This window comes from Homo sapiens, chromosome 18 (genome assembly GCF_000001405.40).
Source record: "Homo sapiens chromosome 18, GRCh38.p14 Primary Assembly".
In the NCBI taxonomy this organism is placed as follows: domain Eukaryota; kingdom Metazoa; phylum Chordata; class Mammalia; order Primates; family Hominidae; genus Homo; species Homo sapiens.
Window position 1 is genome coordinate 22432553 of NC_000018.10, and position 72089 is coordinate 22504641.

Below are 72089 nucleotides of genomic sequence, written 5' to 3' on the forward strand. Positions count from 1 at the left end.
TTTAGAAAATCCCACAAGTAAATTTTACTGGTAGGAACAGTGGGAATCAAACTCATCTCTTTGAAAGGCTTGATGATAGCAAAGTCTCCCGAGACACAAGTAGTGATACGGGAGATGGAGCAAAATAACTTGCTCCATATCTTCCTTCCTTAAAAGAATTGGCCAAGGAACGGCTTGGATGACTCATTGATCTCTGCCTGTGACCCGTGCCAGAGCCTTGCCTGCCGGGTTCTCTGAGTTTCTGGTGAAGCATTCAGACTCCATGCAGGAAGTGAGGTCATGATTGTTTTGGCAGTTTGGGTGGCGTTTATCCTTTGGTAGCGGCTGAAGTTTATCAGTAGGTTTAGCCTTTGCACTTTGAGAAACCAACTATTATCTCACTCACAATTTAGAATAATAAAAAGTCCATGGCAGAAAAACGTGCAGTAAGTACAGATAAAGAACAAACGAGGGAGAACCTGGTGTTCCTGTCCACATCAGCCCCCCAGGGCACACAATCTATCCATGCTCTGATAGAGTCCGTGAGAAGGCGCCACCGGCGTTCTCGCTTTTTCTTTCTGGTAGCAGCTGCAAGTCAAGACATTTCTTGGAGAGCGGTTGGGAGTAGAGAAAACACGTTACATCTTTAGTTAATAATTTGGATTCAGTTATATCCTGAAGTGACCTGCAAGGGGGACACTTAGGTTTAGGAAGACCTCTTAAAGGTTTGTCTCCTCCCTGGGAGCTGTAATCAGAGCAGTTAAAAGATGGGCTAAGCCTCCGCAGTTTGTTGTCAGAAGTGGCTAAGAAGAATCTGGTAACTGCTGTCAGGGACCCCTCCTGGAGGCTTCCTGTACCCCGTGGGACGCCGACCAGATTTCCAATGTGGTTCTAAGTCTGAGATGCTACAAGCTTATGCATTTACAATTACATAGAGAAACAGGGTTCTCCTTTAACACTTTGCTCATGAGGGGCATCCCAAAGACTAAAAAGTACGGAACTGCAAAAACAAACGAACAAACAACTTTGCAAATCTTGCTTTAAATATCCAAAGCAAGAGAAAAGTAACACATCACCATTAAAATGATCTTAGATTGGTAAACTATCTGAGCTGCTATACTATTATTAATGGGAAAAAAAAAAACACCTGGATGAAGATGTTAAATAATTCCATAAGTCACTATCATTCATCAAGCAAGTAAGAGACTTTTTATGCAACTACAAACTCTGGCTTGACTTCTTCAAATTTTGTTTTATGTTTTATTTTTTATATCTGGAATATATTGTGAGACTTAGAACAGATGGCTATAATCCCAAAGCATATATATGCATTATAGTTTTTAGGAGCTAAAAACTATAATTAAAAATGATTGTATGCACACACAGTGCTGAAAGATTTTTAAAACAGAAAAGCTTCATATAAAATGTGGACTTTCTCAGCCATCCTGTTACTTGATGCTCTGTAGACATGCTCTGGGTGAGAGGATCATACCTCACAGTGGGATCGGGACACCCCAAAGGGAGATTGTCTTGTAGTTGGATCAGTTCGGCCTAGTCCACACTTGGAACTCTCCCCTGCTGGTTTCAGTTACGGTAGACTGGAATTGGCACATTACCCAGAGGCGGAAGGGAAGTTACAGTGTCTGTGGATATGTATAGTGGTGCCTCACACACTAGATTTCATGTCAGACAAAGCAAGTTGAAATCTGCAATCTGCTTTTTATTAGCTTTGTGACCTTGGGCAAGTTAATCTCTTTAATCCCCGGTAACACTGTGGGGTTATTTTGAGGTTTAAATGAACCCACGACGGCCACTTCACTAACTCCCTAATTTTCTTATTACTCATCAGGTCCCCATGTTCTCTCATCCTTCCTTTCATGGCTTAATTAATTCATGGCTTAATTAATGGTTGGCTCCATCTTCACAAGCACCCTCAAAGCTCTCTTGTTTCTCTCCCTCCATTGTACTTGCCTGGAAACCCCCAGCCTAAGATGGATCCACCAAGCTACTCTTCTGGGAGAGAAATCATTCATACCAACAGGATCACAAAACACACTTTTCCACCTGCATCTGCCTTGTGCTCACAGTGCCGTTTGACCCAGTCGGCCACCATCTTCTTGGCTTCTTAACACCACCACCACTTCTTAACACTTCTTGGCTTCTTAACACCACTCTGAGATATACTTTCAAGTTCTTTGCTTTATTGTTTAAATTAAAAATAGAGGGGTTTTTTTTCTTGTTCAAAGGGTTGCAATAATAATTTTTCTAGAAGCCGGACACGATGATTTTACTGAAGAGACTCCAACCCTGCCTCTAATCAGAGGACCTAAATAATCACTGCAAATCCTGAAGCCCTAGAGCTGTGTTCCCTGAACACCTAAAGACAGAGGAGGTGAGGCCAGCAGTCTCCTTAACTCTCTGGGTCAGCCTCAGAGATGGCCATCAGCTGATTCCTCTTTTTTATTCCTTAAGGGTTGAGAGTTGAAGAGAGAAGTCAATTGATGCCACCACTGAGTTTTAGGACTTCAAAAAGAAATGTATAAATAGCTGTTTGGTTTTCTTGCCATTTCCACCAAGGTCTAAGTGGGTGGGGGTGAGGCGGGGTGTTGATGGACAGGGAGCAGCCATGATTCATTGGCCTCTCCGTTTTGGGAGGGAAGCTCACTGGGCTATTGCTGGTGACTGCACTTTCACAAATGCTCCTCCGGTGCACTTTCCCTCTGTAAATGGCTGCCTTCACTTGGAGAGTTACCTTTTTTCAGTGTCTTTCACAGCTTTCGTAACTTCTAGCTCTAGGAAAGGGTATGAGAGAGTTCATGTCTTTGTCAGTTATCCTGGAGGAAAGCAAACCAGTCCTCAAAAATGAGTTACTCATCATGTGAATTCATTGGTTAAATAAAGGCTGAATAGTGGGAAGAGTTACTCATATACCGTAACAGACACTCACAGCCATCTGGCTGTCTGGCCTCCTCTTCATGCCCACATTACTCCTTACTCTAAATGAGGTTAATGGGAATTAATATATATGTATTAGGAAAAGGAGACATCCTTGGGGACCTGAGCTCCAGCTCATCAGTACAGTGCTCCTCTCTAGGTAGACAACAGGGTACTTGGGGAAACACTGAGTAATGGTTGAAAGATAAATTACATATAGGCTAGTCAATATCTTGCCAATTAAGCTTACTGTATTCCTGAATAGAACATTTCTGAGAAAAAGACTGGCATCTAAGCAGTTCAAATAGTTGCATTTTATTGTCCTATTTCATGGGGCAATTTCTTTCCACATTGACTTTCATACACATAGACAGTGGAAACAGCTTTTTAAATTTACAAATAAAATACTTCAAAATTGTATCTGTAGGACTGGCAGTCATTGAGAAGAAAAATCAGCCATCCCACAAGACAATGCTTGATAACAAGAGTCCCTAAAATGTGTGATGTGCTTGGTGAAATATTTCTATCCTACTCATTAGCGTATTTGAGCAGACTTTCTTGCATGCTGTCTCTCTCCTTCCTATCAATGCTATCTCTAGTCCATGCTATTAATTATTTACATAATGCCCATATTGTGAAATACATAGCATGCATTATGAACATCAGACAGTGCTTTTCTGTGGCTTGTATCACGGTATTCTATCAACCCACTACATAAACAACCTCTCTCATATGTAGACTGCATGATGGTCCTGATGAATTGATCTTGTTCAGATCCTGTGTACATATTACAGCAGTGTTTTATCACTACATAGATATACACACACACTCAATAGTCACTGGTGTTAAAATAAATATTGTGACTTTGCCTAGAGAATGGCCTCACTGAGTAACTGGCGGCATCAGATGGTCTTTATCAGTCATGCAGATAGGAGCGTGCCTGCTCGTAGCTTGGTTGTCTTGTTGTTTGGGGTGATTCTCCTTTTCATCTATCCCAGGGAAGGGTTCTGTTCTTCATCATAGCAAGCCCATGGGATGGTCTAATTCTCTGTGCACAGGAGAAATCTAAAAGCACCCTGTTGAATCAGTCAGTCCAGTTTCACTAAACGTTTTACTCAATTCAGTAGCATTTATTAACCACTTAGCAGTGTATTCTGAGCACTGTGGGAAATATAAAAGAATAATAATCCTTTAAAGAATGTAAGCTTGAATGGCTTAAGATCAAAATTGTTCTTTTTTAGCAGCTTTAAAGGGTTATAATCCACATATCATACAATTCACACATTTAAAGTGTACAATTCAATGGTGTTTAGTGTATTCAGAGTTGTACAACCATTATCAAAATCAAGCTTAGAATATTTCATTACCCATAAGAGAAATCTTGCAATTAGCAATCATTCTCCATCTTCCCCTCCTCAAACTTCCCAAACCCAGGCAACCATGAATCTACTTTCTGTCCTACGGATTTGCATAATCTGGACATTGCCTGTAAATGAGATTATACAATATGTGGTCAGTTGTGACTGGCTTCTTTCACTGGACATAAGGTTTTGTTCATTGATGATGTAGCATGTATCAGTATTTCATTCTGTGTTATTGCTGAACAACATTTCATTGCATAGATATACAACAAATTATCCATTCATCAGTTGATTGCCATTTTGGTTGTGTGCTGTTATGAACAATGTACATAAAACTTATGTTTTTATGTACATGTGTGTTTTCATTTTTCTTACATGTGTATTTAGGAGTAGAATTGCTGGGTTACATGGTAATTATATGTTTAACACTTTGAGGAACTGCCAGACTGTTTTCCAAAGTGGCTGCACTATTTTCATTATCATTAGCCATATACAAGGGCTCTAATTTCTCTACATCCTTGTCAACATTTGCTATTATTTATATTTTTATTTAATTATAGCCATTTCTGTGGATATGAAGTGTTATTTCATTGTGGTTTTGATTTGCATTTCTCTTATGACTAAGAATGTTGAGTGTCTTTTCACGTATTTAATGGCCATTTGTATATCACCTTTGAAGGGATGTCTGCTCAGATTCATTGCCCATTTTTCAACTGGGTTATTTTTTCTTTTTATTATTGAGTTGTAGGTGTTCTTTATATATTCTAAATACAAGCCCTTTTTCAGATATACGATTTGCAAATATTTTCTCTCATTGTGCGGGTTATCTTTTCACTTTCTTGATGATCTTCTTTGAAACAATAAAGTTTTAAATTTTTATGAAACTTAATTTGCCTTTTTTTGTCACTTGTGGTTTTAGTGTCTTAATTAAGAAGGTTTTGCCTAACCTCAAGTCATGAAGGTTCACTCCTATATCAAAGTCATCTATTCTTTGTTGATCTTCTTTCTAGTTTTTCTATCTATTTCTGAAAGTGGGGTGTATAAGTCTCCAATTATTACTTGTGAATTATCTATTTTTCCTTCTATCCATTCTGTCTATATTTGCTTTGTATATCTGGGGGCTCTGTTGTTAGGTGCACGTATGTTTAAAATTGTCACATCTTCCTGATGAATTGACCCTTTAAGTGTTGTAAAATGTTCTTATTTGTCCCTAGTGAAAATTTTTGTTTTAAAGTCTGTCTTCTCCAATATCAGCATAGCCACTCTAGCTTCTTATGGTTACTGATTGTATGATATATTATGATATATCTTTTTCATCCTTTTACTTTGCATCCTAAATATACACAAGACTTCCACAAAACAATCAGAAAATGACCAACAACCAATATGCATTAGTTAAGAGCAATTCTACTCCTAAGTATATACCCAACAGAGATATGTGCATATATTTAAAGAAACAACATGTACTAGAATGTTCATAAAAACAGCATTTGGTTTTTTTTTGTTGTTGTTGTTGTTTTGTTTTTTTTTTTTTGAGACGGAGTCTCGCTCTGTCGCCCAGGCTGGAGTGCAGTGGCGCGATCTCGGCTCACTGCAAGCTCCGCCTCCAGGGTTCACGCCATTCTGCTGCCTCAGCCTCCCGAGTAGCTGGGACTACAGGCGCCCGCCACCACGCCCGGCTAATTTTTTGTATTTTTAGTAGAGGCGGGGTTTCACTGTGTTAGCCAGGATGGTCTCGATCTCCTGACCTCATGATCCGCCCGCCTCTGCCTCCCAAAGTGCTGGGATTACAGGCGTGAGCCACCGCGCCCGGCCAAAAACAGCATTTGTAATAGCCTCAAACTGAAAACAACCCAAATGCCATCAGTAGCAGAATTAAGAAGTAATTTTTGGTATATTCACACAACAGAATATTATATTTTGAACAGAATGAGTTATATACAGTCACACACAATAATAAGACTGAATCTCACAAACATAATATTGAGTTAAAGAAAACCACAGAAAAATACATATGTATGAGTCCCTTCAGATAAAATATAAAAACAGATAAAATTAGCCTATGCTGTTAAAAATAAGAGTAGTGGTTACCCTTCTGGGGGATAGGTAGTAAAAGAGGGAGTGTTGGAGATACTTGTTACTCAGCTGTGTTTACTTTGTGAAAATTAGTTGATATATATACTTTTCTATACATATATGACTTCAACTAAAAAATTGTAAAGAGAGCTATAATTTAAATAAAATATGGAATTCCTTACATTTTCTTTAAAAAGCTAGCATATAGTGAAACCTGACAAAGATGGCACAAAACATTTTTGGCCAAGCCTGCTTATGACTACAGATACAAAACATTTTTAAAAAACACTAGCAAATCTAATCTAGCATCACGTTAAAGGATTAATGCTCTAGAAAACCATGAATGACTTAATACTAGAAAATCTAGAAATGTCATTGATTCCATCAATAGGCCAAAAGAGAGAAACTTTATGTTCACCTTAATAAATGTTAAAAGACATTTAACAAAATTCATCATCCATTTCTGATAGAAGTTAAACAAATTACATATAGAATAGTCTCTCAAAATGATTAAAAAATTATCTCAACCCAGTAGCTTACATCATATTTAAAAGCAAAACAATAGAGTGTTTTCCAAATTTATTTTGCCAAGGTACATAACTTAAATTATAATGTACTGAAGAGCTACCAGTAGGAGCTCATGACATATGTATAATACTATGTTAAGATGGGACTTTCCTGTTGACTCAGAGTTTCAGCTATGTCCCCCAAATCTGAGAACAAATACAAGAGTTGTTTAATATCTCCCCATCCTGCACCTCTTGGGTGGCACTAGACTGTCCATGCAGGACAGGCTAAGAAATTGTGAAACCCTCTGCCAGAATTGGCCCATCACTCCCCTCTAGGATATAAAAGAGAAGACAAAGAATTCATTGTAATTAAAGAGGTCTGTGTTGAGGTTTTTTTTTTCTTTTCTTTTCTTTTTAAAGAATGGCTAATGGGCCATGTATTTCACCCATGGAAGAAAAAGAGAGAGTCTTTGAAGTAGGGTTTTAAGAGTACTATTTGAAAAGCTTGACATGGGTCCCCTGGTTAGAGAGAGACAGGCCTGGTATCTGATTGATCCCTGAAAAGAGTAAAGGTAAGAGGCTATGACTGGCCAGGAGCTCCAAGATAACAAAGCCAAGGGAAGAAGTTGATTAGAAAAGCTTGACTTCCTCAGTTGGGAAGGGGAAAGAACGTGTAAATTTCCTATGGGCCAAATATTGGGTCCAAAGAATGAAGCTGGATTATATCATTTTGAGAGGAACTATGTTGGTCATATGTGACTCCTAACAGAGAGACAAACTCCTGGAATTCATGGTGCTAGTCATTAGCAGCCAGTAAGAGGAGCACTGCCTATGTGAAGGTAGCTGTATGTGAGAGATCCTAGCAATAGTCAAGGAGAATTACAGAGGAGAGGACCCTAAGGACCTCATAGGAACACCCCAAAAAAGAGTGCATCTTCATAAGGAGTCTGCTATATGCAGAGGGCATCTATTCTAGGTTACAACTGCACCAGCCAGGTAAGACTTTTCTGTCCTTTAGCTGTCCTCTCTATTCCTACTTTCCCCTAACTCCTAGCCTGTGCCCAACCTTGGAGATGGTTAAAACAATAGCTTGCAAATAGGTGAGTTGGTGGAGCCAGACATGGGAAAAGAAGTTGGCCAAAGTGCCTATTTCCACTGCAGGTTTCCAAACCACTGGGGAAGGAGACATGTGTATTAGGCCATTCTTGCATTGCCATAAAGAAATACCCGAGGCTGCGGTAATTTATACAGAAAAGAGGTTTAATAGGCTCATGGTTCTGTCAGCTGTACAGGGAGCTTTGTGACAGAACTTGCTCAGCTTCTGGGGAGGCCTCAGGGAGCTTTTACTCATGGAAGCCAAAGGGAAAGTCAGTGCCTCAGAAAGCAGAGCACGAGCAAGAGAGTGAGTGGGGGTGGGGCACACACTTCAATGACCAGATCTCATGCGAACTCAGAACAAGAGCTCAATCATCATCCAGGGGATGGCCCAAGCTATTCATGAGGAATCCACCCCCATGATCCAAACACTTCTCACCAGGCCCTACCTCCAACACTGGGGATTACATTTCAACATCAGATTTGGGCAGGGACAAATAAACACCCAAATTATATCAACATGTTTTTGATTAGACCACAAATTTAAGCTATGCATTTATTTTATAGGGCTGAACTTCTATTATGTAAAAAATGACCAGATAACTATAGACATGCTTGTGATTAAGCTAGCAATGGAAAAAAACAAGTCAAAAGAACAGATTTGAAGGGCCTGTTGTGGGAAAGAATAAGGTGGCATTCTAATTGATTTGAGAAATTCAACACATATACATGTACATATTTATGCACATACAAGGCCACAGCCTCATTTGTGTCTTGCCACATCTACTCATGCCACCTCTGATGAGTTTTCATCCACCAGCAATGTGAAATTTTTTGAAAAGCAAATCTTATCAAGTGATCTCTGCCTAAAATCCCCCAGTGGCTCCGTATCACTCCTAGATTAAAGACCCACACCCAGACCCTAGAAGGTTAAGCTATCCTTACCAAGTTCAACCAGTAGCACACTCCTTCTCATTCTATGTGCTCTCATTTTTTCCCCCAGAAACTTGTACTGCTTTCCCACCTCACCTTTGCACGTAACTCTTCCCTCTGCCTGGAATATAGTTTTCTTTCTTCTTTGAAGCCTGATCCTTCAAAGGTCAATTGTCCTTTCCTCAGAGAAATCTGTGTTGACCTTCCCAGGTCAAATTTCCTTATTATATAATCTTATATTACTATTTACTTCTCCTTTACAGCTTATATCACAGTTATGTTTTACATTATGTGATATTTGTTAGTATGTGCATCCTCTACTTGACTGTAAATGTTATAAGGGCAGTTACCAAATCTATTTTTGTTTCCCATAGAATCACCAATACCTGCTACCAATAGGGGGCCTGCTACCAAGTAAGTTATTGGATATTTGAAAAGTGAATGTGTGGCAGCCAAAATATATAATGCACCTATGAATAAGCTTAAAGAAATGTGTCCATATGAGAAAAACTACAAAAATTTACAGAGGAAAATATAAGAAATGCTTAGGTACAAATTTAGCAAACATATTTATTACCTATATGAGAAAAAACTTTGATGAAAGAAATCAAAGAACTAAGTGGAGAGATATCCCATATTCATGGATAGGAAGACTCACTATTATCAAGATGTTGATTCTTCCCAACTAGATCTACAGATTTAATACAATCCCAGTCAAACTCCCAGCAAGTATTTTTTGTGGCTATCAAAAAACTAATTCTAAAGTTTATATGGAGAGGAAAAAGACCCAGAATAGACAACACAATACTGAAGGAGAACAAAATTGGAGAACTAACACTACCAAACATGAAAACTTACTGTAAAGTTACAGTAATCAGCACAGTGTGGTGCTGGTGAAAGAAGAGACAAATAAATCAATGGAACAGAATAAAGAGCCCAGAAATAGACCCACACAAACATATTCAACTGATCTTTGACAAAGAAGCAAAGGCAATACAATGCAGAAAAGATAGTTTTTCTAACAAATGGTGCTGGAACAACTGGAAATCCTCTTTAGAGAAAAAAGAATAGAGGAGAGGAGGGGAAAATTTTTAAAAATTTAAAAATTTTAAAAAAGAATCCAGACACAGACCTTATAAACTTCACGAAAATTAACTAAAAAAAAAATCACAGATCTAACTGTAAAATACAAAACTATAAAGCTCTGAGAAGATAACAGGAGAAAATCTAAATGATACTGAGTTTGAAGATGACTTTTAAGATACATCACTAAAGCCATGATTCATGAAAAAAATAACAGATAAGCTAGATTTTATTCAAATTAAAAACTTCTGCTCTGCAAAAGACACTGTCAAGAGAATGAGAAGGCAAGCCACAGACTGGGGGAAAATATTTGCAAAAGACATATCTGATAAAGAACTATTATCCAAAATATACAAAGAACCCTTAAAACTCAACAATAAGAAAACACACAAACTGATTTTAAAATGGGCAAAAGATCTGAACAAACATTACAGCAAAGAAAATATATAGATGGTAAATAAACATATGAAAAGATGCTCCACATCATATGCTGTTAGGGAATTGTGAATTAAGACAAAAATTATATACTTCTACACACCTATCAGAATGGCAGGAATCCAAAGTACTGACATGAAATGATGGTGAGGAAGTGAAGCAACAGGAACACTCATTTATTGCTAGTGGGAATGCAAAATAGTATGGCCACTTTGGAAAACAGTTTGGCAGTTCCTTACAAAACTAAATATACTCTTAATGTAAAATTCAGCAATTATGCTCTTTGGTATTTATTCAATGAGTTGAAAACTTATGTCCACTCAAAAATCTGCACACAGATGTTTACAGCAGCTTTATTCATAATTGCCAGAAATCAGAAGCAACCAAAACATTCTTAAATAGGTGAACAGATGAACAAACTGTCGTACATCCATACAATGGAATATTATTCAGTGCTAAAAGGAAATGAGCTATCAAGCCATGATAACACATGAAGGAAACTTACATGCATATTTCTCAGTGAAAGAAGCTAGTCTGAAAAGGTTACATACTGTACGATTGTACATACTGGAAAAGATAAAACCATAGAGCCAGCAAAAAGATTAGTGGTTACAAGGTGATTGGGTGGGGTAGGAAAGGGAAAAAGGAGAGGAATGAGTAAGTGGAGCACTGAGGATTTTTAGGGCAGTGAAATTACTCTGTGTGAAACTACAATGGTGGATGCATGCCATTATGTATTTGTCAAAATCTAAAAATCTGTGCAATACAACCAGTGAACCCTCAGGTAAATGATGGGCTTTCGGTAGTGATGTGTCAATGAATATTCCTCCACTGTAACACATGTACCACTCTAGTGAGAGATACTGATAGTGCGCGGGGGAAGGCAGGGGCAGGGGGAAAGGTGCGCATGTGTGTATATGGGAACTGTGTACTTTCTGCTAAATTTTGCAGAACTTAAAACTGCTTTAAAAAATACTGTCTGTTTTTTTAAAAAATCTATGTTTGAAGACAATTTTAAAGTAAGAAGATCAGTGTACAAGTCTTGATATCAGTTTCCTCTTACTGGTACCATTACCTTTCAGGAGTAACTAATCTTCTCTTGAGTCTTTTTACTATCTATCTGTAAAACAGAATCAAATGAAACAATGTGAACAAAAGTATTCTGTAAATATGAACATTAATGTAATCACAATAATAACAGAATCACTTCTACTCTACTGTCCTTTTGGTATATTCTTACCTAGATGAATACATACTAAGCTGAAATCAGATGGCCTTACCTGGTCATTTGTTTTGTTTTGACTTTTTGTTAAAAACTAGTTTTGGTGAATATTTCAATACTTTTTTTTTTTTTTTTTTTTTTTTTTTTTGAGACGGAGTCTCACTCTTGTCACCCAGGCTGGAGAGCAATGGTATGATCTTGGCTCACTGCAACCTCCGCCTCCCAGGTTCAAGTGATTCTCCTGCCCCATCCTCCTGAGTAGCTGGTATTACAGGTGCCCACCACCACTTCTGGCTAATTTTTTGTATTTTTAGTAGAGACAGGCTTTCACCATGTTGGTCAGGCTGGTCTCCAACTCCTGACCTCATGTGATCCACCCGCCTCGGCCTCCCCAAATGCTGGGATTACAGGCATGAGCCACTGCACCCAGCCAGTACTTTCTTATTTCACCAAAATCATAATCAGAATATATTAATGTGCATTTTTATGTGACACATTTCAAGATGATTCTCTATTTTACTAATTAAAAGATTATTTAAGTGCCTTACTGGTATGATTATAGTAATTGTCAATGACAAATCTGTTCCTTATGACTCAATCATACATAGAACTCTGTAATTATCTAAAATAATAAAATGGTTTCAGATTTTTATATTAAAAATAATTTATATGCTCATTTTAATTGGCATCAGACAGACCTGTGTTTAAATTTTGGCTCTGAAAATGCTGGCTGTGTGATCTTTAGCAAGAAGTAATTTTAACTCTCTGAGGCTCAGTTAATTCATCTAAAAAATAGATATCTATATATTAGATGAATAAATGTGTATCTTTACATTATGTATTTAACTTAATATCCATAAAAGTAGATTGATATCCCATGACATTGGAGGAGGAACTTGCAGAAGTAATTTTAAAGTTAATCTGGAAGAAAAGGTATGCACTAATGCTAAACATTAAAAATAATGTGAAGTACAATATTAAAATATTATTTCAGAGAACCACTTTATATTTTCAGTAATCAATAAGAAAATCAGCAACTTCTAAAACTTTTTTGAAGGTGAGAAGAATGAGGAGAAGAAAGATAATGAGAATGAAGAAAATAAATGAGAATAGGTACGGAAAATCTCTCTTTCAGACTGGCATCATAGGACTGTGTTGGACATTTCTGGGTGGATGTGCCATTATGCTAGATAGCCTAGGTTTGGAGATGCAGTCAGTTCTCAAGCCAGCTTACTGTGAGTGGCCATTGACAGCCCTGTGTGGCTATGGCCCAGTTAATTTCCTTTCCAGTAGCAATTTTTTGCTGCTTTTCTCCAAGATGCTTTATAGTAAGTTAATGAACCCACTAGGTATTCATGTTACTACAAGGCGAATCTCATTCAGCTCTTCTATAAGGATTATTACAAAATTCCTCAAAATTGGGATGTGCATCATTCCTTAATAGCAGTTGTTTATATTCACAGATTCTGTCTTACCTTGAAAATTAAATTCAGCCTTGAAAGGAGGTATTATTTCTTTTCAATAAGGGTCCATGTTGTATGGGAATCAACTTGTTTATAGTGATGGCTTAAAGATAAATTGATCTTACACTTAGAAATTATTCTGACTTTAAAAGTTTAGTAAGAATAGTAAGAATGTGTTAGTGACATTACTCACCTTGCCCTCTATTTCTAAGATTTATAAGGAAACTCCAACAGGGCCCTGACTCTCCAGACCCAGCATGGCAACATTGAAAGATTGCTGAAAGAGCAATTTCAAAAGCACAGTCTTGCAGAAATATTCTTACTTTCATAACATTTACATAATCACCTTGAAGATTAAAAACAAATCTTGCTCCTCTGTGGCTTTTTGTTACTTGACAAGAATGTTGGGGTGCCCATTGATTTCCCAAAGTATGGGGGTGCTTCTTTCCCAGGGCAGTTCTCAAGCCCTCAGATGCAGTTTGATGAATTGGTGGAACATTTTTGCAACTTTTGTAATCTGGTATTGATTTACTCTCTTCATCTCAAACCCTTCCAAATTGTTATTTTATTGGGGAGGGAAATAGGGATACCACAAAGTGACACATATCCTTAAGAAGTGTTGGCAGCCAGCCCTTTCCAACCAGAAAGTGCAGTGGCCCCCACCTGTCTCTCTCGGTGGGACAACATGTACCAGGGTTTCCTTGCAGGGATACATTACATTCAAAGGCAAGATTGTTCTTTTTTTAAAAAAAAATTTTTTTTAATCTGATGCTCAAAGCTTTCCCAGTGACGTATGTCTGAGAGCCTGTGGAGTTTTCCTGCCATCCATTCTGTGATAGTGAATGACAAGGGACTATCCTAACGCAGTGTATGGTGACTGTGTGGTTGGGTCACCCATGGCAACAGGGTGAGGAGGAACATTGAGACTGGGCTCTGATGAGCAGCAGAGCCCCAGAGGATGATGAAGTGGTGAGTGATTTTCAAAGCAAATGAATTTATGACAATTCCCATCGTGGCTACTACAAACGAAATGAATGGCGGCCTCCAAATAGTAGCCGGGAGGAGAACCAAGGATGGTGATTTTGCAAGAAATTCTTTTGAGGCTCCCACTGGAGACGCAACCACCCCTGCAGGTGCTGGGGTGTTGCTACCAATTGTGGAGGACAGCATCTCGGGCAGCAAAGGAACTGCACCAATGGCAGACTCTCATGGTGCTGGGAGCACTGAGAAAAGGAGGGAAAAGGTGTTCTTCTGGTCAGCAAATCCAAATGGGCTCTGGGAGTGGAAGACTCCAGAAGAAAAATTTGTCTTAAGATGAGGGCAATAGAGGAGCTGTGGAAAGGCCTTTGAACTTCAGATCAAGGGACCTCACTCACAATTTCCACTGCCTCTGACTGGCTGTGTGCGTTTTGGTAAGCCTTGTCCCTGTTGAGCCTCAGTTACAGCTTGAGGAAGTTGATAATGTCAAGGTCTTCAGGAATGGTAACACCATGACGTCACTGGGACTGACTGGAAGCTCTTACTGCAAGGGTGTGGCATTGGTGGAACTACCAAAGAGGCTCTGATTGCTTGTAGAGTTCACAAAGTCGTTGTTATCTCCAGCTGTAGAATTAAAATGTTATTCCCGCTACTATCAAGTCAGTGGCCCAATGGCCTTCTTTCAGTATCTTAATATATGCCAACCCCTTTCTCTACCTCAGGGCCTTTATCCATGCTAGTCTCTGTACATGGAATGCCATTTTCCAAAGTCTGAACCTGGTTAACTGATCCTTGAGATTTATATTTAAATGTCATTTTCTCAGATTAGATTTGGTACACTGCTAGACAGTCCCAGGGCACCCAGCACTCTGCTTTAAAGCACTTATCACCATTATAATGCCATCCCTATTTGTGTAATTATATAATTTTCTCTTTTCCACTAGACTGGAGCTCCATGAGGATAGTAGCCATTCTCTGTCTGTTTCAATATAATTTACTTCAATGGCCAATACCTGGGACAAGCCTCTATTAAGCATGCAATAAACATTCATTACAGATTGAAACAAGGGGAACAATAATCACTTTTCTTGAGTATCTGCATATTTCAGTCTAAGTGAAGTCTTAGATTTATCCACTTCCTTCCAAAAAAAAAAAAAAAAAAAAAACGAGCACTGTAGTAAGATGTTAGGATTAATGCATCGTTTGATGTTTTAGTTTGCATAGCACTTCCACTCCATCGGTGCGCTCTACCACAAAAGCTCCTCATAATGTTTTCCAGAGGGCCAAACATTTTCAAACATAGAGGATTAAGTCTGATGGATTGTAAGCTACTCCCAAAAGTTAGTTAGAACTTTGTGGAATTTCTTTATTAACAGTGTTGAAATCACTCTCAGTCAACTTCAAAGTGCATTTCCTTCTTCTGAACAGCCAGCAACAGATTACTCATTAGATTTGGAATAAACTAATGAGATATGACATGTAAGTAAAGTATTAAAAATAAAGCAGCTTGGCTAATTGAAAATGTTTATTTTATGAATTTTTAGATGGCAGTGGCTTAAAATAATTGCCGATATGCAAGCTTGGCATTGGTAGTTTCTTCCCCACTGTAAAAAGCTGTGTAAAAAGCACAGCAAATATACTCTTTTGATTAATAAAGTGACAAAGCTCACAAATACCAGAGGCTTAAGGTGACTAACTGTCCTGATTTGCTGGGGACTAAGGGGTTTTCTGAGAGAGGGACTTTCAGTGTTAACACTGTGAGAGACCCCAGCAAACCCAGATGACTGGCTACCACAGAACACAGCACTGTTTGGAAAACCCCACCCTTGGAGTCTAATCCCAGCCCTGCCTGTAGGTTAGGCCTGCCCTGGGCAACTTTATGGGATCCTCTTCCCTGATCTGTACAATGAGGCCAATCAAGGAATGGTCAGGTCTGAAATAAATGACATTCAATATTCTATAAAATGAAGAATATGGCCATGCAACAGCAGGGATGGTGGGGAAACTAGCAGAGATGACAATCTTAACACTAGCATTTATGCAAATCAAAACCACCATGAGATTCCACCTCACACCCGTCAGAATGGCTATTACTAAAAAGTCAAAAAACAACAGATGCTGATGAGGTTGAGGAGAAAAGGGAACACTTATATACTGCTGGTGGGAATGTACATTAGTTCAGCCCCTGTGGAAAGCAGTTGGAGATTTTTCAAAGAACTGAAAACAGAAATACCATTTGACCCAGCAATCTCATTACTGGGTATATATCCAAAAGAAAATAAAGTGTTCTACCATTCACTCATATGTTCATCATGGCATTATTCACAATAGCAAAGATATGAAATAAGCCTAAGTGCCCATCAATGGTGGATTGGATAAAGAAAATGTGGTGCAATCAAAAAGCTTATCCATCACAATTAAGTCAGCTTCATCTCTGGAATGCAAGGTTGGTTCAACATAGGCAAATCAATAAATGTGAATCATCGCATAAACAGAACTAAAGGCAAAAACCACATAATTATCTCAATAGGTGCAGAAAAGGCTTTTAATAAAATTCAACATCCCTTCATGTTAAAAACTTTCAGTAAACAAAATGTTTAAAGAACATACCTCAAAATAATAACAGCCATCTATGACAAACTCACAGCCAACATCATATTGAATGGGCAAAAGCTGGAAGCATTCCCCCTTGAAAACAGGCACAAGACAAGGATGCCCTCTTTCACCACTCCTGTTCAACATAGTACTGGAAGAGGAAGTCAAGTTATCCCTGTTTGCAGATGACATGATCCTATATCTAGAAAAACTCATTGTCTCAGCCCCAAAGCTTCTGAAGCTGATTAAACTTCAACAAAGCCTCAGGATACAAAATCAATGTGCAAAAATCACTAGCATTTTTATACGTCAGCAACAACCAAGCCAAGAGCCAAATCAGGAGTGAACTCTCATTCACAATTGCCACAAAAAGATTAAAATACCCAGGAATACAGCTAACTAGGGAGGTGAAAGATCTCTGCATAAAGAGCTATAAACCTCTGCTTAAAGAAATCAGAGATGACACAAACAAATGGAAAAGCACTCCATGCTCATAAATAGGAAGAATCAATATCAGTAAAATGGCCATACTGCCTGAAGCAATTTATACATGCAATACTATTTCCATTAAACTACCACTGACATTCTTCACAGAACTAGTAAAGACTATTTTAAGAGTCATGTGAAACCAAAAAAGAGTCTGAATAGCCAAGGCAATCCTAAGCAAAAAGAACAAAGCTGGAGGCATCACACTACCTGACTTCAAACTATGTTACAGTACTATAGTAACCAAAACAGCATGGTACTTGTACAAGGACAGACACATAGACCAATAGAACAGAATAGAGAACCCAGAAATAAGACTGCACACCTAAAACTATCTGATCTTAAACAAACCTGACAAAAACAAGCAATGGGGAAAGGATTCCCTATTCAATAAATGAGGCTGGGATATCTGGCTAGCCTTATGTAGAAGACTGAAATTAGACTCCTTCCTTACATGATATGCAAAAATTAACTCAAGATGGATTAGACATAAATGTAAAATCCAAAACTATAAAAATCCTGTAAGACAACTTAGGCAATACCATTTAGGACATAGGCATGGGCCAAGATTTCATGACAAAGATGCCAAAAGCAATTGCAACAAAAGCTAAAATTGACAAATGGGATGTAATTAAACTAAAGAGCTTCTGCACAGCAAAAGAAATATCAACACAGTAAACACACAACCAACAGAATGGAAGAAAATGTTTGCAAACTAAGCATTCAACAAAGGTCTAATATCCAGCATCTTTAAGGTACTTAAATTTATAAGAAAAAAACAGCCCCATTAAAAAGTGAGCAAAAGACATGAACAGGTACTTCTCAAAAGAAGATATACATGTGGCCAACAAACGTATGGGAAAAAGCTCAACATCATTAATCATTAGAGAAATGCAAATCAAAACCACAATGAGATATCATCTCACACCAGTCAGAATAGCTACTATTAAAAAGTCAAAAAATAACAGATGCTGGCAAGGTTGTGGAGAAAAAGGAACACTATACACTGTTGGTGAGAGTGTAAATTAGTTCAGCCACTGTGGAAGACAGTGTGGCGATTCCTCAAAGACCTAAAGACAGAAATACCATTTGATCCAGCAATCCCATTACGGGGTATATACCCAAAGGAATACAAATCATTCTATTATAAAGACACATGCATGTGCATGTTCACTGTAGCACCATTCACAATAGCAAAGACATGGAATCAACCTAAGTGTCCATCAGAGATAGACTGGATAAAGAAAATGTGGTACATATACACCATGGAATACTATGCAACCATAAAAAAGAACAAGATCATGTCTTTTGCAGGGACATGGATGGAGCTGGAGGCCGTTGTCCCTAGTAAACTAACACAAGAACGGAAAACCAAATGCTGTATGTTCTCACTTATAAGTGGGAGCTAAATGATGAGAACACATGGACAGATAGAGGGAACAATACACACTGGGGCCTTTCAGAGGGGGGAGGGTGGGAGGAGGGAGAGGAGTAGCAAAAATAACTAATGGGTACTAGGCTTAATACCTGGGTGATGAAATAGTCTGTGCAACAGACTCCTACGACACAAGATTATCTATGTAATAAACCTGCACTTGTACCCCTGAACTTAAAATAAAAGTGAAAAAAATGTGGTGCATATACACCATGGAATACTACAAAGCCGTAAAAAAAAAAAGAACAAAGTCATGTCCTTTGCAGCAACACGGATGCAGCAGGAGGCCATTATCCTAAGCAAATTAACACAGGAACAGAGAACCAAACACCACATGTTCTCACTTATAAGTGGGAGCTAGACATTGGGTACTCATGGACCTAAAGATGGGAATAATAGACACTGGGGACTATTGGGGGGCTGAAGAGAGGGGGACAAGGGTTGAAAAACTCTTGGGTACCATGCTCACTTTCTGGGTGCCAGGATCATTTGTACCTCAAACCTCAGCATCACACAGTATTCCCGTAACAAACCTGCACATGTACCCCCTGTATCTAAAATAAAAGTTGAAATTATAACAAGCAAAACAAAACAAAACAAAAAAAACCACTAGCATTTGTAAGCCTTATTGGAGTTAGGACTTCACACTGCAGCACCAAGGGGTGGGGGCCTTTGTGTTTCGAGTGGAGACCATGAGCAGTCAGGGGTTCGCTCAGCTAATTCACTTCCTCTGCAGAACGACTCCATGGGAGTATTCCCATGGCTCCCATTTTATAGGCGAGGACAGGAAGAAAAAAGAGGGTAAGTGAAAGTTTGCTTGAAGGTCACCCAAAGGGGGAGCCGATAGTCAGACCAGGTCAGCTCTCCTTTTGGCCAAAGTCTCCTGACCGCTGAGATGAAAACAGCGGTGGGCTCCTCCAGGGAGGGTTTGGAGAGCAGAAGCTAAATCAGCCACAGGTTCCTTTTGTGTTGATTGAGTCACAAAGCCTCCAGGAGCTGCCAAGTGGCACAAGATGCTGCACTAGGTTTGGAATAAGAAGGCCCCCAGACCCAGTCTCACCCCCAGCTTGGCTGGGGCACTAAACGATTTTAAAAATAAAACTAGAGAGGCCCTGCGTAAACGGCAGGGGATCCATGTCCACCTGACAGCCCTTGGAGCTAACGCTAAGGGAGGACAGCTTGCAACAAGGGGCACGGGGCCTGAGATAAAGGAAGCGGTCACCTAGAGGGACGGGCCATCTGTCAAGCCAGTTCTTTCCCTCCCCTCCCTTCCCTTCCCCTCCCCTCCCCTCCTTTTCCTTTCTTTTCTTCTTTCCTTTTCTCTTTTCTTTCTTTTCTTTTCTCTTTCTACAGTCTCATTCTGTTTCCCAGGCTGGAGTGCAGTGGTGCGATCATAGCTCACTGCAGCCTCGAACTCCTGGGTTTAAGCAATCCTCCCACCTCAGTCTCCCCAGTAGCTGATACTACAGGCATGTGCCACCAGAGTCAGCATTTTTTTATTTTTTATTTTTTGTAGAAACTGGGCCTCTTTGTTGCCCACGCTGGTTGCAAACTCCTGGGCTCAAGGGATCCTCTCACCTCGGCCTCCCAAAGCACTGGAATTAACAGGAGTGAGCTACTGTGCCCAGCCAAGCTTGTTATTTTCTTAGGGAGAGGACATCTTAGTGGCAAGAGCACATGTCTTGCATTGGTCTCCAGCAGATTTGAACTCATCCTACCTCTGTGCCCTCAGGGAATCTTCCCAACCTCTCTACATGGAAGCATCCTCATCTGTGACATGAAGCAAAGAACAGTGCCTTCCCGTGCAGGCTCTTTTTGGGATTACACCAGAACATAGGCATGCTCAATAAATGGCAGCTATTTGCATTTACAGGCTCACAATCTCTTCTCTATAAAATCCCAGATCCAAAAAAATTGAAAACCGAAAGGGTTTTGGTAACTCATTTGACAACAAAGACTGGTCGGATCTAAACTCATTTGACAGTTAAAGCTGAACTGAATTGCTACTAGACTATTTATGTTGTATAGTTATAGTTAAATATTTAGCTGCAGAAATATAAATATGTTTGATTAGGGGATGCTACTCCAGACCCCAATAGGGGATGTTACATAATATGCAGTATGTACACATTTCTTCTCTGAAATCTGGACAATTCTAAATCATGTTGGTTTAAAAGGTTTCAGAAAAAAGATTATAGACCTATACTGTGGTGAATCTCAGGCCCACGTCCCTCATCAGGAGCAGCATGGCTCTTACATGGAATCCTGGCCTTAGAACCCAAGTAAAGCGTCAGCCTCAGAATAAGGCTCCCCCTGTTCTGTAGAGCCTTGGCTCCATCAGCCCTGCTCAGAAAAATGGCAAGGAGGAGCCCGATTTATTAGCTGTTAATGCTGTTGTGCAATAATCTTGATCTCCAAGTTGCAAAAACCCAGTTGGAAGAGAGAAATCTAAAGCGATCAGAATGACTACTATACCAACTACAGAAAATATACGAGTTTCATGAGAAGTTTCAGGAGTCAGACTGACACTAAAGTTGATGGAATTTTAAGAAAAAGAATGCTACTTCTATTTAGCATTAAGTTATTTTTCTTCTATTGTAGTTTAATTGTGGTCCTATCTGAAGAAAAGCTGGACTTGAAGCCAGGATTTGGGGCATAAGGGTATGACAGTGGCAAGCCCCTGTGTCAGCAGCTTTCACAGAACAAGGAGAAAGTAAGATCAAGTTGCAACTGGAAATCTGGGTGCACAGGTACCAGAAAGGAAGATGCTCTAGCTGGGGAGTCAGGATTTAGGGGGTCAGGTGGGAGGGGAGGGCAAGTGGGGAGGTAAGAATGTTTAGCCATGAAATTTGGAAGAGGTGAACTTGGTAAAGAGGAAAGAGGTGTGTGTAGGGATAGGCAGGGCCATCCCTGTTGCTGTAAGTGGATGTCTGTGCTGCACACATACCTTACTGGTCCACATTGTCCCCCTCACCGGGAACCTACTGGAATATCCACACCTGCACCTGCCATGGTGAAGCCGGAAATGCACTCTCCCCAGCCTTGGTATATCTTGAGCCCAGGACAGGGCACAGGTAACTATCATCCAAGCTCACTTTCAACACATTGCTGTGCCCTCTTTCTGGGTTGCTGAGGTCCACCTGCAGGAGGCTAGGAGGGTGACCCCAGAGTCCCCGTGCTGGAGTGTGAATCCCAACGCTGTATGACCCTGGTCAGGTTACTTCATATCCCTGAGTTCAGTTTCCCTTTTCATAAAATGGGATGATAGCCACTGCACCTGACTCCTGGAGTTCCGTGAGGGTCATATGAGACAGTTCCTGTAAAGCTGATGTGGGACCCAGCACATGGTGATTTCCCCATCCGTGTACCCAGTGCCCACTGCTTGGTGGCAGCTCCAGGGCTTCCAGCCATGCCAAGCAGCCCATCTTGTGCAGATATCTGCAATCCCAGGTAAGATGATTGAACCTTAAATAAATAACAGCATTTTATTTTAGGGTCTCCTGGCCAGTAGCTGTTCATTTGGAGACTCATTATTTTCTTGATCATATTAATTTAAGCTCTCAGTCCCCAAATCTCTCAGCTAAGTACCTTTGCTACTTCCTACTTTTTTACTCACAGCAAACTCATGCCTGGCTCCTCTTTCCAGCCTTCAGTTGTAGTAGTATCCATGAGAGTCCCAGTTGTGCAGTTTTGCTTTGAAAGGATTAACAGAGTGGAACCGGGACTGCAGTTACAGGCAACAAGGTGGCACCGCGTCTAAGATGCCTGCTCTTTTGGGATTCTTTCAACACTTCCAAGTTTTATTGGCATAAATGATTTTAAGAACCTTTTTTCCACTTCAGATAAGAAGTTCTAAAACAGAGGCCGTTCGAACGATACCCTTTAGGATTAGAAAAATGTTCACTTTGCCTTTTCTCTCCTTCTTTGTTACGTCTTGTTTCTTATTTACACTGAGAGAGGTTTCTTTGACTCTCAGAGCACCCGCCTTTATTTCATGCTTCCAGTGCAGCTGCTTCATCCAAAATGAGGAAGGGTTGCAATGGAAGAGAACTCAGAGGAGGGCTGGAGACAGGACCACTGTACCACCTGGGTCTTGGAAGCTGCCTTCCAAAGACTGGCCCAGACACAGCAGAAGGATTACTTAACATGGCCTTTATCACTTCCGGGGCATGTGGAATGCTGAATCCTAATTCTAAAATGAGTCCTGAAATTGTTTCAGTAAAATTCATCATTAAGGACTTAAAAAATAGGAGATGAGAAGTAGGAGATGTGAAAGAATAAATCCATGGAACACACATGACAGATTTAGCAAAAATTAAAAATTTCTTCACTTTGACACTTACCTGAATGCCACCCAGAGAAAATTCAGCACATGTGCCAGGCATAGTGACAAGCACAGTATGACATCATTCTATTGTGAATCTCACAAGGTGCCTGTTATGGCTCTGGTGACTTGCCTCAGACAGAAGAGAAAGCTGAGGCTCAGAGCAGTTAGGGAGGCAGGTCTGTGTTGGAGCCAGGATGCAAATACAGGGCTGTCTGTCCCCACAGCCTGTACCTTGCTGTGTGCCTTCCTCAGTCAGCACAATTTTATGGGACTAAGCGTTTTAGTCATGATACAACAGCAACAGTGAATTCAGAAATGTAACTAGATGTTCTTTCTTCTTTTTAAATTAAACTATCTCATATTTGCTCCTGTTTGATCCCTTTTGCAATTTTTATTCATTTATTTTCTTATTCACTCATTCACTCATTTGGCGCTCTCTCTCTTTCACACACACACACACCCACACACACACACACACACACACACACACATGAATAACTACTAAAGTCATTGTCCTTGAAGAATTTAAAGTGGAATCTGTTTAAAGTTTGCTCCAAGGTGTAGATTCATGCATTTTACCGGAAGATAAGAGGAAAAAGAAAAAGGAGAGATAAAAGCAGTTTGGAGACAAAGGGAAGAGATGACATCTTACAAGTATAAAGCCTGTTCAATAAAATGTGATTTCATGATTGTCATTTGACAACATCCCTGGCTTTTGTTTGTTTGTTTCTGGTAAGTAAGGAAACAAATGACCAATGACCACATCCCTGTTGTTTGTAAGCTGCACTGTGAATTCTTGTGAAGAACAGTGTAAAAACTTCTCTGTTTACAGGGTAGAGACAAATTTACTTTCCATTTCTGATAACAACGGAGTCAGTCTTCCCTGCTGCCGAGGATTTTTTGAAACAGCGTGAATACTGCTCCTTCGCATTTCTGAGAGAGGGCAGAACCGGGTCATCGTGTTGCTTGACAGAGGGCCATGATAACTGTCTACAGATATTTAAAGGGTGTAAATGAAGACTTGATTGCTTTAAGATATCTTGGTACTAACTTCGTTTATTAAAGATGCAAAAGATTTGGGTGAGGTATGTCAGAGCCCCAATCCTTCAGAAACATTTTACAGGGCTGGGGGTATGACCCACCCAGTGAGTGGAACTTGAGCCCTGAGTGGAGAGGGCCTTTGGGGACTGTATCAGGGAGGAGGACACAAAGCCGTGGATGAGACCGGTCTCATCGTGGCCTCTGCAAAGACCTCGCAAGGGAGGACAATCACAACATAATGGCATTCCAGAGCAGTGGAAGGTATTCATTAGCACTCCAGTGAGGAGAGAGAAAAAACAGAAGGAGGAACAGAGAGGAACAGACTCAAGCTCAGGGAAATGGACATTATCCAGCTTGTTGACAGAGACCTCATTCCGTTTCATTCTTGACTCTGCCTGTCCACCTTTCTCGTGTGTCTCTGTTCTTTGCATCTTCCATGGAAACACGGGATGAGAACAGGGTGAAGGCTCTCAGAGCAGTTAAATTGTATTCCTTTTTGGCAACTCTAGTGAAATCCTGTCTGATGAATTTGGAACTATTGATTGCGATAAAGTTATTAATATTAAAGTTTCTTGGAACACTTGTGGATATCACTTATCCAGATAGCAGGTCCCCAGTTAATATAGATGATTGAATTTGGGAGATAAATGCACTATTCTGGGGGGCAGGAGGTGCTGTCGCAGAAGAAAATGAAAACACGTGGAAAGGAATCATGTCAAGCTTAACATCCAAGTTGAAGGCCAACTATACGGAACTTAGATTTTTTAATAACCTGTAAATGGTCTCAGAGGAATGGTGAATTGCTGAAGTCTTTTGAGTGGAGTAAGTCACATAATTAAGAGATTATTTGTAACAGACTCAGTCAACTACAGGGTATTATTCAAAGCAAAAACCAAACCAAACCAAACCCTCTGGATCAGAAGGCACGAAGATGTAGACAGCGTCTCTTATGCCTTATGTAGGAAGTGCCTAATGATTTCTTTGCAAATTCTGACTAGTATAAGTCCTAAACAAGAGGCAAATGTCTTAGTGTCGTCCAAGTGCTATAAATGAAGTTAAATGGGAACATACGGTTAACATTTCTATAGGACTGTATGTTTGCCAAAAGGTTAATAATCACTTGTTCCTTAATATTCATAACATCCCTCTAAAGCAGAATTTCCCACACTGGGACTGGGAGGCCTCAGGGATGGTGGAGGAATTTCAAGAGGGTCATGGGGATTGGAGCTGTAGTATTTCAAACAGCTCTCCAATGGTGATGGAAAATTGCGGGCTGCAGGAGGGAGGTACGGAGTTCCCGGCACCCTGTGTTCACTGGGCAAGTCCCCCTGTGAGGCCTGGGGCCCCTTGTCGGGACCAGACCTGCTTCGTTGCAGGAATCCTAGGATTCTTTTTCCACTCTCCCGTCCTCATGTCAGTGCCAGCTCCCACTCTAGGCTCTGGAGGCTTCGGGGCCTGTTTTGAATCCCAGATTTGATCCTTGCTTGCTGGATGACTCTGGCAAGTTTCTTACCCTCTCTGAGCCTTGAGTACAACACTGAAGAATGTTGGATGATCACTTACATGGTGCAGTTGTGAATAAGATATCACCTTTAGCACATTATCAGCGTCCAATGATTAATAGTAGTAGTTATTTGTTCCCTTTGTCTTTCCAGGTACTTCTTGGATGTTTCAGAAAACAACTACAAGAATCTTTTCATTTTGAGGACTGTCCTCTGAATCTCTGATGAAAGCAAATAGGAGATACATACCCATGGAACAATACAAATAAATAGATAACATCACAAATATTTCAATATTTCAATACTCAATAGAGTACATTGATATCATCAAGCTTAATCAACCCTGCACAGTTTATTGCTTCTGACTGCCTTGCAGACATAGGTCACCGAAAACTATGTTTGACCTGTGCCCCTGATTTTACCCCTAAAGACTCCAGCTTTAGCAGAGGCTGGTGACTTTTGTTTTCCAGGACAGTCTATTTTCCTGGGTGATATAATTAAAATATGATAAGATTTTTTTTTTTGAAGGACAATAGGGAGTCTTTGTCCCAAAAAGAAAATCTACACCTTCAGGTGTGCCTGTGGCCACTGCATCAGGACCCCGCCCTTCACACGCGTTATTCCATTCTGAAAATGTCCGAACACTTTCTTATTTTCCATGTCCCAGTCTTTAAACTGGATTGAAGGAGGAAGTTGAAGCTACAGCATTTGATGAGAGTGGTAATGAGGGTGGCATGTGCAGTTCAACTGTAGCTTCTTACTATGTAGAGTATCCGTGTTCTAAAGCGAAGCCTTGTGTGATCACAGTTCCAGAAAACTGAGGAATTCAATGACTCAGATACTCAGTAACAATTAAAAAGTTCTTCATTTAGTGTTTCAGCAGAGCGGGGAGGAGACAGATTTCCTCCTGTGCAGCCCTGCTTAAGGCGGCCAGTCCCTGCAGGAGGAGAAGCAGATCTCAAAGTTGTCCCTCATCCATACAACATTATATTTAAGGAGAATTCCTGCTAGCTTAGAATATAACTCTGGCCACCACCCACTTCCCCATCCAAATGTCTTGCAGATAGCTAATTCAGAAAGCCCGGACCTGACTTAGAGATGGGTAGTATTCAAAAAGGAACACACACAGTATCTATAGATGAAAAGAGAATGAATGAAACAAGAAAAGCAAATAAATTAGGTTTAAAAAAGCTTTACAGCCGGGGGCGGTAGCTCACGCCTGTAATCCCAGCACTTTGGGAGGCCAAGGCGGGCGGATCACGAAGTCAGGAGATCGAGACCATCCCGGCTAACACCGTGAAACCCCATCTCTACTAAAAATACAAAAAATTAGCCAGGCATGGTGGCAGGCGCCTGTAGTCCCAGCTTCTCGGGAGAATGGTGTGAACCCAGGAGACGGATCTTATGGTGAGCCGAGATTGAGCACTGCACTGCAGCCTGGCTGACAGAGCAAGACTCTGTCTCAAAAAAAAAAAAAAAAAAAAAAAGCTTCACTAGAAAAATATTGCCACAAAACAGATGACATTTATGACCCAACATACTTTCATGAATTTAAAAAGAAAAGAAAAAACTTAGTGAAACAATCGCCTTTAAAAAACAGGAGCTCAAAAAAACATATACAGTAGTTTAGGAAATATTTAGCAAGACAATGGGAAGTGAAACATAAGTTGGCAGAACTTAGCAAAAATGACAACCTAGAAACCAAGACCACAGTGGAAGCAGCAGAACGGAGACTCAGATTCTGCTGGAAACTGACCATATCCAAGTCCACAAAGAACATGTTACTAAACTTCAGAAATTAGACTGAGTCCAGAAAAGCTTCTCTGATCACAAAGCAATTCATTTAAAAACTAATAATAAAATAAGGAAGGAGAAAAATTCTACCACCTGGAAATGCTAAAATATTCTTTCATGTGCAACTCTTCCATTAGGGATATATTTTTAAAAATAAAAATAATTAAGGGTTATATTTTTATAAATGAAAATAATTAAGCTAGTACATATCAGAACCTATGGGACAGAGCTAAAGCAGAATTCTGGAAAAAACTTAAAGGTTTAATATTTATATTAATTTAACTGAAAGAAAGAAAACACCTAGGTATATATTTTTTAAAGCTAACATTTTGGTAAAAAGGAATGTGAGATGTGGGCAAAAAAAAAGAGATAAAAATAATTTTGAAAAGTGTAAGAGTAAAAATTTAACACAAAGTGTAAGTCATATAAAATGTAACTTTAAAACGTTATTGAGGAGAAAAAAATGAAAGAAATGGAAAGGCATGACATATTCTTAAGTAGGAAGACTTAAAGCAAAAAATTTAACTCTCCCAATGATATCTATAAATGGAATTTGAAGCCAATAAAAATATAGGATTTTAAAAAGCTAGATAAGCTGTTACTAAAACTTATAAGAAAAATCAACAGACATTCCATGTCTGGTAATAATGGACTTAGTTATTTAGATTAATTCTTGCAGTTAAAACAATGAATATTTGGATAACATATTAAACAAACTTGATTTTAAAAGCACTGAAAAGCTGACAAGATAATCAGGACTTCCCAAGTGATTAGGTTTTGCCCTGATTGGATTTTGCCCGTGGTTGATCAGGTTAAGTTGAGTTGGCTGTGGTTTTCATGGACTCTCAGAATGAAGAATACGGAAGTCAAAGGCCAAGACTCACCCAAGGTAGGAAGGAGGGTCTCATAGGAGACTCTTGCCTCACATTAAGCTGTGAGTCTGAAGGGGTTCACCTTCAGGGTAAGGACAAACCAAAGGTGAACCTGCTCCCCTTCCCACTACCCCAGGGGACCATGGGAGAGTTACCTTGACACTAAGCAAAGCAGAGAAAAGAAAAAGAAAACCCGTCCCTGATAGGACGTCATCACTGAATCATTGGCTGGCAGTATTTGCCCATATGCTGCTCAAATACATGTCTTTGGGATGAGCCAAGAAACTTTGAGCTATGAATTTAAAGTGATACACAACTACAGTACCCCCAAGCACCTGGCAGAAGCAAGCTCTAATCATCTCTGGAGGCAGATACTTTCATCCTAGGCCTCGAGGATTTTGTATAAATGGTTTCTCAAGGGCAGTAAGCAGTACAGTTGAAGATTACTAAACTCAGAAAACAAAGCACCAATAGTTAATGTCAGCAAAATAGACAGCAGAGGCGAGTTAGACAACTGCAGCTGTTTGAATGACCAGACACAGAGTACAAAGAGCTATGTTAATTTTATTTAAATAAATGTAAGGTAAGCTTTAAAATATCTGCAAGAAATAGTCAACAATAAAAATTGACATTGTGGGTTAGAAAAAGATCAACTAGCACTTCTAAAATTAAAAATAGAGTAACAGAAATTGAAAAGTCAGTGAATGGGTATGGTGGCAGATTAGACACTGTGGAAGACAGAATTAGAGAACTGAAGATAATGTGAATAAATTATACAGAATTATAGTGCAAAGAGGCAAAGAAATGAAAAATATAGGAGAGTGGTAAAGAGACGTAGAGGACAGAGAGAGAAGGTCTCTTTTTTCCAAGATGGTCTTTCTTCTCTTTCAAAAGTGTAATTGTTATTTCAGAAGATGAGAAAAAAGTGAGGTGGTAGGTTATTGAAAGAACAATAATAACTATTAAAGATAAGTGAAAAGAAATTTGCATCAAGGCACATCACAAAGAAATTGCAGAATACATAAACAAAGAGAAAATCTAAAAAGCAGCTAGCTAGAGTTGGGGTGCAGTGGAGTGTGATGATTAATGAATAAGACTACCCTACCAGGTGTCAAATGCATTGTAAAGTGGTATCAATTAACACCTCATGGTATTGGTATACGGGTAAGTAGATAGAAATATATATGGTAAACTAGTATATAACAGAAGTTGGTAGCTTAAATCAGTAGAGAAAAGGCAGCTTAAGTCAATAAAGGACACTAAAATATATAGACCTCTGAAAAAATATGTATATACTGAGATTCCAATGAACCCAAAATTTAGAAAGAAAAAAACCTCAGAAGAGTACTAGAAGAAAAAAAAAGAAGATACTTTAAAAATAAATTCAGAATAGTAAAGGCTTTTCTACATATAATAAAAAACTGAGAAACCATAAAATAATATATTGATAACTTTCACTACCCCCAAAATTTTAAGTGTGTCTTGTATTATAATATTATATAATATACAGTTATATAATAGTATTATACATGAATAAAAGCAATGAACTGGAAAAAACATGTGCAACTCATTCACTGATTAAAGATAAATTCTTTTTAGATGTGAAGAACTTATACAAATCACTGTGCAAATATTAATCAAATGTAAGATGGCCAAAAGCTCTAAAGCATTTCACCAAAATAAAATAACATAAAATAAAACTATCTTCCAACCATATAAAAAGATACTCAATTTCATTCATAAAAAGGGAAATGCAAATTTAAACTAAAATGTAGTACTACTGCTCAATTATCAAACTGGCAAAGATAAAAACATTTGACAGTACCTTGTGTTGGCTGTGATGTAAGGAAATGTGTTCTCTCATGCATCACTGGTGAGAATGTAACTTGCACTATCTTCTAGGATCAAGATTTTAAATCACGTGCCCTTTGACCCAGCACCTTTTCTTCTAGGAATTTATCTTACAGTTATATTCACAAATACATGGAATGAGCTCACAATCATTCATTACAACATTGTAAAAAGCGAAAGCTTAGAAACAACCTAAACGTTTGTCTATGGGGGTCTTATTAGCCTCCCGCCACAGTTTGTTTTTTATTTTTCTGTCTTACTACTCACATCCACATTACATGGCACACTTATTCTAGCTCTCGGGGCTCTGAACAGTCCCAGGTTTCCAGGCTTGTAGGATATCAGGAGAGGAGAGAGATGCTGCTAAAGGTAGAACCAGTGACAATGGGCAGCTGTTGGCCTGAAACGAAAAGACAGATAAAGTACAGAAACATCCAAAGAACTTTAAAAAACCACAGTTCTGTAATACCATACACGATTTGAATTTCTGTCCTTTTGTTCCTGTAAAATCTTTGCAAGTGTTTTAAACCTCCTGACATGCACATTCATCTTTATTTAGGCTTCTACTCAAATGGTCCACCCTTCTTTCTTCTCAAACAGCCCATCAGAGGCTCATTCCTGAGCTTTGATCTGTTGCAGTGACCGATCCTGTCAGCTCTTCTCCTGTGGCCATACCGCTACCCCTTCTCTCTCTCAAGGCTCTCTCCTCACGGTGTGACGCTGCTATCCAGGGCCCCTTCCCCTTGGGATGCCCTGTCTCCACTTTGCTGACAGCACTCCTGGTGGCCCCCAGGCTCTGCCCTCCTTTTCTGTCTTCTTCCTGGAGTCCCTCTCTCCTGGTGCTGTAGCCTGCTCCTGTAGCTCCACATGCCATTTGCAATGCACCCGTATCCCCAAATCCAAAGCACCCTCTCTCTGTGAATTTTATCTCTAATTTTAGTTTTCAGTTAAAAACTGTTTTTAACCCAATCTTTAAAGTGCCTTGCAAATGCTCTTCCTCTGCATGAAGCCGTCCTTATTCTCGCAGTTGGGATTGTGGCAGCCCACCTCCCAATCCCTGCCCATGCTTTCTCATGGGTGTAATACTAACCCCCAGGGGGCAAAAATGGGTTCTTGGAAGAAGGAGCAAAAAATTCTGTTCCTTTAATGTACAAGTACAGACTACATATAGTATATCAACAGACATATGGTATATCTGTGATGTCAGAGTCTCCTGGGGGCAGGGCAATTAGGAAAAAAAATTCTTAAAAGGCTCCTTATGAAGGGGTGATCATGAAAGGAAGGTTGAGAAACACTACTCTTGACATTTGCACCAAGATGTCAAGGACACACACCAAGCCCATCTTGTTCAAAACCTAATGAGCTCCCCTCCCTCATCTCACTCCTGATTCCCCAACCCACACCGCCCATACCCTTGTCACAGCTAATGTCATGGTCAGTCAGCCAGTGCCCATGCCAGGGTCCTTAGTGATAGTTGGCGCACTTTCTGTCCTCACATCCCATATCTAATCACGCTGTATCAGTCCGTTTTCATGCTGCTGATAAAGACATACCCGAGACTGAGTAATTTATAAAGAAAAATAGGTTTAATGAACTTACACACAGTTCCACGTGGCTAGGGAGACCTCACAATCATGACGGAAGGTGAAAGGCACATCTTACGTGGTGGCCAACAAAGGGACAATGAGAGCCAAGTGAAAGGTGTTTCCCTTTATAAAACCATCAGGTCTCGTGAGACTTATTCACTACCACAAGAACAGTATGGGGGGAACTGCCCCCATGATTCCATTGTCTCCCACTGGGTTCCTCCCACAACACATGGGAATTACGGGAGCTACAATTCAAGATGAGATTTGGGTGGGGACACAGCCAAACCATAACACATACCAAGCCCTCCAGGTTGTACTGCCACTTTCTCTCTTGCACCTGTCCCTCATGCCATGCCAGCCACCTGCCTGAGTTTAGGGCCAGGTCACCTCTTGCCTGGATCACTGCAATGACCTTCCAAATCGTTTTCACCCCCTCCCCACTCTAATCTATCTGTCATTCTGCCACTAGAGAGAACTTTCTAGAGCACAAACTCATGATTTAATGTTCATGTATTTGAAGTTTGATTTCAGTTTGCTTCAAATAGAAAGTCTCTAGAATAAAAGACAAGTCCACCAGCATTTTTCCAGATCCCTTTCCTGTATTCCTCTACAGTCATGCTGTATTCTACCACAGTTGACTGCTGTGCCTTCCCTGGAATTCATTCTATATGTTCATATCTTTCTGCCTTTTTTTGTATCAAATCTCCTCAGAATTCCTTTTTCCACTCTTTTCACCTGAACTATTCTTACCTCAAGGCCTGCTTAAATGTTCCATCTTCTGTTGAGTCTTGCCTCATGTGATTCCGGGCAGAAACACTTGCTGCTTTCTTTCTGCTTCTGCAGTGCAACACACGTGTTTATATAACAGGGAATGGACCACATTGCTTTTCAGTTGTCCTCCTTCTATGTAAATTTGAAGAAGGATACTTATCAAATTGACACAGGTTTTGAGAAAAATACTCTTACGTGCAAAGTGTTGTGCTGGACATTGGAACAGTAGAAGTGAATAAAGAAGGCTTGCCTTCATGAAGTTTAAAATCTGGTGGGAAAGACATGTATTCAGCAAGTCATTTTAACAAATAATCATTTAAATACTGCTGTGAGAACTGCCACAGTGGAAAGATATAGGATGCTATGAAAGAAAAAACAGAGAAATCCACCTTCCCCCAAAGGGGTCGACACAGCTTTTCTGGAGAAAAGGTCTTTAAACTAAGACCAGAATGAGTTAGCTGGGTGAAGAATATATTCCAGGGTGAATATATTTTGGGCAGAGGTAATAGCCCTTGAGGATACCTTGTGATAAGAAAGAGCCTGAGATCATTGAAGACCAGAAATAACAAAACAAACAAACCAATATACAAACAAAAAGTGGGTGTACAGGTAATAAGAGAGAGGTGTGGCATGACACCACCGAATGGATTTATGACGAAAGGAGTCACTTGCTGAATCTGAAAGGGAAACTTCATCTTCTCTGCCTCCTGGCACCACACAGATAGGCCACTGACCTGGGTCCACATGGCAATGTTTTTGTCCTTTTTGTCATATTGCCTGAAATATAGACTCAGAAATATTTTTTTCTATGACCAAAAAATTGCTAAAAATTCTGATAGAAATGGATGATTCAGGCCCAACACCTTCTAGAAGTACTCCAATTTCGGTATGTGCTGTTTTGAGAGCCCACGTCTTACACAAGTGTCTAACAGCCATGTGAGGTGTGATTTTTCAGGATATCACCTTGATGCATGGTAACATGGCCCCATAATGAATAAGAGCATTTTACTGTACCTGAAACTCTGGGGTCAAGTCATATGGCTACGAATGTGGAGCAAAGCAATATGGAAACAATATGTTCAACTTTATGACTAGTAACTCATTGGCTCATGGACAGCTTTGTCCCAGCTTCTCTGGGGGTAGTTTTCCTGCTGCATGGCACACATTTGAGGAGCACTGGAAGTCCCACAGTTTTTCCCACACTACAGTATTCTGAGTATTGCAAGTAGAGATGGAACGGAGAGTGGGTTTGTCAAAATAAGCCAGCCCCACATTGAAAAAGTCACGTGTGCTTGGTGCTATCCACAAACATGAGTCACCCAGGGAGGTATGTAGATGCTTGTGACAAGAGAGGAGAGGCCTAAAAATAACAGTTCCACTGAAGGGTGGAGCTACAGGCTGCTGGTGTGTCATGTTTGGCTGCTGCTTCTGAAAATTCCTTCAGTTAAAGTAGCAAGTGGGATGACAGCTGCAGATACCTGGCTTTCAGGAGAGAAGTGTAGCAGGTATCCATTGAGGGGGGATTTCAGGGTCATGAACTCCTCCTTATTACTTATTTCCTGAAGCTGATGTGTGAAAATCCATACAAGAATCCCACATCTTTAGTTAAAGACTTTGATCCCCAATAAATCAGAACGACAGCACATTCGGCTGTTCTCAGTGACACATTTGAAGGTTGCTGGAGATACAAGGATGCTCAGAGTGTCTTCTTTTACTTTCTTTTAACTTTCTCCTGCTGTTCCATATACTACATGAGGGCAAGGACCTTGTTTGTCCTGTTTTCAGTTCCATCCTCGGTGTCTTGCACAGAGCAGGAGCTAAATAAATATTTGCTTAAGGAAAAATGGAAGGAATGTGTCTAGCCCAGCCCTCTTAGTTTGCAGGCAAGAATACTGAGCAGGGAGAAGAAACTTGCTCAGGATCATGCAACCTATCAGCAGGGGTAGGAGGGAAGCCAGCCTCTGACTCTCCACCCAGTGCTCTCACCTTTCCAACAAGCTAGCAATGACTCAGTGTGGCTAGAAGTGTCTTGTTGAGGGCAAAGACCAAACACGAGGTCTCTGGCTACTAGGCTGAGGTGGACAGTATGGGGCAGCAGTTCTGAGGGGGGCCAAAAGATAGTGAACTTCACTGGGAGGAGGTGACAAAGACAAGGCTTGCCACTGGAGGCTGCCCAGCAAAGTTTCAAGGGCACAGTGGTGCTCCTTTCTGAGCCTGTTGTGTTTGCCTAAATTTGTTTTTAATAAAACCTAGGAGAAAAGCACAAGTTCCTGGAGCAGCAGGGGCTGATGGCTTGTGGTCTGCTCAGGACCACAGACTTCACCTTATGCAGACAGCTCTATGGTCATTAATACTGAAGGCATGTGTGCTTTTTTTGTGTTTTGTGTTTTTCTTTTAATAATCAGACAATAGTTTACATCTGTGCATTGGCGAGGAGTCATGAAGAAGAGCATCCAAACAAAGATGAGAGAAGCCAGACTGGCAAGTGGGCTGGCTGGAAAAGAGAAGAGAAGCCAGACACAGTACTTTGTCTTTAGTCTCCATGGATAAAAATGCTTAAAGTTCACCGTGGGGAGAAGGGAGGGGAGGGAAAGGTCTTGAAGGATTCCCAGTGGATACAAACAATGGTCATTTTTGAAGCCAGTTTGCATTTAGTCTCACACTCTCTTGTCTTAAAACACTTCTGAAGCACAAGGCTTCTGAGAGAGTAGGGCAGTTGCAGGAGCAGCAGGAGGGGGCTGGGGTGGGACTGGGGTGTAGGGAGAGGCCTGAAGGACCCTCCTGGCCCCACATTCCTCAAGGCACCTAACAAGGAAGCAGAACCCTACCTGGTTAGAGGTCCATGTTCCAGAATCGATGGGTTCTACTGCTGTGCCCAGTCAACAGGATACCTAAGCTTTGACTTTGGGTCACTAAAGATTGTTTCTAGACAAAAGCCCTAGCTCACAAGTCTGGGGGCAGCTTGGGACTTTGTTTAGGCCAGGTTTACCAGCTTGGTGTGAGAATAGCATCAGATATTGGTTACAGTGGTGGGATACATTCCAAGACTCCCAGTGGATGCCTGAAACCTCGAGTAGTACTGACCCTACATATACATGCTTTTTCCATGTGAGAACTGAGATGACTACTACGTGACTAAGGGTGGGGAGTTTCTACAGTGTGGATATGCTAGACAAAGGCATGATTCACGACCTGGGCAGGATGACGAGAGATTTCATCATGCTGCTCAGAATGGCACGCAATTTAAAATTTATGGATTGTTTATTTCTGGAATTTTTCATTTAATATTTTTGGACCATGGATGACTGAAGATAACTGAAACCTTGGAAAGTGAAATTGCAGATAAGGGAGATTACTGTACAGGTTTACGTTGACTCAGTCTTCCTACTATGGCTTGAATGTTCGTGTCCCTTCCAAAATTCACAAAATAACATTGAAACGTTATCCCCAAGGCAACAGCATTAAGAGGTGGGGCTTTTAGGAGGTGATTAGGCCATGAGGGCTCTGCCCTTATACATGGGATTAGTGCCTTATAAAAGGGCTGGGGAAAACCAGCTAGGTCCCTTTTGCCCTTCCATCTCTTTCACAAGTTGAACCAACAAGGTGCCATCTTGGAAGCAGAAAGCAGCCCTCACTAGACACAGAATCTGCCAGCACCTCAATCTTGGACTTCCCAGCCTCCAGAACTGTGAAAAACAAATTTCTGTTGTTTATAAATTAGTCTGTGGTATTTTGTTATAGCAGCATGAACAGACTAAGACACTACCCCGGTCTGTGTATTTGGGCATAGAATTAACAATTATTTGATTCTCTCTCCTTGCCACACAGCTGCTGCCAGGGGATGGGGGCAGGGTGGTGTCGGCGATTCAACACTGTCTTTCCTTCTCTCTTCGGTGCCTCTTTCCTTGCTATGGTGTTAAACACAGGTACTGTGATCACTCACCTGACTTTCGGTTCTTATGGCGGTGCTTTCTTGGTGGATGGTGGTTCAATTTGGTGTTCCTTTGGCAAGGTTTGGGTGGGAACCAGTAGCTTTGATCAAGCTACTGCATGGAAAATCCCACAGGGATCAACTTACTTCATGTTATAGCCAGAGCAGGTTCTAGAATCTAGTGCTCAAGCAGCTTGTAGGATTTCAATTTAGAGATTAGGGAAGCTCCATCAGCTGAAGTAGGGTGAGGCTGGTTAAGGAATAGAAATAAAATGGAAGTAGTTCAGATCATTTCTCATTTAAAAAATTTTTTTATTAAAACAAATAACAATCTTCTGATTGATTGTCAAGGACGTGACGGAGTCTGAGAGGCTATATATTTTGAATTCGGGTTGTAAAGCACAGACATCCAAACCAACAGAACTCCCACACACACTTCAGGAATGCAGAGGGTTTTTGTTTGTTTTGGTTTGTTTTTTTTTTTTTTTAAGTTTTAGTAAGAACATTTTCTAAACATATACTGAATAAGGTTGTACTTGATAGTCCTGGTAATGGTAATAATGATAACTGAGAAAAAAGTGGAGAAGTAAAGGAAGCAGAAAAAATTAAGGCAATCCTGACAGCAATTCAGATAGGTAATCTACATAAATTAGTCAGTTTCCTTATCAGAGATTTACATGTTAAAACCACTTGATATAACCCAGCAGGAAATTGAACAAGTGATTCTATGTCCAGACTTGGAAACAAAAATAACCACTCAGGGTCTGCACACATTAGTTTGCTCAAACTTGCGCTGATAAGTCTTTTTGGCTAGAGCTATAGTATGCAGTTTTTAAGAGGGGAGAGTTTGGTTGGAGGATGATTGACACGGAAACAACTGCAAATCCATAATACAGGAAAGATATAAGCTTCAGCGAGTACCTGGATGTCACTGAGATGATGCAGATGCAGAGGGTGACATGCTGCACGGGACTTAGCATTGTTCGTGGTGAATCAAAAAGAAAACCCACCCCATCAGCTCTGTAAAACACATCCAATATCTTAGGCAGACTGACATCTTACATCTGATGCACTCACACAAAGATATTTCACATTCTCATTTTAAATTTGTACCCATTCCAGGGTTTCTTAGTGTTTCCCAGAGAATAAGAATGATTTTGAAATTTGTGACTTGTCACTTTGGGGACAGACACTGCCTGTCAAGCTCTTCAGGCCAAGACCCCAAGGTTCCCCCAGCAGCCCTCAGACGCCCGTCCAAACAGTCTCTCTCTGGTCTCCAAGAGTTCCCGTGCATACCACATGCATATTCTATTTATATGTTTCTTTGTCCTGAACAAGATTTGGCCCCATTGTGTGGGAGCAACACCAGAAAAGAAAAACAAAATCCATCCACCGAGAGAAAATGGAGATTGTGAGAGCTTGGAGAAATTTACATACTTTGCTCATTCCATTTTCCTGTGATGTCAGAGTCAAAGAATATGCCTTTTTTAAAAAAATCACACACACACACACACACACACACACATTTCAAAATGCTGGGACTCACAGCTCTGTCAAGTGTATTGTCATTAAAAGGAGAAATGTAAACACTCTTTTGCCTTTCCCTCCACCCCCTTCTATTCCCCCCATCAGCCCCTAAAAAAAACTAACAAATTAGCCCAGACTCCACTGGACAGAATTAAGGGCCCGTCTGCAAAAGGCCGTGGGGTATTAATGGAGATGGGGCTGAGGCTGGGGCAGGGACGATGTGGAAGTGGGAGGCCGGAATGTGATACTTGAATCTGGGTGACTGGTTCTTTATGGAGGCACAGAAAAGGGCCGGCTGACACTTTACAGATTGAGTGTAATGTTCAGGGAATTTGGCATTTCTGCCACGGGCTCTGGCTGCCCTGGTAACTGCTTTCCTTCTCCCTGCTGGTAAAAGTGCAGGAGAAAAGGGTTAAATAAATGTTTGTGATATGATAAGGTGCTTGTTTATTCAAGGAATGACAGATTATTGGCTCCAAAGGCAGCCCTGAAAAATAGTACAAAGGAACTGGCTCTCCCTTCGCGGATGATGTGATTTCCTCCTGAGATTCTGCTCTTTCCTAGGAACAATTTGCCCTGGGAATTAAGAAAGATGATTTCCCTGCCATCAGATATGAACATGGAGTTGGCGCTGAGGGCTGGAGCCCCAGAAGCTGGCTGGGAACTGGGATGGGCTTGTTTTGGGGAATGACTTTCCTGCAGGGATTTTTCTCTCACTGCCCTCAGGCTGGCCCAGCACAGAGCTCAGCTTCCAGCATCCACGTGCCCTGCTTACTACCCAGAAAGGCTGCAGGGCATCAGCGTGTTGCTACTTCTGAGAGCCTGGGAAAAGAAGTTACGTACTCAGGAGGGGGACTTCTTCCTCAGGAAATCCTGGTGCCAGGTCTGCCTCTAGCCCCAGACTGCTGTGTTCATCCCCTGACCATTCCCACATGGCATGGACACATGTGCCCAGGATGGCATGCATATCTGTCCATTTCCACACCAACACAAGCTGCACTACATGAGCTTTCTCCTGTTGTCCTCTAGTGATTTCATAGCTAGTCCTGCAGGAGAATTCAGTTCCAGATCCCCAAACAATGAGGCATTCACCTAAAGTTGGTGCACTTTTCCTCGGGGAGCAAACATCAGTGGCTGCCAACCCTGAAAATCACAGAGATCTGTACGAGGGGGCCTGTACAAGTGAGCCTAGAAGGGCTGTGACACCTTGCTGTGCACTGTGAGCTGTTCCGTTCATGCCCAGCTTCTGGATGCTGCTCTGAGGTGGCTTCCGCCTGCAGAGCAAGGGTTCTGAGCCCAGCATGCTTCAGCCACAACTCTTCCTTTCCCCTCTCCTGGCCCTGCTTCTGGCATGCCATAGAGAGGTCATTCACATACTTGCTGACTAGAAGGGTTCATACAAGATGTTTGGCATAGTTCTCATTTGAAAAGAACACATTGCCAAAATCAAACACCAAGGGAAAAATAAGTTGTTGTTTAACGGCTGTTTTTCTGGCATCCTAGGAACTACTGTATGATTTTTATAATGGCCCAGTCACTTTATCAGCTGATGTGCTGCTTATTTGTAAGTCATAAGGCATCAGCCTGGGGAACCCAGTGCCCTTCAGACACAGTGACTCAGGTTTGAGCCGACGGCAGGGACGTTATCGAAGGTCCACGGTTGGGCTATTTTTATGATTGCATTCAGTACTAATAGGGCTTTTGGAGTGTACACAGCCATGTGCTCATTGTTGAACTATACAAGATAAGATCCTTGTCCCAAGGAGCTTACTGCCTGACTTTTGCAAAAACCAGATGGCAGAAAATGGTTTCCCTCTGCCCATCAGCAATGATTGAGGGGGTGGAGATGAGAAGCGGTGCAGTCAATTCATAACTCTCCTGGGGTGGGACCTTTGCTTTGGCATTTATCCCATGTGATGTTTTAATCATGGACTATCCTTCCCCATCATCTGCTATTCCATAAGCTGCATCTCCAGGGAGCTCTGAGAATTCAAGCTTATTTGAATATCAACTTAATTAAAGCATCATTAGATCATAAAGCACCATACATAGACACACACATTATGCACATAAACATTTGCAAAAATATCATGGATTTTGAAACTAGCCATAAATGACTTTTGGACTGCCAGTGGGGACATGAGGAAGGAAATGAAAATTGTACCTACTGTGGTGGGTCATATCCGAATCATATGCTGTGATGCTGGATTATGAAGTGCCAGCCGCGATGCCCCAGCAGATCAATTGGGTCTCTGGGACAGTTTCTGCCTGGGTCTGCCTCAGCTGGGAAATGTCCAGCAGAGCACTGTGAATAGGCCCCCACAACCTGCACATCAGTGCCTCTGGCCCCAGAGGAGCTTCCCGGCACCTGGGCATGTCAGTGACCTTATTTCAGGATAGCCCCCTAAGTCTTCAAGCCATTTGCAACTGCATGGGTTTACTTGAAGGCCAAAAATCTATTTCCTATGACATGTGAACAGTCTTACCAAAGGTGCACACACTGGTTAAACCCTGGATGAGCAAGTGTATTTACTCAGCACTTGCTTTGCCTTCATCTGGGCTCTCCGAAAGCAGATTCTTAGGCTGGGATTTGAGTGGGAGCACCAGCCAGGTGGTGAGGAGGGAAGCTAATGTAGGGTGTGGTACGCTACCATGGTATAGCAGTGTAGGTTACTGCTGTGAGCAGCTGAGGCGCCATCCCACTGGGGACATCTGGGAGATGGTGTAGGATGCATCTAGAGCTCTCCCTCCCTAGTGGCAAGGAAGCCAGGACATTGAAACATGAAGTCTTCTTCACCTTTGGCTCAGGGTTAGTCCAGGGACATCAACCCCCAGGCATTGCCTGCCCTGCCCTATCTGCAGGCTCAGCAGATCCCTTAACCAAAAAAGTCCCCAGTGTGGAGACCTGCAGTTGCTGGTGGTGAGGGTCACCAGTATGGCAACGGTAGGGGCCAAGGGACCCTGATGTAGGCAGGGACCCAACAGGGTCTGCCATAGGTTTCCTTCTTTCCTTCCTTCTTTTAAGTGTAAGGAACTCCTTTGAGAGAAGTTGGAGGTATGTACACATTTTCCCAGTGAATGGAGCCAATATTGAGACATCTAGAAAAAGGGAAATGAAAGAAGAGGGGAGAAAAACACAGGATTCAGCTCAGTTTTCCTTTACTCTGGAAAGTCTCCAAGCCCCTCCTCTCACTCTCTGACCAGCGACCTGATGTAAGTGCACCCCCACTCGACACCCATAGCCCTGAATTGTAATTGTCTGTTCATGTGTCATCCTTGCAAACCAAGGCATTCTTTCACTCGTTTGTCTTTATTTCTGTACTCTCTGTACTTACTTGCTTGGCATTGACAGGTGCTTAATTAATCTCTAGAAAATGAATGAAAGGTGGCTTTATTTACATTATTCCACATTTATCTCTACCAAAATTTTAAAGATTTACTCAGGAACAGAAGTTCCAACCTAGTTCCTTTGGACCTTTGTTGGTTGAATTTTAGAGATCTTTTTGTTGTTGTCCTAAACCAGGTGCCAGATCCCTGCAGAGATTTTCCAACATCAGGATTCTTCCTATAGAGAAAAAAGACACTCCCCATGAGGAGTCTGGAGCCCAGTGAAGTGGAAAGCTGAGATGCTCAGGCTGAAAACCATCCCTGAAGGTTAGAGGTCTAGCAGAAAGCAGTAGCTCATTAAACATTCATTTTTAATTTTTGCAAAGACAAAAGTAGAAGGCCACATTATCATTTATCATTCCCTGAAGAGGAGGTAAAAGTATATGACAGAGCAAAACCTGGTCACCACTTCTGACCAAGCCTTTCCTCTTCCAGTATCTATGATTTGGGCTTAATGATGGTTTTCTTTAGTACAAGATCTCTACTCTGCTCTAGATAATCTGATGACACGGTGATGACCTTTGCCTCCATCTCTCCTTCAAGACATTCCACTTTTCTGGTACCCAGAGCTGACCCCTTCCTCGGATGGTACCTACACTGGATTTTCCTACTGGATGGCCAAGATCAGAGTTGTTCAAGGTAAGACTTTCCTGGGCTGTGACATGCCCAGGGGACCCCGCAGATCCCTGTGGGAGGCTCTGGGAATCTTTCCCATTATGGGCAAATGAGAGAACTCATTCATCCACTCCAGAGTTTTTCAACCTACGTGCTATTGGCATTTTGGATGGGAATATTCTCTGTTGTGTGGGGCTGTCCTGTGCCATGTAGGATGTTTAGCAATTTCCCTGGCCCCTACCCACCAGATAATAGCATCACCCCTTCCAAACAAAATGACTGTCTCCAGATATTGCCACATGCCCTGTGGGGTGAAAGATTACCCTTGGTTGAGACCCATTGCTCTAGCCCAAGCCTGATGACAATTAGTAAGATATTGGCTCAAAGGCTGCATTTCTGGGGTCTCTTGGAATCTCCTTGATCTTGCGGCAGGAGTCTCTAGGGTTAATACATTTACCGTCACTGCTATCTTCCGAACACCTATTATATGGCAAACATTGTTTTGGCCCTTGAGATAGAGCTGTTATGTGTAGTAAATGACCCTCTTTATTCCGATGAGGAAATGGAAGCCCAGAAAGACTCTCAGCCAAGGTATTCCAACAACACATGCCTTGCAAATGGTGGGACTAGGATTTAAATTGGGGTCTTTTGACTTCAAAGCCTGTTCTCCTTCTACTCCCGTTCTCCCCTATCTTAATATACACAGTCCATCCCCTCTGAGGAACTGGCTAGAGAAAGTAATTCAGTAGATAGTATATGTTTCCCAAAACGGCCACCTTTGTGACACCCAAGTTCTGAAATATTAGAAATAATACCTTCTAGAACACACACACTTTGAGTATTGACTCACTTACCAAAATCCCTCAAGAGTATTCTCTCTGTGCTGTGGCCCTGAGGAAAGAGGAGTGAGCAAGAATTCCTGTGCTGGAGGAGCTGTTCCGCCAATGGAACATGTGGGCCTGAGAAGCTTCATTTGCAATACATTATGGAATATGCACTATTTAGAAGAGGCCTACAAAGGCATTGGAGTATGAGGTTGTTTGATCTCACAGTATAGGGGTCCTTTGTGCCAAATATGGCCTGTTGCCTACTTTGTAAGGTACAAACCATGACCCGTGGGCCAAATCTAGCCTGCAGCCCATTTTTGTAAGGCATATGAGTTAAGGACGGTTCTTATACTTGTAAAGTTTTGTTTAAAAAACAACAACAACAAACAAAGGAGAATAGGTGACGGAAGCTATATGTGGATCACAAAGCCTAAAATATTTACGATCTGGCTCTTTGCCAAATCCACACTTAGAATGAAAGTAAGTATCTTTGCAGCAATTAGTAGGTGTGTACTTAGAAGATAGGTTAGGCACAGTGGCTCAGGCCTGCAATCCCAGCACTTTGGGAGGCTGAGGCAGGCAGATCACTCAGGAGTTAAAGACCCCGGGCAACATGGTGAAACTTCATTTCTACAAAAAAATACAAAAATTAGTCAGGCATAGTGGCACACCCCTGTGGTCCCAGCTACTCAGGAGGCTGAGGTGGGAGGGTCACTTGAACCTGGCAGGTAGACATTCCAGTGAATCACAGTCACGCCACTGCACTCCAGCCTGGGGGACAAAGCAAGAACCTATCGAAAAAAATAATAATAATTTTTTATCCTAGGTTCACACAATAAAAGCAATAAAAGGATCAGTGAGGATGGGATGAGTTGTCATTGTTTCTTCTTTGGAGGAATCCTACATTGATGATCACTTCACAAAGAGATCATGTTAAACACTACATTCTATGAGTCTTTCACTGTTCAGAGCATGGAAAATGTGTGGCATGTCATAAAAGTTAAGGCAATTCGAAGTGTTAACAAATCCAAAATTTCTAAGGCTTAAGACAAGAGAAGTTTATTTCTTGTCCAGTCACTAATTGGTTATGAGAGCAGGAGTGCTCTGCTTCACACATAACATTCAGGAACCTGGGCTGAGAAAGGCTCTTCTGTACTCAACGTGTAACTTCCCAAGTCATCCTAGATGTCAGCAACCTGCAGGAAGACATAGGAAGAGAGCGAATGGTGAGTTTTCAATGGGAGCTTTTTATGGGCCAGGCCTGGAAAGGATGTTCCTCACTTCCACTCCTATGTTATCGGCCAGAACTCAGTCTCATGGCCACACCGAACTGAAAGGGAGGCAGTGTAGCTGTGGGCCCAGGAAGAAGGGGAAATGGGTTCTGGTGAACACAAAGCAGTCTTTGCCACCAGAAGAAACCTTGGATAAAACTGGAAACTGGTTGCTTTGTAGTGACAAAGAGATTTGAGTTAGTAAGAGGAGAGCTAGCATTTGAATGTCATATTCAGAGCAGATAAAAACCCGATTGTTGGGAGGGGGGTTAAGACGGCTGACTAAAGGTTCTGGTACTCATCACTTCCACAAAGAAGAACCAAAATTGCAAGTAGATAATCACACTTTGAATAGATCATCTAAGAGATAAAACTGGAATTCAACAGAAAAGTGTCAGGAAACATCTAAGGCAAGGAAAGAGGGGCTAAAAAAAAAAAAAAAAAAAAAGGAAGGAGAAGGAAGCCAGGCAGCTTGCTCAGCTGGGATCAGCTGGGAACCAGAAGAGGCTTCTCAATGCAGGTAAAAGGTAAGTAAGTGATCCCCAACACCCAACACTCCACATTCCCACTCTGAGCTCCTGCATTCCGAGCCATGGAAGAGCCCCTCGACTCTCCCATGCCCTGAGACAAACCTAGAGAGCTGCCTGGAAACTGCACAGTGGCATTGCGCCAGAGATGGAGCTCACATTGGGCCCCCTGCACACCTCAAGTCCTAAGCAGCTTCAGCATGGTGCCATTTTGAGAGCTCAGCCACTGCCAAACTGCATCCTGCCTTGGGGCTCAACAGCCCCTTCATCTTCACATCCCTGGAGCCCCATTGACATCCCATAGGTAGCTGCCATCATTGCTGGCTGCCTCCATTGGGGTCATTGCATGACCACTCACAGTAGCGAGACTGCTACACATAGGCAAGTGCTCTACAGACAGGCTGTTCCACCCAAAGCCACCACCTGGGGCTGAAGTTCATGCATCCCAGCTGCCTGCCTGTGGCTGCTGCCACTGAAAACAACCCTGCCCTCTCCAGCAGTGGGGATGCCACACAGTCACTGCCACCCCCACCTGAACATTCCACTAGGGGCCTGGGGATCACCCCACCCCTTCCTACTACAACCAACACCTGCATGTATCACTGGGAGGCCTGAAGAGATAACTTTACTGTGTATAGTATCCTTATCTGGCAGGTTTGTTTTCAGCACTTTGAATATATCATCCCATGCTCTCCTGGCATTTAAGGTTTCTTCTGAGAAATCCACTGTTAGTCTGATGGGGGTTCACTTGTAAGTGACTAGATGCTTTTCTCTTGCTGTTTTTAGCATTTTCTGTTTGTCTTTGAATTTTCACATTTTGACTACAATATGCCATGGAGAAGATCTTTTAAAATTGCATCTGTTTAGGGATCTCTGAGCTTCCTGTATTTGGACAGCAAAAATGCAAATATTTGATTGCCAGAAAGAAAGAAAAAAACCAAAAGAATATAAAGCTTATTTAATGAAACAACAGCTGAAAACTTCCCAAGTCTACTAAGACATTTAGACATCCAAATACAAAGTTATACTTCATAAGTGAAGGGGAAATGAAGTCTTTCCCAGGTAAACAAAAGCTGAGGGAATTCACCGCCACTAGATTAATCCCACAAGAAATGCCTAAGGGAGTCCTATTCCTGGGAGTGAAAGGACGATATCTACTACCATAAAAACACACAAAAGCGTTAATATAAAACCCACTGGTAGAGCAAACACACAAGTAAGGAATAGAAAGGATGCAAATGTTATAACCACAGAAAACTACCAAGTGACAATGATAAAACGTAAGAGAGAAAGAAAGGATATACAAAACAACCAGAAATCAATTAATAAAATGATAAAAATAAACCCTGACATATCAATAATAACTTTGAATGTAAGTGAATTAAATTTTCCATTTAAAAGATATAGAATGGCTAAGTGAAATTTTTTAAATGACCTAACTATATGCTGCCTACAAAGAAACATGTCTCACCTGTAAAGACATATATAGACTGAAAGTAAAGAGATGGAAAAGTATATTCCGTGCAAATGGAAACCAAAAGAGAGCAGGAGTAGCTACCTTTATATCAGTTAAAACAGACTTTAAGGCAAAAACAGTAAAAAGAGTAAAAGAAGGTTATTATATGATAAAGGGATCAATTCAGCAAGAGGATGTAACAATTCTAAACATACATGCATGCAGCATCAGAGCACTGAGGTATACAAAGCAAATATTATTAGATCTAAAGGGAGAGATGGAATTCAATATAAAAATAGTTGAAGAGTTCAATACCACACTCTCAGTATTAGGCAAATCATTTAGACAGAAACTTTGGATTTAAACTGCACTTTAGACCAAATGGACCTGACATATATTTACAGAACATTTCATCCAATAGCTACAGAATATACATTATTCTTATCAGCACATGAAACATTCTCCAGGATAGACCATATGTTAGCACACAAGAAAAGTCTCAACAAATTTTTAAAAATTGATATCAAATTAAATATCTTCTCAGACTACAATGGAATAAAACTAGAAATTAATAACAAGAGGAACTTTGGAAACTGTACAAATACATGGAAATTAAACAACATGCTCCTGAATGACCAATGGGTCAAAGAAGAAATTGAGAGGAAAATAAAAAAGATTACTGGAACAGATGAAAATAGAAACATGACATACCAAAACCTATCAGATACAACAAACGCATTGTGAAGACAGGATTCACAGCAATAAACTCCTACATTTAAAAAGTAGAAAGATTTCAAATAAACAATTTAATGATGCACCTGAAATAACTAGAAAAGCAAGAACAAACCAAACCCAAAATTAATAGCAGGACAAAAATAATACAGATCAGAGCAGAACTAAACAAAATAGAGACTAAAATACAATATCAAAAATCAGTTAAATGAAGAGTTAGTTTTTTGAAAAGATAAACAAGATCAATAAACTCCTAACTAGATTAATCAGAAAAAAGAGAGAAGACCCAAATAAACCAAACTAGAAACAAAAAAGAAGACATTACAAGTGATACCACAGAAATACAAAAGATCATCAAACGTTGTTATAAACAACTATACACTAACAAACTGGAAAATTTAGAGGAAATGGATCTATTTCTGGACACATACAGCCTACCAAGATTGAATCAGGAAAGAATAAAAAGCCTGAACAGACCAATAATGAGTAGAAAAATTGAATCAGTAATAAAAATTCTTCCAAAAAAACAAAAGCTCAGGACCAGATAAATTCACTGCTGAATTCTACCAAACTTACAAAGAACTGATACCAATTCTCCTCAAACTGTTACAAAAAAATTAAAAAAGAAGGGATTCTCCCTATCTCAATCTATAATGCCAGCACCACCCTGATACAAAACCAGACCAGGATGTGACAAAAAAGAAAACTACAGGCCAATATCCCTGATGAACATAGAGACAAAAATCCTCAACAAATTACTAGCAAACAAAATGCAACAGCATATCAAAAAGACAATACACCATGATCAAGTGGGATTTATCCCAGGTTGCAAGGATGGCTCAACATATGCAAATCAATAAATGTGATACATTACATCAACAGATGAAGGACAAAATCCACATGATCATCTCAACAGACACAGAAAACAACATTTATTAACATCCAATATAACTTCATTAAAATCTTTCAATAAACTAGGCATAGAAGGAGCATATCTCAACATAACAGCTATATATGACAAACCCACAGCTAACATGGGGAAAAACTAAAAGATTTTCTTCTAAGAACTGAAAAGAGACAAGAACGCCTACTTTCACTACTCCTATTCAACACAATATTGGAAGTCCTAGCCAAAGAAATCAGGCAAGAAAGAAAAATACAAGGCATCCAAATTTGAAAAGAGGAAGTAAATTGTCCCTCTTTGCTGATGATACGATTTTATATCTAGAAAACCAAAAAGCTCTTAGAGGTAATAAATAAATTCAGCAAAGTTGCAGAATACAAAATCAACAAACAAAAATCAGTAGTGTTTCTATACCCCCATAATGAATTAGATGAAAAAGATATCAGGAAGGTAATTCTATCTACAATAGCTACAGAAAAAACTAACTAAAAGCCTAGGAATAAATTTAACTAGTTAAGTGAAATATTTCTACAAGGAAAACTGCAAAACACTAATGAAAGAAATTAAAGAGAACACAAACAAATAGAAAGACATCCCATGTTCTTGGGTTGGAATAATTAATATCATTAAAATGACCATACTACCCAAACACATCTACAGATTCAATGCAGTCTCTATCAAAATACCATTGTCATTTTTCACAAAAATAGAAAAAAAATCCTAAAACTTCTATGGAACCAAAAAAGAGACCAAATAGACAAAACAATCTTGAGTAAAAAGAATAAAGCTGAAGGCATCATACCACCTAACTTCAAAATATGTTACAAGACTATAGTAACCAAAACAGCATGATATTGATATCAAAACAGACACATGGACCAGCAGAAAAGAGTAAAGAACCAGAAATAAATTGATGTATTTGCAGCCAATTGACTTTCAACAAAGGCACCAAGGACATACATTGGAGAAAGGACACTCTATTCAATAAATATTGCTGGAAAAACTGGATAGCCACATGCTGAAGAATGAAACTAGATCTCTGTCTCTCACCATAGATACAAAAAAATAAACTCAAGATGAATTAGACTTAAATGTAAGACTTAAAACTATAAAACTGCTAGATGAGTACTTGGGGGAAACACTTTAAGACATCGGTCTAGGCAAAGATTTTATGGCTAAGACTTCAAAAGCACAGACAACAGAACCAAAAATAGACAAAAAGGACTATATTAAACTAAAAAGTTTCTGCACAGCAAAGGAAACAATAAACAGAGTGAAGAGACAACCTATAAAATGGGAGAAAATATTTGCAAATTATAAATCAAACAAGGGACTAATATCCAGAATATACAAGAAATGCAAACAACTCAACAGAAAATAAACAAATAAACTCATAAAAAGTGGCCAAATGACATGAATAGACATTTCTTAAAAGAAAACATTAAATAACCAACAGGTATATTTTTAAATGCTCAACATCACTAATCATTAGGGAAATGCAAATCAAACAATAATGAGATATTATCTTACTCCAGTTAGAATGGCTATTATTAAAAAGACAAAAATGAACAGTTGTTGGTGAGAAAGTAAAGAAAAGGAAATTCTTATACACTATTGGTAAATGTAAATCAGTACAGCCACTATGAAAAGCAGTATGGAAATTTCTCAAAAAACTAAAAATAGAACTACGTGATCCAGCAACCTCACTACTGGATATTTATCCAAAGGAAAGGAAATGAGTATATCAAAGGGATAGCTACACCCCATGTTTTTGGCAGCACTATTCACAACAGCAAAGTTATGGAATCAACCTAAGTGTCCATCAGTGGACAAATGGATAAAGAAAATGTGGTATATATATGCAATGGAATACTATTTGGCAATAAAAAAGAATAAAATCATGTCATTTGCAGCAACATGGATGTAACTAGAGGTCGTTATCTTAAGTGAAATAAGCCAGAAAGACAAATATTGCATATTGTCACTTATATATGGGAGCTTAAAAGGTTAATCTCATGAATGTAGACAGTAGAATGATAGCTACTGAGGTAGGAGGCAGAAATGACTCCCAAGGCAGGGCTAAGGCACCAGACCAAATTGAGGACTAGCTAAAACAGGTCTGTGGCAAAAGCAGCTTTCTGTAAGACATATACACTAGTATGTCATGTCAGTTTACCATTGCCATGGCAACACCTGGTAGTTACTGCCCCTCTCCATGGTGACAACCCAGAAATTACTATCCTCATTCTAGAAATTTCTGCATAAACTGCCCCTTAATTTGCATATATTAAAGTGGGTATAGATATGAGTGCAGAACTGCCTCTGAGCTGCCATTCTGGGCATACTGCCTCTGGGGTAGCCCTGCTTTGCAAGGAGCAGTACCTCTGCTTCTGCTGTACACTGCTGCTTCAATAAAAGTTGCTGTCTGACACCACCAGCTTGCCCTTGAATTCTTTCCTGGGCAAAGCCGAGAACCCTCCCTGGCTAAGCCCCAGTTTTGGGGGTTTGCCTATCTTGCATCAATACCAGTGACTGGGAAACCTTTGTGGGTGTGAAGGGGGGATAAGGAGAGGTTGGCTAAAGCATACCAACATACAGTTAGATAGAAGGAATAAGTTCTAATGTTTGATAACAGAGCAGGGTGACTATAGTTAACAATAATGTATATATCAAAATATCTAAAAGAGAGGACTTGAAATATTCCCAAGACATAAAAATGATAAATACTCAAGTGATGGACACCTTAAATACCTTGAGTTGATCATTACACATTCTATGCATGTAAGAAAATAACACGTGTACTCCATATATATGCACAAATATTATGTATCAGTAAAAAACTTGATTATATTCTCATACAGAATTGCCTACCTATCCGTGATGTGGAAAATGCACTGAAATTGAAGGACAAAATAAAGCCCATCAGCTCTGGAGCCAGGGATAAGTCACAGCCTCTGGACACCAAGGGCCTCATCCATCAGATAAAGAAGTTGGAGCTTCAGGGGTCTGTGAGTTCACATACAGCATCCAAGAACATGGAGGGACAGCAATAGGCCCAGAAAGAGACCCCTCACGTGACTACCACGGTCTCATCACAAGTGATTTTGATCATTGTCAGACATCCTGTGCCTTTCCACAGAATAAAGCACAGGCTGTGTTGAGAAGAACAGAGGGGAATTGGGCCTTTGATCCTCTTGTAATCTGTGTGAGAAAGATCATGGAACACCTCTGTGACATTCAACAATACTCATGCCAGGTAAGCAAAGATGAATGACGTGCATAGTTCACTTGGAGGGGAGACAGAGAGGTAAATGTATTTAATTTCACTGTGATAGGGGTTATGAAGGTGTTACGCATGGAAACTGACTGGAGGTGGCTGTGCAGAGAAGAGAGGCTCAGGAGGGTTTCCCAGAGAAGGGGACAACTGGGCTCAATTGTGACTACATTAGCTAAGTGAGGTGTGCATTGAGAGGAGGGGAAAGAAAGTCAGGGGAGGGTGCTCTAGGAAAGAGTACAGCACGAATAAAGGCTTGCAGCACAGAAGAGCTACAGGGAGTGTGGTGTTGCTGACAGATAAATCGAGAAGTGGGGAGCTGGAGAAGTAGACAAGGTCCTAAAGGGCCTCGCCACTCACATTAAAGGACTCGTGTTTTATTTAATAGGCAATGAGAAGTCAATGAATTGATGATTTTTTGGGAGAAACAGAGTACACTTTGGATAAATTATTCTCCCCTTTTATGTTAAAACAGTTCCAGAATTGTTATCTCAGGAAACACATTTTCTTACATTTTCAAACTGTAAAACTCACACATGTGCATTGTAGAAACGTTGGAAAATATACAAAGGCATAATCGATAAGAAAAAATTATACATCAACTTATCAAATGGAGACCATTACTAGCAACATTTTGGGATATATTCCTCCAGTCCTTTTTATGTTCATATTTAAAAATAGTTGAAGTTACAAGGTCTATGGTACTTTAAAAAAGTTTTTATATAAAAATAAATACTATATACATTTCCCATTTTTCTGAAAATGTAGCCAATAAGAAGCTTCCTGCCTGGTCTCCTTCCTGCTGCTCTCCCCACCCCAGTCTATTCTCAACACAGAAGCCAAAGTAATTCTACTCAAATGTTCAGAAAAGTATGAATAGCAATAAGAAAAAAAGTTAATATACACACCCACCACCCAGAGTCCCACTGTTAACATTGTGGGGTAATTTTTTCCTGGTCTTATTTTTCCTGAGAATTAAAAAAATACCTTAGGTGATATGGAATAAAGGTTTTTGTTTTTCATTGTCTTTTAGCATAAGGCCAACTTTTAACAGGAAGTCAATTATACAAACAAATATTTACAAAATATTTCCTAAAGCACATGCCAATCATACAATCATATAATCTACAGCCCCTGACCTCAGATCAAGAGAGACCACAGGAGAGCAGCAGAATTGGTCTGAATTGCTTAAATCTATTTTGAAATTGTATTTTGAATTGTATTTTACTGTTATGTATTAAGCTTGAGTTAAGAGATAGCATTTTTCATACATTTGCTGTCATATTTGCTTTAGGGATGTTATTGAGGTCTTGTCCATTACATCAGACAATGCCTCCATTAAGGGATCTCAAGAGACACATTTTTCTCATATCTTATTGCTAAAAAATGTTCTGCTTCTACTTTATCAGAGAGTGTGAGTTTTAAAAATCTTATTGGCAATGAAAACTAGGTAACTCAACTCATCTTCTTTTTATTGTCCACTAGGAAATTAGAGCATAAGTGAGAGGTTCCTTTGCCACCATGTCGCACTTTACGTCACACATATTTGTGTCCTACATTTTTATCTGGCCTTTTCTTATTCTATCCTTATTTTCTCTTTCTCCTGACTTCCTGACATATACACTCCCCCTTCATGTATGTGTATGTGTGTATCTACAGCTATATATATGTGTGTGTATAATTATGTGTATATATGCATAAGTGTGTATATATACACATATAGTTTAAGCAATACAGACCATAGCTATACATATATCTACATACACACATATGCATATATATCTATCCACATTTACAAATATAGAGAGAACATTTATATGCATATATTTCTACAGTGCTCTCTTATGGTATAGTAATTTTTATCACATTTTTGGAATGAGAAATCACCTATTGTGTAGGTGATTTGGGCAGGGAGACCAGTTAGAAACAGTGGCAATGGGACAGGCAATGCCACCCTGGGCTAGGACCACGGGTATTCATGTGGGGAGAAGGAAATGGAACCAAGAAATATTTATAAGGCAGATACATCTCAAATTAATGCTGGATTAGTTGTGATGGAAAGAAAAGTGACTTCCAGGTTTCAAGCCTAGGCTGTAGGTTTTCCAACTGGGGCAGGGAGTAGTTTGGGAGGAAATATGAGACCTCCATTTTTGGGCATGCTGATTTGAAGGAAACTGTCTAGGACAGCCAGGTGGAGATACCCAAGCTTTGCCTACCACTCCATTAGTTTCCACTGATGCTCATTCACTTCCATTATTTTTTTCTGCTTGGAGTATAGCCACCTTAGCTTCTAGCACTGACCAAACTTGAGTCATCTTTCTGGGCCCAGTTGAGGTCCTACACTTCCAAGAGGCCTTGTAGCCCACTTTTCTTCTGACCTCCAACAGCACTTGCTATCTGCATTATCTTTAGAGCAAAGACTTGAAGCCCTTTATGTTGCTATCTACTTGTTTTATCTCATAGGTGAAATTCACCTACTTATTCATTCAGTGAATATTTAGTGTAAGCATCCACACGTTCTGTGCTAGGTGATGGGCACACAGATGACTCAGACATGGTCTCGGCTCTTAAAGAGTTGACTATCCACTGGAAGAGGAGATGATGCAACATGAGCAAGTTACTCTGTGCCCTTGAAGGAACACAAGGTTCGTTCTCTTCTTTATTGTTTACTCTCATGGTGGCTTGCTCAGGCTGCATGCAGAGCCAAGCCTCAACGAACAGCATATCAATTCTATCCATTCTAGCTTCCAGACTATCCATTCTAGCTTCCAGAAGAGAAATTCCATAGCAAACCCTGGGGGATGAAATCTGATCTCTCTCTGAGCCATCCAAATTCACTTTATACACAGTGTGAGTCGTGACAGTGTATAATGCCTGTCCCTAAAATGTGGCTTTCGTCTGTGTGGCCATGTTTCTCCTGCTGTGCTCACACCCCAAAAGAGGCAAAATCTTATAAGAAGCTCCAATATAGTGGCAATGTTTTGCTTTTCTAGAGTGGACTTGATTTTTCACAGCAGTTATGAGGCATCTCAGTCATGGCAGGCAAAGACCCTTTTCACTCAGAAACATAAGGCATGAGAAGGAACTTGACAGCATTGTGGAAAGCAGTGAGCTGTCAGTCGGAAAGGATAATCAGTTACCTTCTGGGATCTGCCCTCAACTAACTGCTTTGACTTGGGTAAGCCAGTAAACTGCTCCCTGCTTTGGGGCCCTAATTCATGAAAGAAGATGGCTACAGAAATGGGATTCCAATACTGTTTATGTTCTCCTTTTGTTTTTTTTCATGTGATTTTCTTTGTAAATGTCTATAATTAGTTTTCCAGAATGACAGTTAATCTGAATGAGTTGGCTTCTGCTCCAGTTGTCAATGGGAAGACATAGAAACTATCAGTTTTAGAAGTTAGGCAATATTTGAATATGTTGTCTTAAAGACACTTTTTTCAACACATGAGAATGATTTATTGAGAAGGAGTTAAGATGTGACTGAGTTGGGTGACAACTTTGGGTTGTTGCCCCAGAGCTCAAGGGTGTGCCTGTGAGAGTCCTCAACTGGCATGATGGAGAAAGCTTTGGCTGTCAGATGGAAGACATCAGTCTTGGCCCTAGAACTTGCTACTGATGAGACTCAGGACAAGGTCTGAGACTCTCTAGACTCCAGTCTCTTTCCTTACAAAATAATGCTTGATCTAGATTCTTTTCAATCTTCTCTCCAGCTCTAGCAGTCGACTATCTCTTGTAAACTATGTATGTAAGAGTGGTTATGTGTGTGATTTGTGAGCAACACTTTGTTTAAAGTTGCAAGCTCTCTTAGTTTTCACAATAATAACAATGTCTGACAGTTTCTCATTCTGCAAACAACAGCTTCTTGGTTTGTTTAGTGCAACACAGAATTGTGAAAAGCTCACAGGCTTTGAAAGCAGAGATACCCAGGCCCAAGTCTACCACTGACTGTCACGTCTTAACTGTGTGGTTCTTAGCATGTCACTTTTAATGTCAAAGTCTTATTTACCTCCTCCATAAATTGGACATTCTCATATCATGGGTGTGTGTTCTTTTTTGTTGTGATAAGTGATTGGCACAGGTTTGTCACATGGTGACATGTTTAATAAGTAGTAGGTTTTATAATGTTTTCAGGCTTAATAAAGGCATTTGGTTTATTAATCAAAGATTAATGAACAATGCTGTCACTTTTTGGTTTATTCTACAACAAAAATAAGCTAACAACTTTTCTTTCTTTCTTTCTCTTCTTTCTCTTTCTTTTTTTTTTTTTTTTTTTTTTTGTTAAGCAGGGTCTCACTCTGTCACCCAGGCTAGACTGCAGTGGTGCAATCCTAGCTCATTGCAACCTTGAACTCCTACGGTCAAATGAGCCTCCCACCTCAGCCTTCTGAGTAGCTAGGACTACAAGTGTGTACTACTATGCCAGGCTAATTTAAAAAAAATTGTAGAGATGACATCTTGCTATATTGCCCAGGCTGGTCTAAAACTCATGGCCTGAAGGGATCCTCTCACCTCAGCCTCCCCAAATGTGGGGATTACAGGCATGAGCCACCATCCCCAGTGAGTAACAACTTCTTGGTGTTGGAGAAAAACAAATACACAAACTCTGTGGGCTCACTTTCTTCATTTATAAAATTAAGGATGCCCCAGATGATTCCTAAGGCCTCTCTATAATTTTTTGTCTGGCTCATAAACTGGATCTGGATATAATTCCAAAGTAATTCAAGTAAATACATTCCAGAATGGGGTTTTAAGTAATAACAGCATCATTGCAATAAATTTAAGCATGATTACTTTAGAGGACAATACTCTTTTAGATGTGTGATTCAAGTCAGGTTATTTTAATATTAATAATATGTATTTAATGCCTACCTTGCTACAGTCCAGCAAGTGTTTTTGTTACATTTTGTAGCCACACCTTAGACCTGTGGGAAGAACAGGAAAGAACAGCAGGAAGAGATGGAGACAATATGAGGTAGAAGGTCAGGATAAAAGCAAGGTGACCTGGCAAGGCTGGCTCTGTCTTCCCCCTGGTTGGACAATGACTTGCTTGCATTGTGTGCCTTACTTTACTCAATAAATATATTCCTGAAAGTAGCTTCAAAACATTTGCAGATTGAATCATGTTTTCGGTGTAACACAGGCATGTTCTATTGAAACCACTCCCATGGTAAAACTTTTTGTAAAAAGAGACATTATTCTCTAATTCTAAATCTACATTGGATTTTCTTAAAGGAAAGTTCAACTGTAATTATTTTCCTGGAGAGGAAAAGTGATGTCAAGCCACCCTGATGAGAGCCTGGTGTGGGAACAGCTTGTCTGGCCTCTTGGGATCTCTGGGGAAAGTAGACGGAGATGAGGAATAGACACGTATTCCAGAACTGGACTTCGAATGGGCCTTTGGCCAAACTTGGCCCAATTTCTCAACAGAGAGAAAGCACTGACCCAAGCTGAAGACTGATTCACAGCCAACCTGCTTTGGACACGTTGTCCTCTGCCAGGCAAGCCAGCGCCCTATCCCTGAGGCACTTGCTGGCCAGGGGAAGGAAATGCTGGGAGAGGAAGCCTTGCTCTTTCCCCCTTTGCTGCATAGTTCCAGCTTTTGTGCAGCTCTCATGTTTGGGGATAGGGGAGGAAGGGAGAAGACTGGGAAGTGGGAGGAGGGGGACAAGGCCACCCATGAAGATGCAGGGAAAGCCAGCAAAGGCCAGGAGGGAGTCATTGCAGAAGAAGAGAATAATGTGAATGAACTTGGGGACAAAGGGGAAATAAGGAAGGGGTTCAGGGAAACCTCACAAACTAGATGGAAAAGAAAGAGGAAGGGGAAATTCCCAGGATAGAAAGTAAACCAGGAAGAGACGAAGAGGAGGGCTTCTCCAGGTGTGACCCACACCCCAAATTCAAACATTCTTGATTTAGAAAAATGTCCTGTGATTCATTCTCCAATGGGAAGTCCACTGTGTAGAAATTTTCTTTAACAATTTCTTCTTGACATGCTCCTGGAATTATAAGGAATTTGGGCATGAGAGCTCCTTTTCCAAAAAGATTCATGAGAGGACTTCTTCCTCGGTGCTGACTGCATTTGGAAGAGCAGTTGAATTAGGAATGGCTTGCAAAAATGTTAGTAGGGATGGAAGAGAGTGTTGGAGACGAGGAGTGATTAATATTCAAAATTCAGGTTTGTGTTCAATTTTGAAGTCACTGTTTTAGTTTTGATATCAATGTAAGGAGTGTAAGACCTGTGTAAATGGGATATCAGGTTAAAAAATCCAGCCTGCTCCATCCTGAGGAGAGCACAAATACATGGGACTCACAGATAATTCAAATGTTGACTTCACTACTCCAGCTGTCAAAGCAGTTCTGAGCGAGAACAAGACTGTTTGTAGGAACTCTAGTTCTTTTGCATTACCTGTCTTCCTGGAGGTAGAATCATCAGGAAGAAGAAACCAAGAGGAGCAGAATCAGATGGGTGAAGTAACCCGTGCATTATGTAAACAATCTTTGGCCCATAACCTAGGGTGAGCCAACATATTAATATTTAACTACTAACTCACAGGATCAACCAATCAGATTTGGCCCTGGACATAGCCCCAATCAGCCCTGGAGATAACATTCCCATGGCAACACTAATGCATTCTTCACTGAATGGTTGGCAACACTAATGCACTTACTCATTTAAGATTCTTTGTTTAATGTATGTCTTCCCCTCCAGACTGTAAGCCTATTGAAGGGTTTCCCTAGCATGTTGTGGGTGCTCAATAAATAACTATTGTCTGACGGCAAATACCACACCCCTGAGCCATATGGAAGACATCTCCCCTCATGGTGTTGTGGCTAATTCAGAAGTGGCATAGAGTCATGAAAAAGTGCTTCACATCAGGACAGCAGCTCAGCTCCTGACCTGGTTCTGCTTTTCTCTCACTGTGTGACTTTGGACAAGTCATCTCCTCTCCCTCTACCTCTGACTCCTTTGCTATGAAATGACAGGATTGGATTTGATGATCTCTGAGGCCGATTTCAGCTCTAATACTCAGTGGTTCAGCACACCCATAAAGTGCACAGCAGAGGTTTGTTTGTGACCAAAACAGAATGTTAGGAACTGAAAAAACTGCCAAAGACCACTTTAGAGGAAAAGTGGAAACAAGGTTTTGTGTGAAATATGCTTGGCTTGCACAATGCAAGTGATTCTTTTGTGAGAGCGGAAGGCCATAGGGTGTGATTACTTTATCTGCCACTAAGCTTCCTGGGCAGCCCAGGCCAAGCTAAAGATACCTATCACTCTTGTTCAAGGTCCGTTTCCTACTGAGTTGTCACACTGTTGAATTATTGTTGAGTTGAAGTCCAAAAGGGGAAATATTTTGCAATCTAGAGTTGGACCCTGGAGCTATACAACTATGATTACTGATACAGATTTTCCCAGAAAATCTCAGTGCACCGAGGTCATACCAAGGAGCCCTCATACTTCTGTATGCTACTGTCAGCTTACTCTGCTGGTGGTGCTGAAGTTCCGTGAACATTTTCCCCAATGAGCAAGTAAAAACATTTCATTTTGCCTCTTCCTGAACCATTTTTTTAAAAGTTTTTATATGGAATAAATCTTTACATTAAAAAAGATACACAATAGCATTTACTTTTAAAAATAAAATTTAAAATATGATGTGTATATTTAAGGTATACAACATTATGTTATGGGATACATATAGATAGTAAAAAGGTTACTATAATAAAACAAATATATTCAGCATCTCACAGAGTTATCCCCATTGCCCTGCCCCTTTGTTTGGTAAGAGCAGCTAAAATCTACTCATTTAACAGGACTCCTAAATGCATAAAATTTTATTAATTACAGTCCTCCTGTACATTAGAGCTCTAGGCTTATTCATTCTAATATATGCTACTTGATAACCTCTGACCTACATCTTCCCATTTGTTCCCCTTTTCCCTAACCCCTGGTAACTACTGTTTTATTCTCTGTGTTTGTATATTTGACTTTAATTTTGGTTTAGATTCTACATACAAGTGATATCATAAAATGTTTTTCTTTCTATGCCTGGCTTACTTCATCTAGTGTAATATCCTCCAGTTCCATCCAAGTTGTGGCAAATGGCAGGATTTCCTTTTTTAAGGCTGAATAACATTCTATTGGATGGATAGCTAGATGATGATAGATAGATAGATAGATAGATAGATAGATAGATAGATAGATAAAGAGTGTCCTGTGTACTGAGTCAGAGGACACATATATCTGTTTCTTTATCCATTTGTCCATTGATGGACACTTAGGTTGTTCCCATATCTTGACTATTGTGAATAATGCTGCAACAAACATGGGTGTGCAGATATCTTTATGAGGTGGTGATTTCATCTCCTTGGGTATATAATCAGAAGAGGGATTACTATGTTAAATGGTCATTCTATTTTTAATCAATTTTTTTGAGACAGGGTTTCACTTCATTGCTCAGGCTGGAGTGCAGTGGCATGATCATGGCTACTGTAGCCTCAACCTCCCATGCTCAAGTCATCCTCCCACCTCAGCCTCCCAAGTAGCTAAGACTACAGACATGTGCCACCATGCTGGGCTAATTTTTTAGTTTTTTGTAGAGATGTGAACTCACCATGTGGCTTAGGTTTTTCTTAATTTGTCTAGGAACCTCCATATTGTTTTCCATAATGCTTGCGCCAATCTACATTTCCACCAACAATGTACAATTTTTCCCTTTTCTCCACACCCTTGCTGACATTTTTTATCTCTTGACTTTTATGATTATCATCCTAATGGACATGAGGTGAAATAAGCTTTTAAAAAAACCTTTTTTTATGTAGCTCTGTTTAAAAAGCACTTTAGGAAGAAGGACATATTTGTCTGCACAAAAAGAGTATCCTGTGTACTGAGTCAAAGGATGACAAGCCCATAGCTCCTTGAATCTTAACACAGATGCTACTATGACTATTAGCTTTTAAACTCCTGCCATCCTCAGAGAGCCTATGATAGTGATGAAGAAAGAATTATATAACATGACGGGTTCAAAGATCCCAGGACAGGTATCAAAACCCCAGCTTCCAAACCAGTTGCGTGTATTCCTCTGAGCAAATCCCGGCCTCTCTGAGCCACTGTTGACTCCCATGTGAACCGTTCATCCAGGTGCCCAGAAGCTCTGCGTTCTGTGGAGCCTTAGAAGTCCAGGTGGGAGGCAGGTGGAAAGAGAGAAGGACCAAGAGACAGACGGGGGTTCCGTGTCCCTGGAGCCAGAGCTCTACTTTTGTCTTTTATACGTGTCCGAGGTCTGCTAAAATGTCACTGAAGAAAAGATTATGCTGTCTATAAAGAGTTTGAAAGCACAGGATTAGATGACCCCTAAAGACACTCTTAGTTCTTTAAAAAAAAAAAAAAAAGTCCTCTGGGTTCATGTTCACATAAACTCACAAGCTTAGGTACACACACACAAACACACACTCTCATGCTTACACACACCCTCCACTATAAAAACAAACAAGATTGATTAACATTTCATGAATCGTGCTGAAAAGTTAATTCAGATGTCCTTCTCTCTGAATGCTCTGCTGTCCTCTGCAGGTCCCCAGGTCCTGCTGGGAGTTGGGGAAGCACTGCATGTGACCAAGTCTTCAGCTGAAAATCAAATCAGTTAGAGCTAAGTGAAGCTTAGAGCTCATCTGTCCCCTGCTTAACTGTATATATGATGAATGCAAGGCCTGGAAAGGGGAGTGACTTACCCAAGGTTATATAACTAGCTGGTGGCAGAGCCACCATTAGGGGTCACTTCTCCGAATCCCAGCCCAGTGTCCTTCCCACCATACTATGCTCTTGAAAAATGATGGAACTACATGGAATGACTGAATATTCTGTATTGATAGACTCTAAAATAAAAATATTTCCCACCCATCTCTGTGGTATGGGTAGATCTTTAGAGCTATTAAGACCCTCCCCTACCAAAAAAATACCATACACACACACACATACACACACACACACACACACACACATACACACACACAGGCACTTTGCCAAGGGGATAAGGGGTAATGAAAAACCCTTGGCAAGTGGATACTTCAAAGCTTTAGAGAGTTTATCTGAAGAAGACTTTGAATAGAGTGCAATGTTTTATGAGTTTTCCTAATCCCTCAGTAAATGTGCCTTGCTGAATAAGCAGAAACATTTTTAATGACTGTTAAAGAGTTATAGACACAGGCCTGTGACTGGGTATTAGAGTAGGGTTTCCTAGGACCTTTAGTCTCCTGCACTCCAGGACTGGAAGTAGAATTTATATCTGTGCCACTGGTTCTGAGCTAATAAATTTAGAGCCCAAGGCTCTTTCTTCTGAAGGTTGGTGGCCACTTACTGTTTACTCAGTGCTAGCAACTGCTACTTCTACCACCACTAATTATCTCTACCTCTATTGCCACCACTAAAAATGTCCTTTTAGCTCATTTTAGCCTCACAATATCCCAGAGAGGTGTGTCATATGAGTTTAGAATCCCTTCTTCAGGTAGGAAGAGAATAGTGTGCCAGCAATTGAGATGGGCTCAGTACACTTTGTTGAGCTTGAGCCAGGAAAGGGGACTGAGTTTCAGGAAGTCCAGGGGAGCCAGGTCATAGTGTAAGAGATGAGAGGCCTAGAGAAAGAAAAGGCCAACTGCCCTCATGGTTGAAAGTCCTGAGAAGAAGACTGAGGTCAGGACACACGCTAGACAGCTACGGGGCTGTCAGGGCATCAAAGCCAGGAAGACAGATGCTGCCTTGGAGCTGGAGGCTCTCCCAGCTCTGCTCTGCACTATCCCTGCCTCTCCTGCTTCTGGGGCCTCTGGGTAATTCCATTTCAGGCAGCAGCTTCAGTTGGGTTGGAATTTTAAGAATTTGTCCAGTAATTTGCAGCTTACTATCCGGGGGTGGAATGAGTAAAATGGGGCATTTTCAGGGCAGATTTTAGAGTCGAGGCTATAAACCCAAGAGCTGTGGCTTCCTGGGGTCTCTTTCAGGACTCACACTGCATCCCTTAAACTTACCCTCTCTTTTGCAGTAGCCCCAAGTGGAGGGGTTCATTTCATCTCCTAGGTCTTACACCCCTCTTGATAATTAAAACTCATTTTTAGGAGATGGGAGATTTAATTGTTACTTTAACACTGTGTAGATTTGTGTGACATAAAGGCAAGTCTAGCATGGCTTAACAAAACCCGCCAAAAAACCAGGATAAGAAAAGGCACTGAACACACAGAGTGAAGTGAACCCAAATTGCTATGGTCTCTACCTTCTGCATCAAGGAAGACAAAACAGGAATTGGGAAGAGTCAAGGTCAGGATGGGCATGGACTCTCCCAAGGATAAATATGTCAAGAAGAGTTGAATGACAAAATCAAAATTCAGAAAAGGGAAAAACACATTTTTCAAAATAACAAGTTTCCAAAGCTATTCATGTAGGATATCTGATTTTTTTTTGAGTGGACATTTAAAACAAAAATCAGAAAAATGACAACATATTTCTACCCAGACTAAAAATGTTCTCGTGTCGTTTCAGACTTCTTCCATCCTCAGGACTGGTAAATCTTTGTACCCTAAAATGGGTTGGAAGGAAAAAAGCAATGACTCATATCCCATGCTGAAAGCTTGATGATTTTCAAGACAAGAAAAGGCTGTGGGAAGGCTCAGAGCCCAGGAACAAAAGGCAGACAAATATTTTGGGAGTGAGAGGAGAAGCAGGGACTGCTGGAGGGAAAAGAGAAAAGAGAGTATTAAGAAGAAGAGAAGGGAATCCACATAGAACACTTTTTATTAGTCAAGGAGGATTTTCACAAAGATTCCCTTAAAGACAAGTAAGGCCCTACACTTGCAAATAAGACAAGAATAATGAGCTAATCTGAGAGACTACATTCAACTTTCCACCCCTCAGTACAACTCTGTAAAGTCTAACATTTAAGAAAACTTCTTAAAAGTTCTGAATATGTGTCTCCTAGAACCAATCACCCATATTATGATGACTAAGTTACGCCTAAGATATTTTAAGTATGGATCTTGGAGACACCCTGGAAAGGTATCTGTTTTGTCAAGAGAAGAATCCAGAGGGTTTTCGTAGAAGTGCTTTAGTGAAGTAAACACATTGAGAATATGCTCCAAGGTCACCTACTTGTTCTGCAGAGTTATTTAGCTCTACTGGGGGCTTCAAGGTGGAAACATTGATATTACATCAATTGTATTAGGTAGACATCGTTCTGTGACAAATTTTAAAATGTGACCCAACTCTATGCTGTGTACAAGAAACTCATTTTAAATATAATGACATAGGCAGGTTAAAAGTAAAAGAATGGAATAAGATGTATTATGCAAACACTAATCAAAGGAAAGCAAAAGTGGCTATGTATTTTTTCCTCTCTTCTTTCTTTTTAATTTTACTTTAAGTTCTGGGATACATGTGCAGAACATACAGGTTTGTTACATAGGTATACATGTGCCATAGTGGTTTGCTGCACCCATCAACCCATCATCTATGTTTTCAGCCCCGCATGCATTAGGTATTTGTCCTAATGGTCTCCCTCCCCTTGACCCCCACCCCTTGACAAGCCCTGGTGTGTGATGTTCCCCTCCCTGTGTCCATGTGTTCTCATTGTTCAACTCCCACTTATGAGTGAGATCATGCAGTGTTTGGTTTTCTGTTCCTGTGTTAGTTTGCTGAGAATGATGGCTCCCAGTTTCATCCATCCTGCAAAGGACATGGACTCATTCTTTTTTATGGCTGCATAGTATTCCATGATGTATATGTGAAAAGTGTCTATATTAATATCACATAAAATAAACTTCAGAACAAAGAAAATTATCATAGATATAGAGGGACATTATATAATGAAAAAAGGGCCAATCCACAAAGAAGACATAGCAATCTAGAATGTGTGTGCACTAAACAAAAGAGCCACAAAAATAGATGAAGCAAAACCCAAAAGAACAGAAAGAGGAAATAAGCAAATCCACAATTATAAATGAAGACTTGACTACCTCTCTTAACAATTGATAGAACAACTAGACAGAAAATCAGCAAGGATATAGAAGAAGTCAACACCATAACAAATAGGATCTAATTGATATTTATAGATTACCACCAAACAGCAGAAGAATACACATTCTTTTCAAGTCCCTACCTAACAATATCAAGATAGACCACATTTTAGGCATAAAACAAAACCCAACACATTTAAAAGAGTTGAAATTATTAAGAGTGTGTTCTCTGATTACAATGGAATTGAGCTAGAAATTAAAAACAGAAGCGTAACAGGAAAATCTCCAACACTTGGGAATTAAACAACCCACTTATAAATAATCCATGGGTCAAAGAGAAAGTTGCAAAGAAACTTTAAAAATACATTCAACTGAATAAAAATGAAAATATAATGTGGCAAAATGTGTGGAGCACGGCTAAAACAGTGATGAGAGTAAACTTTATAGCACTAAATACATATATTAGAAAAGAAGAAAGGTCCCAAATTAATCATCTATGCCCCTGTCTCAAAACCTAGAAAAATAAGAGGAAATAAACTCAAAGCAAGCAGAAGGAAGAACATAATAAAGATATAAGCAGAAATCTATGAAATCAGAAAAAAGATAGAGAAAATCAACAAAGCCAAAGCCTGGTTCTTTGAAAAGATTAATATAATTGACAAATCTCTAACATGATTGAGAAAGAAAAAAGATTAAAATACAAATTACCAATATCAAGAGTGAAACAAAGGATATCAATATAGGCCCTGCAGACATCAAAGATTAATAATGGATATTACAAACAATTCTACACACATAAATTTAACAACTTAGACAAAATGGACCACTTTCTCAAAGAACACAAACTACCAATGCACCCAGTATGGAACATACATAATTTGAATAGAACTACAACTACTAAGAAATTGAATTCATAATTTATAAACCTCCAAGAAATAATCTCCATCTCCAGATGGTTTCACTGGAAAATTTTACTAAATGTTTAAAGTAGAATGAACACCAATTATGCACAATCTTTTCTATAAAATAGAAGACAAAAGAATACTTTCAATTCATTCTATATAGATACAATTACCCTGAATTTTTTAAAAGTAAGTTTAAAGAAAGAAAGAAAGAAAAAGAAAATTACAGACCAATATCCCTCAAGAATATAGTTGCAAAAATCTACTTCAATAGAATTCAGCAATATATAAAACATCATACATACACACACATTTATAATTATAAACCATGAGCAAATGGAGTTTACGCTGGGATGCACAAATAATTTAGCATTTGAACATCAAAATCTGTCAGTGTAAATCACTATGTTAACAGGCTAAATTAAAACCAGCATGATAATGTCAATCTTGCAGAAAAAGCATTTGACAAAGTTCAGTGTTCATTTATCATAAAAACACTAAAACCCTACTTATCATAAAAACATAGCCACTTGTTCAATCTCATAAAGAGCTTCTACAAAAAGACCTACAGCTAACATTATACTAATGTTGAAAGACTAAATTTTCCCCTAAAATTGGAAATAAGGCAAGCATATCCACTCTCATCACTCTTATTCAACACGTTGCTGGAAGTTGTAGCCAGTGCAATAAGGCAAGAAGAAGAAATAAAAAGCATGTAGATTGGAAAGGAAGAAATATAAGTATCTCTGTTTGCAGATGACATTATTGTCTAAGTGGAAAATCCCAAGGAACCTACCATCTATTAGGACCTCTTGGACCTAATAAGTGAACTCAGCAAATTCACAGGATACAAGATAAACATACAAAATTCAATTGTATTTTGATATACTATCAATGAGCACATGGACAGTAAAATTAAAATACAATGCCATTTATGATTCCTCCAAATAAAATATTTAGGTATAAATCTAATGAAACATCTACAGGACTTATATACTGAAACTACACAATGCCGATGAAAGAAATCAAATATCTAAATAAATGAAGGGGCAGGATGTCAATTTTCTTTAAATTGATATATAGGTTTAATGCACTTCATATCAAAATCCCAGCAAGACTTTTTATAGAAATAGACAAGAGTACTTGAATATTTACATAGAAAAGCCTATAATCTATTTCAAGAGTTATTATATAGTCATAGCAATCAGGACTGCATGGTATCTTTGAAGAGATAATGACATATATCAATGGAACAAAACAGAGAACCCCAAGATAGACCCCTGCGAATATGCCCAAGTGATTTTTTCAGAAAAGTGCAGAAGCAATTCAATGGAGGAAAGATTTTTATTCAACAAATGGCACTGGAGCCATTGGATATCCACAAGCAAAAAGAAATAAATGAACCTCTGCTGGGCGCAATGGCTATACCTGTAATCCCAGCATTTTGGGAGGCCAAATCAGATGAATTACTTGAGGCCAGGAGTTTGAGACCAGCCTGGTCAACATGGCAAAACCACGTCTCTACTAAAAATACAAAAATTAGCCAGGCTAATTTAAAAATTACAGGTGGTGCACACCTGTAATCCCAGCTACTCTGAAGGCTGAGGCACAAGAATCTCTTGAATCTGGGAGGCGGATGTTACAGTGAGCTAATATCGCACCATTGCACTCCAGCTGGCCCACAGAGCAAGACTCTGTCTCAAAATAAAAATAAATACCTTCATCTCATGTAGTAATTCATACAAAGTAGATCACAGATTTAAATCAAAACATAAATCTATAAAATTCAGGAAGAAAAAACAAAAGAAAAATTCTAAGCAGAGTGCTTACACTTAACACCACACACATGATCCATACAAGGAAAAATTGATAAACTGAATCTCATCAAAATTAAACGGTTGCTCTGCAAGCTATGGACCGGAGAAAATATTTGCAAACCACATAAATGACAAAGGGCTAGTATCTAGAAAATACAAAAGATTCTCAAACACAGCAATTAAAAAAATCAAACAATCCAATTGGAAAACGGGATAAAAGATAGGAAGAGACACTACACCAGAGAGTGTACACAGATGGCAAATAAGAATATGAAAAAGATGTCCAAAATCATTAGCTATTAGGGACGCAAATTAAAACCATAATGAGGTGCCACTACCCACCTATCAGAAAAACAAACATTTAAAAATAGTGAAACATTAAATGCTGGTAAGAATGCAGAGAATGGAGATCTCTCATGCTTTCCTGGCAGGAATATAAAATGGTACAGTCACTCTGGAAAATAGTTTGGTAGTTTCTTTAAAAACTAAACATGTAACCTAGCAGTTGTACTCCTGAGCATTTATCCCAGAGAAACAAAGACTTATGTTTACACAAAAACCTGTTGATAGCAGCTTTATTTGTATTAGCCAAAAACTGGAAACAACCCAGATATTTGTCAATGGATGAATGGTTAAACAAACTGTGGTACATTCATACCATGGAAGTGTCTCAGTAATAAAAGGAACAAGCTATTGATATATGCAACAATCTGGACAAATCTCTAGAGAATGATGCTAAGTGAGAAAAGCCAATCCCTAAAGATTACATACATTATTATTTCACTTATACAACATTCTTTAAATGACAAAATTATAGAAACAGAGAACAGATTAGAGGTTTCCAGGGGTTAAGGAGTGGACGGGTACAGAAGACAAGTTAATATGGGCAATCAGAGGGAGGCTTATGGTGATGTTCTATAACTCGACTACATCAACATCAATGTCTTGGTTGTGATACTATGCTATAGCTTTGCAAGAAGTTACCATTGGAAATGGTACATGAGCTCTCTCTGTATTATTTCTTTCAGCTATATATGAATTAACAATTATCTCATAATAAAAAGTTAAATTTAAAAAAAATATTTCAACTTATGATAGCTCCAAAATGCAAAGAATAAATGTAATGAAAGACAGGAAAGACTTCCACACTGAAAATTACCAAACGTTGCTTAGTGGAATTAAAGAAAGCCTAAATAAATGGAGAAATATACCATGCTCATGGGTAGAAAAATGTAATATCGTTAAAATATCAATTTTTCTGAAATTGATTCATAAATTCAGTGCAATCCCAATCAAAATACAAGCTGATTCTAAAATGCATAGAAAAAGGCAAAGAAACAGAATAGCCAAAGCAATTTTGAAGAAGAACATTTGAGAATTTCAAGTCTCACTGTAAATCTACTATAATCAAGATAATGTGGCATTAGTGTAAGAATAGCTATATAGGCCAGGTGTGGTGGCTCACGCCTGTAATCCCAGCACTTTGGGAGGCCGAGGCAGGTGGATCACAAGGTCAGGAGATCGAGACCATCCTGGCTAGGAGGGTGAAACCCCATCTCCACTAAAAATACAAAAAAAAAAAAAAAAAAAAATTAGCCGGGCATGGTGGCAGGTGCCTGTGGTCCCAGCTGCTCAGGAGGCTGAGGCTGGAGAATGGCATGAACCTGGGAGGCAGAGCTTGCAGTGAGCTGAGATCCTGCCACTGCACTCCAGCCTGGGTGACAGAGTGAGACTCCATCTCAAAAAAAAAAAGAAGAAGAATAGCCATATGGATTAATGGAACATAGCAAATCCAGAAATGGGCACACACATATATGGTCAATTGACTTTTGAAAAATGTGACTACATAATTCAATGAGAAGAAAGAGTATTTTAAACAAATTGTGTTGGAAGAACTGGATATCAAATGGGAGGAAATGTCTCCAATTCCTACCTCACACAATAAGCAAAAATGACCTAAAATGGATTATAAAATCTGAAAATAAAGTTAAAATTATAAAACTTCTATAAGAAAACATAGGAAAAAATCTTGGCAACCATGGATTAAGCAAAATATTTCTTAGGACACAAATAGCACAAACCAACATGGAAAAAATGATAAACTGTATTTCAAAAAGTAAAAAACTTTCTCTTCAAAAGATGCTATTATGAAAATGAAAAAGGCAATACACAGTCTGGGGTAAAATAATTGCAATGCATGTATTTGACAAAGATATGCATCCAGAGTATATAAATAGCTCTTATAAATCATTAGTAAGAGGACACAAAACCAATTTAAAAATGAGCAAAGGGTTTGAACAGATGCTTCTCAAAGGAAATTATACAAAAGACCAATGAGCAAACGATCAGTTGCCCAATATGATAAATCATCAGAGATATGCAAATTAAAATGATGATAACATACCACTATACACCCACTAGAATGACTAAAATTAAGAACAAACAAAAAAAAAACCAGACAACTCCAAGTGTTGACAAGGAGGGCTGCTAAATTGCTGGTCAAAATGTAAAATGTCATTACTATTTTGAAAACAGCTTGACCACTACTTAAAAAGTTAAACATATACTTACCATGGGACTTAACAATCTAATCAAATGTACTTACCCAAGAGAAAGAAAAATATCTGTTTATACAAAGACTTGCACATGAGTATTCATAGCAACTAACTCATAATAGCTATAAATTGGAAACGACCCCCAAAACCAATAAGAGATGAATGGATAAACAAATTGTGCTATATCCATACAATGGAATACTACTTAGCAATGAAAAGAAACAAATTGTTGATAGATGGCACACTATGGATGAATCTAAAAAAATATACCAAGTGAAGAAGCTAGACAAAAACTACATAGCGTATGATTCCATCTAGAAAGGCTAAACTAACTCATAGTGACAGAAAAGGAGGCCTGGTGTGGGTGTCAGGAAGATGGGTTGGCAAAGGCCTCAGATCAACTACTGCCCACAGTCAGAGGTGAAAGAGTTGACTGTAAGGTGAAACAGGAAGACTTTCAGGGGTGATCTAAATGTTATATATCTAGATTGTGGTGGTGACATGGGTACATAAATTTGTCAAAACTTATTGAATTGCATACTTAAAATGAATGCATCTGATTGTATTACATCATTGTATGTAAATGATCCTGGACCCCTATCTCACACCAAACACAAAAATTAATTTGAAATAGATCATAGATCTAGATGTAAATTCAACCTATCAAACTTCTGGGAAAAAAAATAAACCAAGAGAATAATCTTTATGAGTTTTGTCAGCAGATTTTTTGGGGACATAAAAATCACTAAAAAGAGGGGGGGATCAATTAATTTAAGTCTCCCCAAAAAATCTTTCTCTTCTTAAATCAGTAGTTATAATCCTAGCAGCACATTTAAGTCATCTGGAGCATGTACAAATAAAAGCACAATACCCATCCCAGACTAACTGAATCACAATATCTTCTTGAGAAACATTGACTTAAAGTTTGGACTCCATTGATTTTCAAAGCAACAAATGTGCCTCACAGAGAGGTTATGTAGCCTTACATCTCTAACATATGAAATATTTTTTGTTTGCATATGAATACATAAATGGAGAAAGTAAGTTATATACACGTATTAATTTATTCAATTTGATTATTATGTATCAGGGACTATGTTGGATGCTTAGTTACAAAAAGACTGAGACACAATCCTTGGCCACAATTATAGGAAGAGTCAGAGTTCTAGGTGGGATAAAAGTTGTGCAAATATATGACGTGCATACACAAAGAGATAGATTTCATCTTGTGTGGGTGTCAGGAAGAGGAGTTGGCAAAGGCCTTAGAGAAGAAGAAGGGATTTCCATTAAGCCAAGTCTCAAAAGATGATTATGATGTGATCTGGTTGTCCTGGACAACTTGACTAACCACACCTCCGCAACCCCGCAGGCAACACACACACATTTTTGTGCACATACCGGCAACATATATATTTTTCAAAATCCTAAGTATCCATGCCTGCCTTATAGTTAACGTTTCGAAGATTCTTTCTCTACCCATTGTCCTGGATTAATATCAAAAGAGAACGAAGAAAGAAGCTTAAGGGAGAAAATCCACTGCATCTTCAGATTGTTTCCTTCTTTCTGATCTCAGGAGGTCCAGGGAGGTAGGAAGAACCTTTTCACCTGTTTCCTCATATTGTTCCTCTATTGTCCTCTCCAGCTGGTAAGCCCCAACATCGTGTATCTTAAAAAGCTAATGAGGCCAGGACAGAATTGCCATTTAAATTCTTTAGTAACATTTCCTCTTACAGTCTGAGCTCTTATCCTCTGACTTGTTTCCTTAAGTTTCTATCAAGCTCCTCAGTCAGGTTAGTTGGAATATTCCCATGCTTCTTCCTTTTTCTGTTAGAGAATAAGGTCTATTATATAACTCCTTCATCTCCTTAGAAATACAGATAGCCTATCAGCAGTTTTGGAAAAACATCCCAACTGATTTTAGGGCATTGAGGCGTTTGATGGGAGGAAGCTATCTATACAAAGAGTGAATGCTGTACAAACAGCAAACTTTACAGGGAAAAAGTTGATATTTATAGATACTCATTTATACCCCAGGGCAAGACAGACAGATAGATAGATAGATAGATAGATAGATAGATAGATAGATAGATAGCAATATATTGATATCTGTTTATCCATTGAGTCAAACAAATAAACACACATAGATTACAAAGGTCCTTTTCTCTTCCCATGCCTGAAGAGAAAGGAGGCCTGTGGTTTCTTTCCATAGATATGCATCACTCCTGAAAAGCACACTCACATCTTGTTTATATATTACAGCCTTCCGCTACTTCACCAAATGTCTCCTGGCCTTTGCTCAGTGAGCCAGTTGAGCTCCCAGAAAAATCCTTCATTCTTTCCCAACTGTGCCTCCCAAGACAGATGTTTTATATCAAGGACACCAAGTCCTGCCCTGAGGACTTAGCCAGCAAAAACTCACTAGAGGCCCTTGCCTTCAGGAGATGATGTAACCTTGGAGAGATGTGTGCTACAATCTCCCTGCAAAGGCGGAAGACAGCGTGAACTCACAGGGGACCCAGGCCAGGGTATTGGGTGGGCCATCCCTCTCTGTTGTGATGAGTGGCTATAGTGTGTAAGTCAGCCTGGGAAAATGTCTGCTCAGTCCCAGGAGTGGATTCCACAGCTCTTTGGTTGACAGTTCAGTTCCCACCATCTTCTGCTTGCAAGTCTTCTTAGGGCAATGCTGCAGGGTAGGTCCTTGTCCTGTTTTATTCAAGAGCACTCCTGGTATGGCCCCACCATCTGTGCAGAGAGCAAGGCTTCACATGTCTCCAGGGTCTTATGGTAAGTTGGATATGACAAGTGAGAACCCAGCAGTCTGGGGACAGTGCTCAGAGCAGTGTAAAGGGCAGTCACACAGCCAAGTACTTTCCAAGGCAGGGCAGGCCTTGCCAGTCCTCACTCAGAGATGTTCACACCAGCCTTGTGTACAGCATGCTTAGCTCTTTGATTTCTGAGCCCTCAGCTATCACAAGTAGTCAATTCTCAGGAGAGGCTGAGTTGGGAGATGGACCTAATGACATTGCCTAGCACA

At 39.9% G+C, this 72089-nt stretch overlaps 2 long non-coding RNA genes across 2 annotated transcripts, besides 5 other annotated features; one reads left to right on the forward strand and one right to left on the reverse strand.

Annotated features, from left to right (window-relative positions):
- Nucleotides 19689-19854: a silencer, noted in NCBI's record as "fragment chr18:20032204-20032369 (GRCh37/hg19 assembly coordinates)". NCBI's record gives its function as "represses an EF-1alpha promoter that drives an FKBP-Casp9 reporter gene in an ReSE screen in K562 erythroleukemia cells {active_cell/tissue: K562}" and the evidence as "EXISTENCE:reporter gene assay evidence [ECO:0000049][PMID:32094911]".
- On the forward strand, nt 20143-25736 carry LOC124904261 (uncharacterized). The gene is made up of 2 exons (XR_007066306.1): nt 20143-23643; nt 23744-25736. It is a non-coding gene; the product is annotated as an uncharacterized LOC124904261 (long non-coding RNA).
- Nucleotides 23950-43218, reverse strand: LOC124904260 (uncharacterized). Its single transcript, XR_007066305.1, has 3 exons — nt 32311-43218; nt 30239-30371; nt 23950-26391 (listed from the first exon to the last, which is right to left on the reverse strand). It is a non-coding gene; the product is annotated as an uncharacterized LOC124904260 (long non-coding RNA).
- Nucleotides 35016-36215: an enhancer, noted in NCBI's record as "P300/CBP strongly-dependent group 1 enhancer chr18:20047531-20048730 (GRCh37/hg19 assembly coordinates)". NCBI's record gives its function as "activates an origin of replication core promoter dependent on BRD2, BRD4, P300/CBP, MED14 and CDK7 cofactors, with strong dependence on P300/CBP, by STARR-seq in HCT116 cells {active_cell/tissue: HCT116}" and the evidence as "EXISTENCE:reporter gene assay evidence [ECO:0000049][PMID:35650434]".
- Nucleotides 35414-35708: an enhancer, noted in NCBI's record as "tiled region #6476; HepG2 Activating non-DNase unmatched - State 23:Low, and K562 Activating DNase unmatched - State 5:Enh". NCBI's record gives its function as "activates a minimal TATA promoter and a strong SV40 promoter by Sharpr-MPRA in HepG2 and K562 cells {active_cell/tissue: HepG2 | K562}" and the evidence as "EXISTENCE:reporter gene assay evidence [ECO:0000049][PMID:27701403]".
- Nucleotides 37129-40389: an enhancer, noted in NCBI's record as "VISTA enhancer hs1667". NCBI's record gives its function as "enhancer in: heart[5/6]" and the evidence as "EXISTENCE:transgenic organism evidence [ECO:0001131][PMID:17130149]".
- Nucleotides 38054-38348: a silencer, noted in NCBI's record as "tiled region #6400; K562 Repressive non-DNase unmatched - State 7:EnhWF". NCBI's record gives its function as "represses a minimal TATA promoter and a strong SV40 promoter by Sharpr-MPRA in K562 cells {active_cell/tissue: K562}" and the evidence as "EXISTENCE:reporter gene assay evidence [ECO:0000049][PMID:27701403]".
- Nucleotides 43219-72089: the final 28871 nt, after the last annotated feature.